The following is a 72,089-nucleotide window of genomic DNA, read 5'->3' on the forward strand; positions in this document are numbered from 1 at the left end:
TTGTTTATTTTGTATTTCATGTTGCAAACTTGCTGAAAACTGTCCACAGTGTTCCTATCATCTTGATTAAACAGCACTGAAAAACATTTCACTTACAGAGTGCATCAAACATGATTTAGAGCTTGTTTATGGAAAAGTGTTTATTTCTGTATTTCAACATGATTTAGAGCTTGTTTATGGAAAAGTGTTTATTTCTGTATTTCAACATGATTTAGAGCTTGTTTATGGAAAAGTGTTTATTTCTGTATATCAACATGATTTAGAGCTAGTTTTTGGAAAAGTGTTTATTTCAGTAATTCAATGTTGCAACTTGCTGAAAACTGTCCACAGTGTTGATATCATCGTGATTAAACAGCACTGAAAAACATGTCACTTAAAGAGTGCATCAAACATGATTTAGAGCTTGTTTATGGAAAAGTGTTTATTTCTGTATTTCAACATGATTTGGAGCTTGTTTTTGGAAAAGTGTTTATTTTTGTATTTCAATGTTGCAACTTGCTGAAAACTGTCCACAGTGTTCCTATCATCTTGATTAAACAGCACTGAAAACATTTCACTTACAGGGTGCATCAAACATGATTTAGAGCTTGTTTATGGAAAAGTGTTTATTTCTGTATTTCAACATGATTTAGAGCTTGTTTATGGAAAAGTGTTTATTTCTGTATTTCAACATGATTTAGAGCTTGTTTTTGGAAAAAGTGTTTATTTCTGTATTTCAATTTTGCAACTTGCTGAAAACTGTCCACAGTGTTCCTATCATCTTGATTAAACAGCACTGAAAAACATTTCACTTACAGAGTGCATCAAACATGATTTAGAGCTTGTTTATGGAAAAGTGTTTATTTCTGTATTTCAACATGATTTAGAGCTTGTTTATGGAAAAGTGTTTATTTCTGTATTTCAACATGATTTAGAGCTTGTTAATGGAAAAGTGTTTATTTCTGTATTTCAACATGATTTAGAGCTTGTTTTTGGAAAAAGTGTTTATTTCTGTATTTCAATTTTGCAACTTGCTGAAAACTGTCCACAGTGTTCCTATCATCTTGATTAAACAGTGCTGAAAAAAAATTCACTTACAGAGTGCATCAAACATGATTTAGAGCTTGTTTATGGAAAAGTGTTTATTTCTGTATTTCAACATGATTTGGAGCTTGTTTATGGAAAAGTGTTTATTTCTGTATTTCAACATGATTTAGAGCTTGTTTTTGGAAAAGTGTTTATTTCAGTAATTCAATGTTGCAACTTGCTGAAAACTGTCCACAGTGTTCCTATCATCTTGATTAAACAGCACTGAAAAACATTTCACTTACAGAGTGCATCAAACATGATTTAGAGCTTGTTTATGGAAAAGTGTTTATTTCTGTATTTCAACATGATTTAGAGCTTGTTTATGGAAAAGTGTTTATTTCTGTATTTCAACATGATTTAGAGCTTGTTTATGGAAAAGTGTTTATTTCTGTATATCAACATGATTTAGAGCTAGTTTTTGGAAAAGTGTTTATTTCAGTAATTCAATGTTGCAACTTGCTGAAAACTGTCCACAGTGTTGATATCATCGTGATTAAACAGCACTGAAAAACATGTCACTTAAAGAGTGCATCAAACATGATTTAGAGCTTGTTTATGGAAAAGTGTTTATTTCTGTATTTCAACATGATTTGGAGCTTGTTTTTGGAAAAGTGTTTATTTTTGTATTTCAATGTTGCAACTTGCTGAAAACTGTCCACAGTGTTCCTATCATCTTGATTAAACAGCACTGAAAAACATTTCACTTACAGAGTGCATCAAACATGATTTAGAGCTTGTTTATGGAAAAGTGTTTATTTCTGTATTTCAACATGATTTAGAGCTTGTTTATGGAAAAGTGTTTATTTCTGTATTTCAACATGATTTAGAGCTTGTTTTTGGAAAAAGTGTTTATTTCTGTATTTCAATTTTGCAACTTGCTGAAAACTGTCCACAGTGTTCCTATCATCTTGATTAAACAGTACTGAAAAAAAATTCACTTACAGAGTGCATCAAACATGATTTAGAGCTTGTTTATGGAAAAGTGTTTATTTCTGTATTTCAACATGATTTGGAGCTTGTTTTTGGAAAAGTGTTTATTTCTGTATTTCAACATGATTTGGAGCTTGTTTTTGGAAAAGTTTTTATTTTTGTATTTCAATGTTGCAACTTGCTGAAAACTGTCCACAGTGTTCTTATCATCTTGATTAAACAGCACTGAAAAACATTTCACTTACAGAGTGCATCAAACATGATTTAGAGCTTGTTTATGGAAAAGTGTTTATTTCTGTATTTCAACATGATTTAGAGCTTGTTTATGGAAAAGTGTTTATTTCTGTATTTCAACATGATTTGGAGCTTGTTTATGGAAAAGTGTTTATTTCTGTATTTCAATGTTGCAACTTGCTGAAAACTGTCCACAGTGTTGATATCATCGTGATTAAACAGCACTGAAAAACATGTCACTTACAGAGTGCATCAAACATGATTTAGAGCTTGTTTATGGAAATGTGTTTTTTCTGTATTTCAACATGATTTAGAGCTTGTTTATGGAAAAGTGTTTATTTCTGTATTTCAACATGATTTAGAGCTTGTTTATGGAAAAGTGTTTATTTCTGTATTTCAACATGATTTAGAGCTTGTTTATGGAAAAGTGTTTATTTCTGTATTTCAACATGATTTAGAGCTTGTTTATGGAAAAGTGTTTATTTCTGTATTTCAACATGATTTAGAGCTTGTTTTTGGAAAAGTGTTTATTTCAGTAATTCAATGTTGCAACTTGCTGAAAACTGTCCACAGTGTTGATATCATCGTGATTAAACAGCACTGAAAAACATGTCACTTAAAGAGTGCATCAAACATGATTTAGAGCTTGTTTATGGAAAAGTGTTTATTTCTGTATTTCAACATGATTTGGAGCTTGTTTTTGGAAAAGTGTTTATTTCTGTATTTCAATGTTGCAACTTGCTGAAAACTGTCCACAGTGTTCCTATCATCTTGATTAAACAGCACTGAAAAACATTTCACTTACAGAGTGCATCAAACATGATTTAGAGCTTGTTTATGGAAAAGTGTTTATTTCTGTATTTCAACATGATTTAGAGCTTGTTTATGGAAAAGTGTTTATTTCTGTATTTCAACATGATTTAGAGCTTGTTTATGGAAAAGTGTTTATTTCTGTATTTCAACATGATTTAGAGCTTGTTTTTGGAAAAAGTGTTTATTTCTGTATTTCAATTTTGCAACTTGCTGAAAACTGTCCACAGTGTTCCTATCATCTTGATTAAACAGTGCTGAAAAAAAATTCACTTACAGAGTGCATCAAACATGATTTAGAGCTTGTTTATGGAAAAGTGTTTATTTCTGTATTTCAACATGATTTGGAGCTTGTTTATGGAAAAGTGTTTATTTCTGTATTTCAACATGATTTAGAGCTTGTTTTTGGAAAACTGTTTATTTCAGTAATTCAATGTTGCAACTTGCTGAAAACTGTCCACAGTGTTCCTATCATCTTGATTAAACAGCACTGAAAAACATTTCACTTACAGAGTGCATCAAACATGATTTAGAGCTTGTTTATGGAAAAGTGTTTATTTCTGTATTTCAACATGATTTAGAGCTTGTTTATGGAAAAGTGTTTATTTCTGTATTTCAACATGATTTAGAGCTTGTTTATGGAAAAGTGTTTATTTCTGTATATCAACATGATTTAGAGCTAGTTTTTGGAAAAGTGTTTATTTCAGTAATTCAATGTTGCAACTTGCTGAAAACTGTCCACAGTGTTGATATCATCGTGATTAAACAGCACTGAAAAACATGTCACTTAAAGAGTGCATCAAACATGATTTAGAGCTTGTTTATGGAAAAGTGTTTATTTCTGTATTTCAACATGATTTGGAGCTTGTTTTTGGAAAAGTGTTTATTTTTGTATTTCAATGTTGCAACTTGCTGAAAACTGTCCACAGTGTTCCTATCATCTTGATTAAACAGCACTGAAAACATTTCACTTACAGGGTGCATCAAACATGATTTAGAGCTTGTTTATGGAAAAGTGTTTATTTCTGTATTTCAACATGATTTAGAGCTTGTTTATGGAAAAGTGTTTATTTCTGTATTTCAACATGATTTAGAGCTTGTTTTTGGAAAAAGTGTTTATTTCTGTATTTCAATTTTGCAACTTGCTGAAAACTATCCAGTGTTCCTATCATCTTGATTAAACAGTACTGAAAATAAATTCACTTACAGAGTGCATCAAAAATGATTTAGAGCTTGTTTATGGAAAAGTGTTTATTTCTGTATTTCAACATGATTTGGAGCTTGTTTTTGGAAAAGTGTTTATTTCTGCATTTCAACATGATTTAGAGCTTGTTTTTGGAAAAGTGTTTATTTCTGTATTTCAACATGATTTAGAGCTTGTTTATGGAAAAGTGTTTATTTCTGTATTTCAATGTTGCAACTTGCTGAAAACTGTCCACATTGGTCCTATGATCTTGATTTAACAGTGCTGAAAAAAAATCACTTACAGAGTGCATCAAACATGATTTAGAGCTTGTTTATGGAAAAGTGTTTATTTCTGTATTTCAACATGATTTAGAGCTTGTTTTTGGAAAAGTGTTTATTTCTGTATATCAACATGATTTAGAGCTAGTTTTTGGAAAAGTGTTTATTTCTGTATTTCAATGTTGCAACTTGCTGAAAACTGTCCACAGTGTTGATATCATCGTGATTAAACAGCACTGAAAAACATGTCACTTAAAGAGTGCATCAAACATGATTTAGAGCTTGTTTATGGAAAAGTGTTTATTTCTGCATTTCAACATGATTTGGAGCTTGTTTTTGGAAAAGTGTTTATTTCTGTATTTCAATGTTGCAACTTGCTGAAAACTGTCCACAGTGTTCCTATCATCTTGATTAAACAGCACTGAAAAACATTTCACTTACAGAGTGCATCAAACAAGATTTAGAGCTTGTTTATGGAAAAGTGTTTATTTCTGTATTTCAACATGATTTAGAGCTTGTTTATGGAAAAGTGTTTATTTCTGTATTTCAACATGATTTAGAGCTTGTTTATGGAAAAGTGTTTATTTCTGTATTTCAACATGATTTAGAGCTTGTTTTTGGAAAAAGTGTTTATTTCTGTATTTCAATTTTGCAACTTGCTGAAAACTGTGTTCCTATCATCTTGATTAAACAGTACTGAAAAAAAATTCACTTACAGAGTGCATCAAACATGATTTAGAGCTTGTTTATGGAAAAGTGTTTATTTCTGTATTTCAACATGATTTGGAGCTTGTTTTTGGAAAAGTGTTTATTTCTGTATTTCAACATGATTTGGAGCTTGTTTATGGAAAAGTGTTTATTTCTGTATTTCAACATGATTTAGAGCTTGTTTATGGAAAAGTGTTTATTTCTGTATATCAACATGATTTAGAGCTAGTTTTTGGAAAAGTGTTTATTTCTGTATTTCAATGTTGCAACTTGCTGAAAACTGTCCACAGTGTTGATATCATCGTGATTAAACAGCACTGAAAAACATGTCACTTACAGAGTGCATCAAACATGATTTAGATCTTGTTTATGGAAAAGTGTTTATTTCTGTATTTCAACATGATTTGGAGCTTGTTTTTGGAAAAGTGTTTATTTTTGTATTTCAATGTTGCAACTTGCTGAAAACTGTCCACAGTGTTCCTATCATCTTGATTAAACAGCACTGAAAAACATTTCACTTACAGAGTGCATCAAACATGATTTAGAGCTTGTTTATGGAAAAGTGTTTATTTCTGTATTTCAACATGATTTAGAGCTTGTTTATGGAAAAGTGTTTATTTCTGTATTTCAACATGATTTAGAGCTTGTTTATGGAAAAGTGTTTATTTCTGTATTTCAACATGATTTAGAGCTTGTTTTTGGAAAAAGTGTTTATTTCTGTATTTCAATTTTGCAACTTGCTGAAAACTATCCAGTGTTCCTATCATCTTGATTAAACAGTACTGAAAAAAAATTCACTTACAGAGTGCATCAAAAATGATTTAGAGCTTGTTTATGGAAAAGTGTTTATTTCTGTATTTCAACATGATTTGGAGCTTGTTTTTGGAAAAGTGTTTATTTCTGCATTTCAACATGATTTAGAGCTTGTTTTTGGAAAAGTGTTTATTTCTGTATTTCAACATGATTTAGAGCTTGTTTATGGAAAAGTGTTTATTTCTGTATTTCAATGTTGCAACTTGCTGAAAACTGTCCACAGTGGTCCTATGATCTTGATTTAACAGTGCTGAAAAACATGTCACTTACAGAGTGCATCAAACATGATTTAGATCTTGTTTATGGAAAAGTGTTTATTTCTGTATTTCAACATGATTTGGAGCTTGTTTTTGGAAAAGTGTTTATTTCTGTATTTCAACATGATTTAGAGCTTGTTTATGGAAAAGTGTTTATTTCTGTATTTCAATGTTGCAACTTGCTGATAACTGTCCACAGTGTTGATATCATCGTGATTAAACAGCACTGAAAAACATGTCACTTACAGAGTGCATCAAACATGATTTAGAGCTTGTTTATGGAAAAGTGTTTATTTCTGTATTTCAATGTTGCAACTTGCTGAAAACTGTCCACAGTGTTCCTATCATCTTGATTAAACAGCACTGAAAAACATTTCACTAAGAGTGCATCAAACATGAATTAGAGCTTGTTTATGGAAAAGTGTTTATTTCTGTATTTCAACATGATTTAGAGCTTGTTTTTGGAAAAGTGTTTATTTCTGTATTTCAATGTTGCAACTTGCTGAAAACTATCCACAGTGTTCCTATCATCTTGATTAAACAGTACTGAAAAAAAATTCACTTACAGAGTGCATCAAACATGATTTAGAGCTTGTTTATGGAAAAGTGTTTATTTCTGTATTTCAACATGATTTGGAGCTTGTTTATGGAAAAGTGTTTATTTCTGTATTTCAACATGATTTAGAGCTTGTTTTTGGAAAAAGTGTTTATTTCTGTATTTCAATGTTGCAACTTGCTGAAAACTGTCCACAGTGTTGATATCATCGTGATTAAACAGCACTGAAAAACATGTCACTTAAAGAGTGCATCAAACATGATTTAGAGCTTGTTTATGGAAAAGTGTTTATTTCTGTATTTCAACATGATTTGGAGCTTGTTTTTGGAAAAGTGTTTATTTCTGTATTTCAACATGATTTAGAGCTTGTTTATGGAAAAGTGTTTATTTCTGTATTTCAACATGATTTAGAGCTTGTTTTTGGAAAAAGTGTTTATTTCTGTATTTCAATTTTGCAACTTGCTGAAAACTATCCACAGTGTTCCTATCATCTTGATTAAACAGTACTGGAAAAAAAATTCACTTACAGAGTGCATCAAACATGATTTAGAGCTTGTTTATGGAAAAGTGTTTATTTCTGTATTTCAACATGATTTAGAGCTTGTTTTTGGAAAAGTGTTTATTTCTGTATTTCAACATGATTTAGAGCTTGTTTTTGGAAAAGTGTTTATTTCTGTATTTCAATGTTGCAACTTGCTGAAAACTGTCCACAGTGTTCCTGCTGGAGGTCATTTTTCAGGGCTCTGGCAGTGCTCCTCCTTGCACAAAGGCGGAGGTAGCGGTCCTGCTGCTGGGTTGTTGCCCTCCTACGGCCTCCTCCACGTCTCCTGATGTACTGGCCTGTCTCCTGGTAGCGCCTCCATGCTCTGGACACTACGCTGACAGACACAGCAAACCTTCTTGCCACAGCTCGCATTGATGTGCCATCCTGGATGAGCTTTACTACCTGAGCCACTTGTGTGGGTTGTAGACTCCGTCTCATGCTACCACTAGAGTGAGAGCACCGCCAGCATTCAAAAGTGACCAAAACATCAGCCAAGAAGCATAGGAACTGAGAAGTGGTCTGTGGTCACCACCTGCAGAATCACTCCTTTATTGGGGGTGTCTTGCCAATTGCCTATAATTTCCACCTTTTGTCTATTCCATTTGCACAACAGCATGTGAAATTTATTGTCAATCAGTGTTGCTTCCTAAGTGGACAGTTTGATTTCACAGAAGTGTGATTGACTTGGAGTTACATTGTGTTGTTTAAGTGTTCCCTTTATTTTTTTGAGCAGTGTATATATATACATATTTATTTATTTACACCTTTCTTTGCATATCTTTTAAATATTTTATTTTCCAAAAACTCAACTTCAAAACACTCTCCTGCAACCCGCCTCACCAATTTAAAAGAAAAATGTATTATTTACCTCAAATCTGAAATCCACAATAGAAGCTAGCCAGAAGCTAACCAGAAGCTAGCCAGAAGTTAACCAGAAGCTAGCCAGAAGCTAGCCAGTTTACTGGCTAACGTTAGTATTCAGCTAACCACGGTTTGTGGTCATCAGCTATTCCTTTAGCTCGAAAATCTATCGCCAGTTTTGTACAACGCGACTCAGACCAGAACATACCAGACCTATTTTTCTCTCCATATCCCCGGATTTCAACCGCAAGCTCTGGACATTTACACCTGTATTTCGCAGCTAGCTAGCTGCTATCCGTGTCACTACCTGTTTACGTCGATCCCGGAGCAAACATCAATTATTCCGGAGCTAGCCAGCTGAAGAGTTCCATCAGCCCCTCCTGGGCTACAATCACCTATCCGGACCCGTTTTACTGCCAATGCGGAGCCCCACCGGACCTTCACGACTGGACTACCGACGTTATCTGCCCGAGGGAGTTATCCAACTGGCCCCTCCGTCGCGACGTTCCCTGAACGCCCATCTGCGGCCCGCTAATCGTTAGCTGTCTTATCGGCTGCTATCTGAATAAGTCTATCGGACAATTTTTCTAGGGTCACTATAACTATATCTATTTTGCCAATTGGATTTGATCCCCTCTACCACACGGAACCCCACTAATCTACTGACGGAAACGCACAAGGTGGCTAAAAACAGACCTCCATCCTATGCTAGCTTGCTACCGATGGCCCGGCTAGCTGTCTGAATCGCCGTGACCCCAACCAACCTCTACTCACTGGACCCTTATGATCACTTGACTAAGCATGCCTCTCCTTAGTGTCAATATGCCTTGTCCATTGCTGTTCTGGTTAGTGTTTATTGGCTTATTTCAATGTAGAGCCTCTAGCCCTGCTCACTATACCTTATCCAACCTTTCAGTTCCACCACCCACACATGCGATGACATCACCTGGTTTCAATGATGTTTCTAGAGACAATATCTCTCTCATCATCACTCAATACCTAGGTTTACCTCCACTGTATTCACATCCTACCATACCTTTGTCTTTACATTATACCTTGAAGCTATTTTATCGCCCCCAGAAACCTCCTTTTACTCTCTGTTCCAGACGTTCTAGACGACCAATTCTCATAGCTTTTAGCCGTACCCTTATCCTACTCCTCCTCTGGTGATGTAGAGGTGAATCCAGAACCTGCAGTGCCTAGCTCCACTCCTATTCCCCAGGCGCTCTCTTTTGATGACTTCTGTAACCGTAATAGCCTTGGTTTCATGCATTTTAACATTAGAAGCCTCCTCCCTAAGTTTGTTTTATTCACTGCTTTAGCACACTCTGCCAACCTGGATGTTGTAGCCGTGTCTGAATTCTGGCTTGGGAAGACCACCAAAAATTCTGAAATTTTCATCCCTAACTACAACATTTTCAGACAAGATAGAACGGCCATAGGGGGCGGTGTTGCAATCTACTGCAAAGATAGCCTGCAGAGTTCTGTCCTACTATCCAGGTCTGTACCCAAACAATTTGAACTTCTACTTTTAAAAATCCACCTGTCTAAAAACAAGTCTCTCACCGTTGCCGCCTGCTATAGACCACCCTCTGCCCCCAGCTGTGCTCTGGACACCATATGTGAACTGATTGCCCCCCATCTATCTTCAGAGCTCGTGCTGCTAGGCGACCTAAACTGGAACATGCTTAACACCCCAGCCATCCTACAATCTAAGCTTGATGCCCTCAATCTCACACAAATTATCAGGGAACCTACCAGGTACCACCCCAAAGCCGTAAACACGGGCACCCTCATAGATATCATCCTAACCAACTTGCCCTCTAAATACACCTCGGCTGTTCTCAACCAAGATCTCAGCGATCACTGCCTCATTGCCTTCATCCGTAATGGGTCAGCGATCAAACGACCTCCACTCATCACTGTCAAACGCTCCCTGAAACACTTCAGAGAGCAGGCCTTTCTAATCGACCTGGCCGGGGTATCCTGGAAGGATATTGATCTCATCCCGTCAGTAGAGGATGCCTGTTTTTTTTTTTTAAATGCCTTCCTCACCATTTTAAATAAGCATGCCCCATTCAAGATATGTAGAACCAGGAACAGATATAGCCCTTGGTTCTCTCCAGACCTGACTGCTCTTAACCAACACAAAAACATCCTATGGCATTCTGCATTAGCATCGAACAGCCCCCGTGATATGCAACTTTTCAGGGAATCTAGAAACCAATATACACAGCTTTTTCAAGCAGAAATTTCCTTCCTGCAACACAAACTCAAAAAAGTTCTGGGACACTGTAAAGTCCATGGAGAATAAGAACACCTCCTCCCAGCTGCCCACTGCACTAAAGATAGGAAACACTGTCACCACCGATAAATCCACTATAATTGAGAATTTCAATAAGCATTTTTCTACAGCTGGCCATGCTTTCCACCTGGCTACTCCTACCCCGGTTAACAGCACTGCACCCCCCACAGCTACTCGCCCAAGCCTTCCCCATTTCCCTTCTCCCAAATCCAGTCAGCTGATGTTCTGAAAGAGCTGCAAGAGCCGGGCTAGATAATCTGGACCCTTTCTTTCTACATTTATCTGCCGAAATTCTTGCCACACCTATTACTAGCCTGTTCAACCCCTCTTTCGTGTCGTCTGAGATTCCCAAAGATTGGAAAGCAGCTGCGGTCATCCCACTCTTCAAAGGGGGGGACACTCTTGACCCAAACTGCTACAGACCTATATCTATCCTACCCTGCCTTTCTAAGGTCTTCGAAAGCCAAGTCAACAAACAGATTACCGACCATTTCGAATCCCACCATACCTTCTCCGCTATACAATCTGGTTTCAGAGCTGGTCATGGGTGCACCTCAGCCACGCTCAAGGTCCTAAACGATATCTTAACCGCCATCGATAAGAAACAATACTGTGCAGCCGTATTCATTGACCTGGCCAAGGCTTTAGACTCTGAGGATCTGGTGATTGACATCGGCAGACTCGACAGCCTTGGTTTCTCAAATGATTGCCTCGCCTGGTTCACCAACTACTTCTCTGATAGAGTTCAGTGTGTCAAATCGGAGGGTCTGTTATCCGGGCCTCTGGCAGTCTCTATGGGGGTGCCACAGGGTTCAATTCTTGGACCGACTCTCTTCTCTGTATACATCAATGATGTCGCTCTTGCTGCTGGTGAGTCTCTGATCCACCTCTACGCAGACGACACCATTCTGTATACTTCTGGCCCTTCTTTGGACACTGTGTTAACAACCCTCCAGGCGAGCTTCAATGCAATTCAACTCTCCTTCCGTGGCCTCCAATTGCTCTTAAATACAAGTAAAACTAAATGCATGCTCTTCAACCGATTGCTGCCTGCACCTGCCCGCCTGTCCAACATCACTACTCTAGACGGCTCTGACTTAGAATATGTGGACAACTACAAATACCTAGGTGTCTGGTTAGACTGTAAACTCTCCTTCCAGACTCACATCAAACATCTCCAATCAAAAGTTAAATCTAGAATTGGCTTCCTATTCCGCAACAAAGCATCCTTCACTCATGCTGCCAAACATACCCTTGTAAAACTGACCATCCTACCAATCCTCGACTTCGGCGATGTCATTTACAAAATAGCCTCCAATACCCTACTCAATAAATTGGATGCAGTCTATCACAGTGCCATCTGTTTTGTCACCAAAGCCCCATATACTACCCACCACTGCGACCTGTACGCTCTAGTTGGCTGGCCCTTGCTTCATACTCGTCGCAAAACCCACTGGCTCCAGGTCATCTACAAGACCCTGCTAGGTAAAGTCCCCCCTTATCTCAGCTCGCTGGTCACCATAGCAGCACCCACCTGTAGCACGCGCTCCAGCAGGTATATCTCTCTGGTCACCCCCAAAACCAATTCTTCCTTTGGCCTCCTCTTCTTACAGTTCTCTGCTGCCAATGACTGGAACGAACTACAAAAATCTCTGAAACACTTATCTCCCTCACTAGCTTTAAGCACCAGCTGTCAGAGCAGCTCACAGATTACTGCACCTGTACATAGCCCATCTATAATTTAGCCCAAACAACTACCTCTTTCCCTACTGTATTTATTTATTTATTTATTTTGCACCCCATTATTTCTATCTCTACTTTGCATATTCTTCCACTGCAAATCTACCATTCCAGTGTTTTACTTGCTATATTGTATTTACTTCGCTACCATGGCCTTTTTTTGCCTTCACCTCCCTTAGCTCACCTCACTTGCTCACATTGTATAAAGACTTATTTTTCTACTGTATTATTGACTATGTTTGTTTTACTCCATGTGTAACTCTGTGTTTTTGTATGTGTCGAACTGCTTTGCTTTATCTTGGCCAGGTCGCAATTGTAAATGAGAACTTGTTCTCAACTTGCCTACCTGGTTAAATAAAGGTGAAATAAAAAAATAAAAAAAGAATTCCAAGGAGGTCTCTCATCCAAATACTAAGGAGATGCAAGCCTGCTTAGCTTCCGAGATCAGACGATTGGTAGTTACAGTCTTGTCACATCGCTGCAACTCCCGATCGTTAAATGCTGGGTCAATTGTGCACCACCTCATGGGTCTCCCGGTCGCCTCACAGCACTGGTTATTCCCAGTCGGTCTCTCATCCAAGTACTACCAATACGCAAGCCTGCTCAGCTTCCGAGATCAGACTACATCAGGCGGATTCAGGCTGGTATGGCCGTAAGCTATAGAACGAGATTTGGATAGACTATTTAGAGTTAATGTACACCGAAATAGTCGAGAGACTAGAATAACCATTCCATTTTAAAATGGCCTCTATATTATTACTGTTATAAATAAAAGCGCATTCACAACAGTACTGGGCAAGAAGCTTACAGCAACTGGTGTTCCCAGGTGGTCTCCAATCCAAGAACTAACCAGGCCCGAGCCTGCTTAGCTTCGAGTTCAGACAAAATCTGGTGTATTCAGGCTGGTGTGGCCCTAAACCATATAATAAATGTTGGATAGACTATTTAAAGTTAATATACACCGAAATAGTTGAAAGATTAGAATAGCCATTCCACTGTAAAATGTACTTTATATTATTACTGTTATAAATAAAATCATGCTTACAACAGTACACAAAGGTTTTCCCAGGCTATCTCCCATCCAAGTACTAACCAGGCTCAAGCCTGTTTAGCTTCAGAGATCAGACGATATCAGGCATATTCAGGCTGGTATGGGTTGTGAATTCTAACCAGAGATGAAGAGAGAGTGTAGAATCTTCAAACAACAAGCATTTATTATAAGAATTGCAATTCTGGAGAGGTTAATAAATCACTCAAAAGGTGCAGAGTTAAGAGCCCAGGGAAACGGGTGGCTGAAATGACAGAACTCATTCGTGCTGTGTCGCTACAGGCGGCACGAAACACACACCCTGGTCCCAGGGTCTGCTGGGGTTGTGGCCAGCCAGGCAATCTGCGCCGAGATTGCCCCATGTCCCCCAGAGCTCAGGGAAACGGATCGGGGTCCGCATAGACCGGGTAGTGTCTTTCTATCCCAACCACCATCTTCTGCAGGAGGAGCCCACCGGCACAGACGGGGAAGCAAGGCTCCACTTCCCCCAGAAGCAGACGAGGGCAAGCGGATGGAGCCTGTTGTTGTGGTGGGCCGGACCTGTGTTGGGGACATTTGTCATGTCCCTGTCACTGTGGAGGTGGTGCCCTGCTCTGCCCTGGTGGACACTGGGTCCACAGTAACCCTGGTGAGGCCAGAAATTGTGCCAGGTTGGATTCAGTGTGAGCCCACAACTGTGCAGCTCCACACAGTCACAGGTGAGCTGGCACCCATGAAAGGGAAGGGAATAATGACTCTGACAGTAGGGGGCAGGTCTGTGCGTCATCCTGTGTGGGTGGCGGCTGTGCAGGACCCTTGTATACTGGCGTTGGACTTTCTTAGGAGCACAGGCTGCCAGTTAGACCTAAATGGGGGCACACTGAGCTTCCAGGGAGGGCCAGCAGTCACCATGGCCCCCCCCTAATGTCACATTCACTCAACCCAACAAACCCTTTACTCCAACAGTTAAAGCAGCAGAGACTCATGGCTGCCCCCCTTCCTCACATCTGTGTGTCACTTTTCCCCAGCCCCCCTGTCACCTACGGCTGTGTGTTACATTCCCCCAGCTACCTCCACGACACAGCCCTCTGTGAGCCCGGGCCGCACCACCCCAGCCCAGCTACCCAAGATGGGAGAGGAAAGGACACTGTCTGCAGTGAGGGAGATATGGGGGAGGAACTGTGTTGGTCTTGACCCCGAGCAGCAGGAACGGTTGTGGCAGTTGCTGTTTGAATTCAGAGACAGCTTTGCGCTAAGTGAGGAAGAGGTAGGTCAGACTCATCTGGTGCAGCATGAGATCGACACAGGTGATGCTCGACCCATCAAGATGCGTCCCCGCCGTATCCCGCTGGCACGCCAGGAGGCGGCAGACGAGGCTGTGTTGGAGATGCAGCGGGCAGACTTTATCGAGCCCTCAGACAGCCCCTGGGCAGCGCCAGTCGTCATGGTTCCGAAGAAGGGGGGCAAGCTGAGGTTCTGTGCGGACTACAGGCGGCTGAATGAGGTAACCAGGAAGGACTCATATCAATACGCAGTATGGGGTGAGTCACTGGACCTGGTTAGGGGGTCCTGGTTCTCCTCACTAGACCTCCGCAGTGGGTACTGGCAGATGCCCCTCTCCCCAGAGGCCAGAGCCAAAACTGCGTTCTCCACTAACAGAGGACACTGGCAGTTCAAGGTTCTGTGCTTCGGCCTGTGCAATGCTCCAGCTACTTTTGAGCGTTTGATGGACAGGGTGCTGGATGGCATCCCCCGACAGCAGTGTCTGGTATACCTCGATGACATCCTGGCCCATGGCAGCTCCTTCCAGTCTGCCCTGGTGGCGCTACGGCGTGTGCTGGAGCGGGTGACTGCCGCAGGTCTGAAGCTCCACCCCAAGAAGTGCCACTTCATGAGGAGAGAGGTGTCCTTCTTGGGCCACCGAGTGGGGAAGGAGGGGGATCAGCACCATGGAGGACAAGGTGGGGGCTGTCCGAGACTGGCCCACCCCCAACGACCAGCGTCAGCTGAAGAGCTTCCTGGGCCTGGCCTCGTACTACAGGAGGTTTGTACGGGGCTTCTCAAGCGTCACTGCTCCCCTGAACCGCCTGCTGCCGAAGGACAAGGCTTTCACTTGGACAGTGGCGTGTGAGGAGGCCTTCAACAGCCTCAAACGTGCACTGATCGAGGCCCCCGTGCTCGCCCCCCCCTGACCTCACCTTGCCCTTTATCCTGGACACAGACGTGAGCAATGTGGGCATGGGTGGGGCGCTGGCCCAGGTGGGGCCAGAGGGGGAGAGAGTGGTGGCGTTCTTCAGCAAAACATTTGACAAACATGAGCGCCGCTACTGTGTCACCCGGCGGGAGCTCTTGGCTGTTGTGGCTTCCGTCAAACACTTCAAGTACTACCTGGTTGGCCTGCCCTTTACTGTAAGGACTGACCACTCTGCTCTCCAGTGGCTCATGTCTTTCAGAGAGCCAGGGGGGCAGGTGGCACGCTGGTTGGAGGAGCTTCAGCCATATGACATCACAGTGGTGCACAGGGCAAGGCAAGCACAGGGCAGCCACTCCAACACTGATGCCATGTCCCGTCGGCCCTGTACTGCTGACGGCTGCCACCACTGTTGTGAGCGGAGAGAGGGACGGGAGAGAGAGCTGTGTGCAGAGGAGGGGGTCTGTGCCACAGTGTGTCTTGTGTCGGGCGAGCGGGCCTGTCTGCTCTGAGCTGCAGACTGTCGGCGTGGCTGAATGGGGGCAGCAGCAGGGACGGGACACAGACCTACAGCCAGTGCTACAGTGGGTAGAGGCGCAGGTGAGGCTCCCATGGGAAGAGGTGACAGCGCTCTCACTCGCGACCAAAGGGATGTGGTTAAAGTTTGAGCGACTGCGGCTGGCTGATGGCGTGCTACAGCGGGCATGGAAGGAGTCAGCTACGGGAGAGGTGGCAGGTGGTGGTCCCAAAAGCATTGCGGGAGGCTGTGCTCCAGAGTATTCATGGGGGGGGCGGGTTACTGGACACTTTGGGGTCACAAAAACACTGCGCCGCCTCCGTCAGGGCTTTTACTGGGGGCAGCACAAGAGGGATGTGGAAGACTTTTGCCGCCGCTGTGACAACTGCACAGCGAGAAAGGGCCCCCCAGGCCGCTCTCATGCTCAGCTCCAACAGATCCCAGTGGGGGCTCCCATGGAGAGGGTGGGAGTGGATGTAGTTGGGCCGTTCCCCAGCACAGACAGTGGAAACCGCTGAGTGCTCACGGCCATGGACTATTTCACAAAATGGCCCGAGGCCTATGATCTGCCTGACCAGGAGTCAGAGACCATCGTCGACGCCCTGACAGCGGGGATGTTCAGCAGGTTTGGAGCTGCGGAGTCCATCCACAGCGACCAAGGCATAAACTTTGAGTCCCGTGTGTTCGCCACCATGTGTGAGAGGCTAGGTATGCACAAGACCCGCACTACTCCTCTCCATCCTCAAAGTGATGGCCTTGTGGAGCGCTTCAACAAAACGCTTGGACAGCAGCTGGCCATCGTCTCTGCCAAACACCAGCGTGACTGGGACAAGCACCTGCCTATGGTCCTCATGGCATGCCGCTCCGCCGTCCAAGACTCCACCTCCTGCACGCCTGCCCTCCTCATGCTGGGGAGAGAGGTCCGCACCCCTGCGGAGATGGCGTTTGGTCGGACCCCGGTTAGCCCTCATGTTCCCCCGGGGCCGGAGTATGCCCGGAGACTCCAGGACCGCCTGGAGACAGCCCACACCTTCGCCAGAGAGCAGCTGGTGAATGCAGGTGTGAGGCAGAAAAGGAACTATGACGTGCACACCCGGGGAAGGCACTTTGTGGCTGGGGAGCTGGTCTGGGTCTACAGCCCCCTAAGGAAAAAAGGCAGATGCCCCAAGTTGGACAGTCACTGGGTGGGACCCTGCAGCGTCCTGGAGAGGGTAGGGGAGGTTGTTTACCGGGTGTAGCTTCCTCCCAGGGGGAGAAAGGTGGCACTGCAACGGGACAGGTTAGCCCCATACAGAGGGGCCTCTGCTCCCCAAATCCCAGGGACCCCCACAATTCCCTTCTCTGGCAATGACATTCTCCAGGCACCCACCCCCAGGTGCCGCAGACAAGGCTCCAGACAGCCCACTCCCCCTGTCTTCCTCCCTGTGTCACTGCATGGTTCCCCGGAGCCACGGACTGTATTCCCTGTTCCCGCTTCCTTGTCCCCCATATCCCTTCCTTTATCCCCTGGGTCCCAGAGAGGCAGCCCCCTGCCACAGATGGAGCCCCCTGTTTCACATCTGGACACTCCGCGACCATCACGGCCACGCAGGCAAAGGAGACCTCCGGGTCGCTTCAGAGACTTTGTTTGTTCCCTCAGGGACGAGGGACTTTGTGGTGGGGGGGGCTGTGTAGCGACCCGCACAGACAGCGGTGTGTTATGTGGTAGGCTATTAGTGGGTTGTGTTGTACTTACCAGTGTTCGCGGGGTCCGACATGCCAATCAACCTGCTATCTGCCAATCACGGGGATGCCTGGAATGTTCTGATGCCGGGCATCATGGTGTTTGGCGGAGTGGCGTGGAGGGGGGTTGGGCAGGGGGATGGAGCATTGGAAGTTAAGACCAGGTTTAGCCATTGTTCTCTCTCTTATGTCTGGGCTTCACAAGAGAAGGTCACAGTTGGCTTGTGGTGTATCTTTTGTTTATTTGGCGTGGGCTACGGCCAAACAGTAGCCTGTGTAAAGTTGGGTTAATAAACCGTCAATTCGTAAACTCAACCCTCTGTCTGGACAATTGTTCCTTTATGATCTTGTCAGGTCATTACATTGGTGTCAGAAGTGGGATCGGACCTTGCATCCACGACAGTGCGTGTGCTTGGCCCGTGAGCGTGTTCCTGTAAGACGTAGAGTCGCAAGCTAGCGCGAGGACGCGCTCTTTGAAAGGAGGGAGTAGTGTAATGACCCTGGGTTTATAAGCACGGAAATCGACTCTGCCGCACGAGCATGCTTTTGCGGCACAGTCGATAGCGCGCCGGACCTCGGGCTAGAAGGTCGATAGCGCAAGAGCGGTTACAACAGTAACTACTGGGCAAAAAAGTTTACAGCACCTGGTATTCCCAGGTGGCCTCCCATCAAAGTACTAACCAGGCCCGATCCCGGCAAATATGGGTCGGTATGGCCAAAACCTATTGACAGACTATTTAAAGTTTATGTATGTAACTCAAAAACGTAAATGGACTAGAGTTGCTATTACATTTAAAATGCCCATTGAAACAGACTACAAACTACCATGTATTCCTTAATCTTTTGGATATTGCCTGAAGATTATTTCCCTGGAATACTGAGAACTTTACATAAAGATTCCAGCTCTAAAAAATTTGAAGGAAAATTAATCTGACCAACACATTTATCAGCATCACCTTTACGGACAGCGAACAAATTGACCATAAACGCTCCATTTATTAAAACCATATTCTCACCGTTCTAAATAATAGAAGGTTTACAACAGTACACTCTACTGGGCACAAAGTTTACAGCAGCTGGTACTCCCAGGAGTCTCCCATCCAATTGCTAAGCAGGCCTGACACTGCTTAACTTCCAAGATCAGACGAGATCCAGCATATTCAGGCTGTTATGACCATAAGATACAGAATAATAGTTTGATAGACTATTTAAAGTTAATCTAACTCAAAAAAGTAGAAGGACTAGAATAGCCATTCAATTCATTTTAAAATGGCCACTGACAGACTACAAACCACCATGTATTCCAAACCCATTTCCATATAGCGCCCCACATTGGAGGTGTCATAATACCCATAGCATCAAAGTAGACATTATGCAAAACTACAAATCCTTGCGAGCTCCTGCACGTCCTTTGCTAACAGGTATTGTGTCAATTTAAAACTTGCACTAGTGTACATAATTGTCAATTTAAAAACATTTAAACTACATTTAGCAAACATTAGATAATATATCCAGAGATTCTTACTTTTGCCTCGGTTCGGCAGTCTCGTCCAGATCATAGCATTTGTAACTCTTTATGATAGCCACATTAGCAGCTAACTAGTGTGTCATTTTTCGGGAGTAAATACAGGCGAATATGTTGATAAAAGTCACCTTGTCCTACCTAGAGAGATTTACACGGTTATCAAAACGTCCCGCCAGGTAAACCTACGTGAATCACAGCTTGTATATGGCCTATTGTTCACACACGTATCTGCCCTCTCATTGGCTAGAATGGTCCCACCTGACCTCGCCTCCTCCCGCCTGCCTTCCATCTTTGAGGACATGCATTTCCATTGCTAAAGTGGTCACTCGAATATCTTTTCATTAGAATAGACAATCTTTGAATATAGTCAGCCTGGAACGCGACCACGGATTCTTTACAGCATGCGCCATTAGATGAGCGCGGGGAACAAGACGCAGCAACAGTATTTTCGAACTCGCATACATTTTTCTCAGCACATCAAGGTTATTTAAATTGTTGTCTGTTTACACAGTTTCTACTGCTTTGGGGTATCAAAACCCACATTTGAAGTTACATGTAGCTATTGTTTGTTTGCTATTAGCAACGCGGAAGGAAAACAACTAGAGGCCTACTAGCTCCTGTTAGTTAGTTTGTGGCAACAAGAAAACGCCACAAGAAACCCCAGGAGAAGAAACAACATATTTTTCAGGTACATTAATACCTGAACATTGTCTTTCTTAATACGTTGTATAGTAATTGCTAGCCAGCTAGTTTTCTTACATAACATTATAGTTGCCTAGCTAGCTTGCTACTGCGTGTGTGGTCATAGCTAGCTAGGTAACGTTAGATGGTTAACTTAGCTAGCGTTAGTTAGCTCGCCACCTCCCGTGTTCATCTATGTGCTATCTAACGCTAGGTAGTTAGCTAACGTGGGCAAGTGAACATGTTACCTAACCAATCATCTCATATGGACAAGCCGGTATGGTAGACACACAGACCGCTCATATTTAGCGGAGTGAACTGAAGCGTACACGTTAACTAGCTAACAAGCATGTGTTGGCTAGCTAGCAGGTTGTGGTACAATGAATGCAAAAAAACTTGCATCAACGGGGTGGAAATACACGGTTCTCGTATGACGTGTTGTAGCTAACGTTAATGATGTGTTCAAATTATGTTTATTTTCCTCTTTATAGTGCTCCATCATCATGGCTGATGACTTTGATATAGAAGCAATGCTTGAGGCTCCGTATAGAAAGGTGGGTTTTGGCCTAAGGTATTGTTTGTGATTTGTAATACACTGTATTGTAAATACTGTGTCCATATCGCAACAAAACCATTCCTTTTAACTCCAGGGGCGTTTTCCAAATGACCCCACGATGAACGCTGGAATAAAATATTTTAGTATTTTGCTGTTTCAAACAATATTTTTGTCAGTGTCAAATGTCAGACAGGCCCAGGCAATACGTTTGTGATTTTAAGGCACCTTATTGTAAATACTGTGGTGGCCTATGTCACCACTGCCCCAGACCCTATATTTCTAGTAGCTTATTCTATGTGTTTCTGATGTGATGCTGCAGTTCCTTTTGAGACTATGAATAAACGACCATCTATCTCTTTTTGTAGACTTGCCTAACGATATCTCACCTCTACTTCCATGAATTCCAGTGTGATCTGTCAAAAAATGAAGGTAGTAATTGCCCAATGTATTGCTGTACTCTCGTCCCCTTGGTAACATAATTGTGGTCATCGAATGGCCAGTCTACAAGGCGAATGCAGTGGATGCAAAATAACATTTAATTTAGGAACTGGGTTCTTGATCAGGCCCAATTGGCATTCTCCTATATTTTATCAACTGGGCTAACATTTTGTGCATGGGCTATGCGAAACCCATTGCCAATGTGCGGTACCTTTCATTTGGGTGAATCTTATGCTCATGTGGGTGGTAACCAAGAATTTGACAGCTGTCAAACAATTCTTGTCACATGTCTGAGGAGTTTGTCACAAATTAGAATCCAGGGCTGTATGTGTGGTGTTCAGAATAGATTCCCTATTTTAGCCTAAATTACAGACAATTGTCATGTTAGTTCAAGTCTTCTGACAGTTTCACCTCACATATAGCCATTACGCTGCTTTGTGACAGATTGTAGAATGTTAGCCCGGTCGATGAGGAAAAACACAAAAGCTGACCGGGTCTGGTTGAGAAGACAGTTCCTTTAATTTAAAAGACATACCATGGAGACGGTATTCAATTATTTGTATGCATGTTGTGGTTGTTCCACATGGTTGACTTTGTCTGCCTCTGTAATGATAAAGGTTTGGTAAGCTGACACATTATTGAAATACATGATTGTATGTCCTTTACCTTCAGTAAATGAGGTGTGTGGTTATGTAGAGGAAGCAGGTCTGTTCACAATGTTCACTCTTATTTTTCATTCTAGTGAGAGAGAATGTATGGATTTTGTCATTATGCTGCTTTCACCAAGTTATTTTACATAACGCTATTTTGTGTTAAACAGGTTTTCTCCATGGTTGACCACAATGTAATTATTTTTGCATGCTCATTCACAAATGTTTATTTCCCCATAAGTCCATTATATTTGCCACTGTTTTATGTAAAGGCTAAATTTGATAGAACTAAGTACAAACTGTAGGAAACATGGAACTCTTCTATGCTGCTGGCTACAGCACCAACTAAGAAATTTCGTATATCTCATCTTATATTTAATCATGACTTTCCTTGTTAGTCAATATTGCTAAGCTGTGTGAATCCCTGTTTGCTTCAGGGCGAGCTCTTACAGTCCACGAAATGAAACTGGGTGGAGATCACTAGAATGGCACCCCCCCCCCCCCCCCCCCCCCCCCACTGGAAATCGATCTGTCTCGCTGCTAGCATGGGCACATTGATCTTACATGCTGACCAAACCGGACACATGCATGTTGATTTTGTACCTCCACACCAGACACGATCAGGACACGCAGGTTGAAATATCAAAACAAACTGAACCAATTATATTAATTTTGGGACAGGTCGAAAGCATTTAACATCTATGGCAATTTAGCTAGCTTGCTGATGCTAGCTAATTTGTCCTGGGATATAAACATTGGGTTGTTTTACCTGAAATGCACAAGGTCCTCTACTCAGACATTTAATCCACAGATAAAATGGTAAACCAAATTCCTTTCTCGTAATCTCTCCTCCTTCTTCAGGCTTCTTTTTTTACTTCTTTCGGCTTAATATGGCGTTTGCAACCAACTTTACGGTGCATTATTACAACCGACTGGAGTGTGGACGTTAGTTCATCTTTCAATCACCCATGTGGGTATATGCTCCTAAACACCAATGGGGAGCTGGGACGTGGGTATATGCTTTTAAAAACCAATGAGATGGCAGAGGCTGGACTTGCAGCGCGTTGAGCATCACAAATAGAACCTGTTTCTATTTTAGCGCCTGGCCACAATGATTGAATAACATGTATGTGTACATTTATTTTGCAACGCTCGTGTACGCGACCTGAGCGGTGTGGTCAGCATGTTAGGCAAAGAATAGCTTTGGTGATGATCCTGATGGGGCTGCTGAAGACAAATGCACCTGAGATTTAGGTTATGTATTAGTACTCATATTACTCATTGATTTTATGCAAAATGAGTAATCGACATTTATGATGGGGGTAGACACTCATTAAAATAACCTACCTGTAGATCTGTCCCTATGTTAACTTTTGTATGAATACTTTTTTTAACCTATATTTTCTCTTGTTCCCACACACCTTGATCCTGACAACTTGAAATGTTGCCTCTTCGTCCTTATGCTGTTCTATTGGCCCTGCTTAGGATGAGATCAAGCCCAGTAGTCCCAATGGCCATGAGGAACGCAGCAAGAAGTAAGTGAAACAGACATGCTTTGGTAACAATCAACACTCACCCAAATGTATTTATTTGATGTATTTATTCTTGTTTATTGATTTTTCCTTAACTGCCTTACATTGAGTAATTATCTTTCCGCAGGAAAAAGAAGAGCAGGAGCCGAAGCAAAGACCGGAAGAGAAGCAAGAGCCGTGATCGCAAGAAGAGCCATGACCACAAGAGGAGCCGCAGCCGCGAGCGAAAGCGGAGCCGCAGCAAGGAGAGGCGCCGGAGCCGCACTCGGAGCAGGGAGCGCAGCGGCCGCTACAGGGACCACAAGACTACCTTGTATGTATGCCTCATCTGGTGTCAGCATCTCCCTTGAGTCTGCATCACTCCAGTCTGTATAGGAAAATGTGAGCGTCTCGCATTCGGCTCCAGTTGAAATGGACAATTAAGGCATTGCTTTTTATCAGTATTTGAGACAAGATGGGGAACGTTTAGGCTTGCAGGTTAAAGGGTTTTGTTCAAGTGAAGAGATTGATTAGGCTAAGTGTTTAGAAAGGCAAGTGCCATCACATGGACCCCAAAACCACTGTTTATTTTTGACCCCGGGAAGAGTAGTTTCCGCGAAAGCTAATGAGAATCCAAATAAACAAATAACAACCCTCCCACTCCTGCCTGCACTGTCTTGACTGGCACAATTTAATTCCTGGAGTGCCTTATCCCCATTATGAGATCAGTAGTAGTGGCCTTAGGTACTGAGATAAACCTTGTTTTCAATCGCAGCTCTGGGCCGAAATTTAACGGTGGTTCCAGAGGGAAGATTGGCCCTCCACCTGTCATCAAGCTAAGGTTTCTATTACACAATTTTCTGCCGTTTGTGTGGGTAGTTTTGTGCTGTGACGCTGCAATGAATCAACTCATATAGATTCTAATGGAGCCCTTTCTTTCAGCCGAAGGCGTTCCAGAAGCCGAAGCCCTTTCAAGAAAGAGAAGAGTCCTGTGAGGTAAGTGTTTAAACAACCTTACTGTTGCACTATACTCGCTTTGTCTAGGGGGCTTAGGCTTGCCTATTTCCTCTGTAACCTGACAGTGTGCATTAACATGAAAGTATGATTGTGTGGACAGTGTTGGGGGTGTGTGCCTGGGGACAGCGGGTTTGCATACCAGGGATCCAGGGGGACAGCTCTGATGTGACTCCGTGGTCAGCCAGCCCAAGCGTGTCATTTATGTTCAGTTGGTGACAAAAATAACAATCAAACTCCAAAAGGGTGTCAAACAAAAGACACAAAATCAAAAGCCCCGCGGGTCGGGAGATTACTTGTTCAGCTGATTAGCTTGTTAATCTCCCTTGCCTGTGGATCCCACAGCTTCTTTTCCTGTCCTCAGCAGCCATTTCCCTCTAGGTGTAGGATGTGTATCATGGTAGTGTGCGATCTGTGGCCCTACCACTCTTACCTACCAACTTTAGAGAAGACGCATCATGGCTCAATCAGGTTGACATTCCACTTTTAAAGCTTGTTTACCCTTGCTCGACAAAGTCTGCTTACCATTTTGATAATACTTTGCCTAAAGAGTTATGTAACATATGGTATCTTAACTTCTTATGGCTGCATCCTGCTACCGGGATCGATATGACAACAGCCAGTGAAAGTGCAGGGCGCCAAATTCAAACAGAAATCTCATAATTAAAATTCCTCAAACATACATGTGTTTTATATAATTTTAAAGGTAATCTTGTTGTTAATCCCACCAAAGTATCCGATTTCAAATATGCTTTTCAGCGAAAGCACTACAAACGATTATGTTAGGTCACCACCAAACCACAATAAGCACAGCCATTTTTCCAGCGAAAGATAGCAGTCAGAAAAAGCAGAAATAGAGATAAAATTAATCACTAACCTTTGATTATCTTCATCAGATGACACTCATAGGACTTCATGTTACACAATACATGCATGTTTTGTTTAATAAAGTTCATATTTATAACAAAAAATCTGAGTTTACATTGGCGCGTTACATTCACTAGTTCCAAAAACATCAAGTGATTTTGCATAGCCACATCGTTTCAACAGAAATACTCATCATACATGTAGATGGTGTTACAAGTTATACACATGGAATTATAGATATACCTCTCCTTAATGCAACCGCTGTGTCAGATTTAAAAAAAACTTTGCGGAAAAAGCGAACCATGCAATAATCTGAGACGGTGCTCAGAACAATAGCCAAATTAGCCGCCATGTTGGGGTCAACAGAAACCAGAAAATACATGATAATTGTTTCCTTACCTTTGATGAACTTCATCAGAATGCAGTCCTAGGAATCCCAGGTCCACAATAAATGCTTGATTTGTTCGATAATGTCCGTTATCTATGTCCAATTAGCTACTTTGGTTAGCGCCTTTGGTAAACAATTCCAAAGTCACAAAGCGCCTCCACTATAACGTGACAAAATGTCCAAAAGTTCCATAAATCAGTAGAAACATGTCGAACGATGTACTGAATCAATCTTTAGAATGTTGTTAACATACATCTTGAATAAAGTTCCAACCCGAGAATTAGATTGACTTGAAAGCACGGACGTCATACTCATGTGAAGGCGCATGGTGAATGTGTGATCAGCTCGTGGAAGTGATTACTCATTCCTGTCTCCTTCGCCCCCCCTTCACATTAGAGTCATCAGACAAAGTTCTATTGACTGTTGACATCTAGTGGAAGCCGTAGGAAGTGAAAATTCATCTATATCTCGCTGTAATTTCAATTGAGAGCTTGGTTGAAAATCTGACACCTCAGAAACAATTCAAACAGGAAGTGGAACTTCTCAGGTTTTTGCCAGCCATATGAGTTCTGTTATACTCACAGACATAATTCAAACAGTCTTAGAAACTTCAGAGTTTTCTATCCAATATGAATAATAATATGCATATATTAGCAACTGGGACTAAGGAGCAGGCTGTTTTAATATGGGCACCTTTCATCCAAGCTACTCAATACTGCCCCTGCAGCCATAAGAAGTTAATACCTGTCACCAGACTGCGATTCAAAAGGGGAGGGGACATTTGGCCCATAGTAGACTTGCCCAAAACTTGCAGAGTAGCTGGCACATGATTTTTGTTCTGGATTGCCGAGATTACCATTTTGATGGCAAAATATAGTAAAATTCAAGTGCTTTTCTCAAAGATTGAGGCCACTGTGAAAGACAAAAAATAGGTTTACCTCAGAGTAATTCAATGCTTTGTTTCTACAGGCAGCCAATTGACAACCTGACTCCAGAGGAAAGGGATGCTCGCACTGTGTTTTGCATGCAGCTGGCAGCCAGAATCCGTCCACGAGACCTGGAAGAGTTTTTCTCTGCAGTGGGAAAAGTGAGTATCTCTGCTTGTGATGTCATTGTCATTCCTGCGGAATTTTTTTTGGTGTTTGCGCCAGGTGTGACGTGTGCAATATTTCATTTTATTTTGAGAAGGGTGCAAATTCTTATTTTTGACTTATCACCGCCACCAATACCAATGGATTTAGCAATGTCTTTTCCTCTTATGCCTAAACCATCCATTCGAAAACAGATTATTTTTTTTCATTTTCAAGGTGAGAGATGTGCGCATGATCTCTGACAGAAATTCGAGGAGGTCGAAGGGGATAGCTTACATTGAGTTTGTGGAGGCCAACTCTGTGCCGCTGGCTATAGGATTGTCTGGTCAGCGACTTCTGGGGGTGCCAATCATTGTTCAGGCCTCGCAGGTAATGGTCAGTAATCATCTCACATGGATTTTACATTTTCTATTTATTTTAACTAGAGCTGTCAAAGTGAATTCATGAAATGTAGTTAACTTTTGAAATGTTCATGCTTTAAAATGTTTATTTAATCGCGCCAATTTTTTCCCCAAATGTCTTTTTTTCCCCGAACGCCCCCTTTTGAGCGCAACATGCTCTCGGCAGCTGCAGTAGAGCTGTCAGTCTTTCTTGTGGTAGGGTGTCCATTCAAAAACGCATCTTTTGACCAATGGGTAAAATAATGTTAATTGTGTAGATACTCCTTTATGAAAACCAATGGTCAAAACAGCATGTCTCTATCATAATCTGTTCAGAAGTTATTGGAGTTCTTATCCTTGTAGGATGGTCAGAATTAGGGTGATCAATGGAGGCCAGAGACAAAATGTGGTGAAAAAATTCTCTACAAGGCTGGATTCTGTGCAAGAATTAAGTTCGCAGTGTTTTCCAGAAGCACGTGGAGTAGCCAGCCAGCGTCCTCTGGGTCGGCTAAGATTTTTTTGCCAAAAGCTCTATTTTGTACTCTGGTACATTCTAATGCATCGATTCCATCCGAAATACACCGTGAAATTGAATACTTTGAATTTACCTTCCAGATTGAAAAAAATTGTTGCGCTATTGTTTACAATTTAAATGATAAAATTTATGAATTCAGTGTGTTCTATTTTGGGTGGATATCGCCTATATGATCAGGACAATTTAAGTAAGAACATTACCTTTTTTTAAACATTAAACTTGTCTCTTAAAGCATTTTACTGCAAGATATGAATTGTCACAGTTGTTTGTTCTTCAAATGATGTATTTTATTAAAACAGAAATTAGGTAAAAAAGCCCAAATATCTCAAAATAAATTAATGGTTAAATATAAAATCAAACACATTTTGTGATACATGTTAAGAGAAGAAATGGAACAACATCAGGTACATTTGTGAAAGAATTAAGTGTTTGCAACTATGTGAATTGCAGTATGTCATTTATAAAAAATGAGGAAAAATTGTTTTTTTACCCCCTTTTCTCCCCACTTTTGTGGTATCCAATTGGTAGTTAGTCTTGTCCCATCGCTGCAACTCCCGTACTGACTCGGGAGAGGCGAAGGTCGAGAGCTGTGCGTCATCCGAGAAACAACCCAGCCAAGCCTGATTTTTGACACAATGCCCGCTTAACCCGGAAGCCAGCCGCACCAATGTGTCGGAGGAAACACTACATCTGGCGACTGTGTCAGCGTGCATTGCGCCCGGCCCAGGAGTCGCTAGAGCATCTCTAGTGGTATCGCTAGCTCAGCAAAGCAGTCTCTTAGACCACTGCGCCACTGGGGAGGCCCTAGATTTCTTCTTGTAATCTTGTAAGAGTCTGCTGATTTCCACAGGCACATATGCCGCTGGGTGAGAGAAATTGTCATTCTTTTGGGGGAGAAGTTAGGTTTTATGTGGTGTTGGTCAGTCATTTTAGCTAAAAATGCCACCCCTGCCTAATTTGCGGGCTCGCCCTGAATCGACTCGTAAGATTCAGTATTTTTGGAACGAAGGAGAATGATTTAGTTGCCATACTTGCGAGAACACAAACACTTGCATCTTTCATAGCGAGGGACGGAGAGAGAGGGGCACAGTATAGGCAGGTCGGCCACCAGACTGCCGGAGTCAGAACAGTTCACTCATCCTATTGGAAATCAAAGCTCTATCTTGCAATGGAATACTGTATTTAGCAATTTCTTGTCTTGCAACTTCAGCAAAGCAGGGCCTATCGTTAATGAATAGGCTAGGATATTCTACACGCAACCGACTGAACACACACATGTATCATTAGCGATGAGAAAGAGCAGGCAAGCCAGCTGCACTGATTTTAATTTTATGGGGGAAAACCCACCCCCCAAAAAATTTCCGTTTGCGATTTCTCTTATCGTCAGGATCACAATTTCGTTTAAGTGCTCACATCCCTAATATAGAGGTAATATCAATTTTGAGACATGATGTAATGTTTATATATTTTAGTATACACTTTAGATATTAATTAGAAATGCTGGTTATTCCTCGAAGATTTCTCACAATAACAAGCGTACCTCTGTGAAATGTCAATGGACACAAGCCTTTTATTTTCACCGCCTTTTACATATAATTATTTTGCTAAATATGACTTTTTGGATATAATGTTAATATGTTTGAGAAAGGCCCCTCGGAACGTTTCAGAACATGAATAATCATATTTGTCTCTAAAATGTATTTTCTAACATAAGTGAAATTTCATCACTAAAGTGAGTTTTCACCAACTCTGGGCAGAGTGGGTGGACACCCTACTTGTGGTGCTGAAACCATCCACTATGCATGCACCTCAGCCACAAATTTGAAGGAAAACGTACAGAAAGTTCAACCATTAACACTTTCCCTGGCATTTCTTTAGATAACAGCAAAAACTTGAATTGCACAGAAGTAGCTAGTCAGTTATGCTAACATTAGCTAGCGATCCGAATGTTTAGAATGCCTTGGCTGAATGCCTCTAGATTCAACACTAATTTCCAACAATGATTTTAATCAAAACAGAACTTCTATTCCATTTAGTTAGTTTTTTGTTGTAGTTCTCAGGTCAAAATATTTTAATGATCCAAATTCTAATACATTAGCATCTTGTGGTTAATGTATATTGAACATGGATACGAAGTAGCCTAGGCTAGATCTAACTATGATATTTTACATTAACTTTTATATCAGACCTGGCTTAGATGTCTTAGAATAGGTTATACAACCCAATGGAATGTTTTAAATTAACCTTTTTGATTAGGGTCAAATTGGAAAAATGTAAATTATTCAAAGTTAACTACAGAAAACCATGTGCTTGACTTAATTATTTAAATTATTCGACAGCCTTTATTTTAACAGCGTGAGGCGTTTTGCACCATTTCCCTACGGTCACTTTGTGTGTGTTCTTTCTAGGCTGAAAAAAACAGGGCTGCTGCCATGGCCAACAACCTGCAGAAGGGCAACGCTGGCCCGATGAGGCTCTACGTCGGATCCTTACACTTTAACATCACAGAGGAGATGCTGAGAGGAATTTTTGAGCCTTTTGGACGGGTGAGAGCTGTTGTACAATGTACCCATAGGTGGCACATTTCTTTCAAGTTTGGGGAAGCTGTTTCTCCACACACAAATAAATCACCTTTTATAATAAAGCATTCCATGCGTCTATCACATTTGCAGAATAACATAAGGTAAAAATCATAGTGTGATGAGTAGATTCAGACATGCCAACCTGCATGCATTTTGCGTACCATGCATGCAATTTCAGGTCAAAGCACGCTGATATGAAAAACGACCCTAAAATAAGCAAAAATAGGCTTTGTTGGCACATTGTGGTTTTTGACTCAACCGTCTGAAGATGGCGCTGAGCCAATCAGAGGACTTGGATGCGTAGAAAAAAATCTGTAGCTCTCTGCTCCTGACCGTAGTCATAGTATTATTGTCCCCCCTCAAGCTGGATGGCAGCTCTCCACTTTGTCCATTGATACCACAGTGAGGAAAAATGTAGAACAAACTGTTTAACCTCTCTGGGGCAGGTGGGATGCAATCGTCCCACCGGCCAATAGCCAGGGAAAATACAGCGCGCCATATTCAAATAACATGATATAAAAATCGAACTTTCATTAAATCACACGTGTAAGATACCAAATTAAAGCTACACTCGTTGTGAATCCAGCCAACATGTCAGATTTCAAAGGCTTTTCGGCGAAAGCATAAGATGCTATTATCTGATGATAGCACAACAGTAAACAGAGTAGCATATTTCAACACTGCAAGCACGACACAAAACGCAGAAATAAAATATGAATCATCCCTTACCTTCGACGAAATTCTTTTGTTGACACTCCAATATGTCCCATAAACATCACAAATGGTCCTTTCGTTCGATTAATTCCGTCGATATATATCCAAAATGTAAATTTATTTGGACCGTTTCATCCAGAAAAACACAGCTTCCAACTTTCGCCACTTCACTACAAAATATATCAAAAGTTACACGTAAACTTTACCAAAACATTTCAAACTACTTTTGTAATACAACGTTAGGTATTTTTAAACGTTAATAATCGATCAATTTGAAGACGGGATGATCTGTGTTCAATACAAAAAGAAAACAAACTGACGCAACTTTTTTCGTAACGTGCCTCTCTCAAAAAATGTACTTCATGTGACCCTCATTTACGATAGCCCTACTTCTTCATTACACAAAGGAATAACCTCAACCGATTTCCAAGGACTTGTGACATCCAGTGGAAGCGGTAGGAACTGCAAGCAAGTCCATTAGAAATCTGGTGTCTCTAAGAAAAATCATTGAAAAGACAGTGACATCAAAAAAAAAAAAAATCTGAATGGTTTGTCCTCCGAGTTTTGCCTGCTACATAAGTTCTGTTATTCTCACAGGCATAATTCAAACAGTTTTAGAAACTTCAGAGTGTTTTCTATCCAAATCTACTAATAATATGCATATCTTATATTCTGGGGATGAGTAGCAGGCAGTTGAATTTTGGCATGCTATTTATCCGAAAGTGAAAATGCTGCCCCCTGTCCACAAGAAGTTAAGTGTTGGTCAAGCACACGACCACTTTTGTAGTTAGCTCCTTAGCTAAGGCGTCGTTACGGACAAGGTAGTTAGCGACAGCGTTTAGTCAACTAAGCGAGAACACTTTCTTGCCCGCACATGCTTTGATTGCCAACGGTAGTGGGTGCAAGCGCATTGACGAGCAAGGAAATGTGCTGTATTGAGGTTGTTCAGAGTGTGGATGGAAACAGATGTGGCCGCGGGAGCTGTTCCGCTAATAGCGTCCTTCACAGAAAGTTATTTTAGGCCTACTAATCTTTAAGTCTGTTAATGAATCAGTTCTTGATCTCTCCTCTTGGTATAGCTGTATGTCAACAGTAGGCTTCAAATTATATGATAATAGTCAGATCACCAATGACAACAAAACATGTTGAATGAATGGTAGCCTAGTAATCAGACCCAACTTGGATTAGGTCAGGGGTGGCTCTCTGAAACAAGCTCATATAGGCCTAGTTCAGTTTCATATTCCAAATAGCCTACAGTAAGTTAAAACCTCTTAAGGATCGGACCCTTTCAAAAACAAATATCCTAAAATAACACCCAAATCTAACTGCCTGTAGCTCAGGACCTGAAGCAAGAATATGCATATTCTTGATACCATTTGAAAGGAAACACTTTAAAGTTTGTGGAAATGTGAAATTAATGTAGGAGTATATAACACGTTAGATCTAGTAAAAGATAATACAAAGAAAAAAACATGCGTAATTTATTTTCTTTAATCTTTGAAATGCAAGACAAAGATCGCAATGTGTTCCAGTTTAAGCGCGATTTAGATTTTGCCAGTAGATGGCAGCAGTGTATGTGCAAATTCTTAGACTGATCCAATGAATCATTGTGTTCTGTTCAAACTGTTGTATCAAGTCTGCCCAAATGTGCCTAATTGGTTTAATAATACATCTTCAAGTTCATAACTGTGCACTCTCCTCAAACAATAGCATGGTATTTTTTCACTGTAATAACAAGAATTTTAAGCTTTCTGCTGAAATCAGATATGTCTATGTCCTGGCAAATGTTCTTGTTACTTACAACCTCATGCTAATCACATTAGTGCACGTTAGCTCAACTGTCCCGCGGGGGGGGGGGGGGGTCACCAATCCTGTAGAGGCTGGACTACTACATTGTATCTGGTAATTGAATTATTCAGTTAAGAAGCCAGTGTACAATTTTGCTAGACTATCTACATAACACCTGTTAAGTGGGATGATTAACCTTAAATGTAACCTATAAAGTGGAAATGGCAGTTACAGGTTGTTGTTTTTTTAAGTTAAATGCACCAACCTCCTGAGGGGAAAGTTGATGGACCCCTTCCTGACCTCCCCTCTAACCCAACCTTAGGCCTACATCAGCACCACCTTGTCAGAAAATCCTATGGAGAGCCCTGATTTGTACATTTATACATATTTCTAGTTAGCTACTGAAGAGCAGCCAATTACCAAGGACCCATAAGTCGAGAGCCTACCATTCCTACTGGCCAACATGACATTAATAGGCAAAAAAAAAAAGCATTTGCCTATGATTTGAGCCGTGTGGGCTGTCGCGCGTGGTCCAGTGCCGGGGCTAAAGTGGTACTGATAAAATTACTTCAAGGTTGGCCGGTGTGTAGATTTGTTAACAGTAGGCCAAGTCATTGTTGTAAGTTAATACACTGCTCAAAAAAATAAAGGGAACACTTAAACAACACAATGTAACTCCAAGTCAATCACACTTCTGTGAAATCAAACTGTCCCCTTAGGAAGCAACACTGATTGACAATACATTTCACATGCTGTTGTGCAAATGGAATAGACAAAAGGTGGAAATTATAGGCAATTAGCAAGACACCGCCAATAAAGGAATGGTTCTGCAGGTGGTGACCACAGACCACTTCTCAGTTCCTAAGCTTCCTGGCTGATGTTTTGGTCACTTTTGAATGCTGGCGGTGCTTTCACTCTAGTGGTAGCATGAGACGGAGTCTACAACTCACACAAGTGGCTCAGGTAGTGCAGTTCATCCAGGATGGCACATCAATGCGAGCTGTGGAAAAAATGTTTGCTGTGTCTGTCAGCGTAGTGTCCAGAGCATGGAGGCGCTACCAGGAGACAGGCCAGTACATCAGGAGACGTGGAGGAGGCCGTAGGAGGGCAACAACCCAGCAGCAGGACCGCTACCTCCGCCTTTGTGCAAGGAGGTGCACTGCCAGAGCCCTGCAAAATGACCTCCAGCAGGCCACAAATGTGCATGTGTCAGCATATGGTCTCACAAGGGGTCTGAGGATCTCATCTCGGTACCTAATGGCAGTCAGGCTACCTCTGGCGAGCACATGGAGGGCTGTGCGGCCCCACAAAGAAATGCCACCCCACACCATGACTGACCCACCGCCAAACCGGTCATCCTGGAGGATGTTGCAGGCAGCAGAACGTTCTCCACGGCGTCTCCAGACTCTGTCACGTCTGTCACATGTGCTCAGTGTGAACCTGCTTTCATCTGTGAAGAGCACAGGGCGCCAGTGGCGAATTTGCCAATCTTGGTGTTCTCTGGCAAATGCCAAACGTCCTGCACGGTGTTGGGCTGTAAGCACAACCCCCACCTGTGGACGTCGGGCCCTCATACCACCCTCATGGAGTCTGTTTCTGACCGTTTGAGCAGACACATGCACATTTGTGGCCTGCTGGAGATCATTTTGCAGGGCTCTGGCAGTGCACCTCCTTGCCCTCCTACGGCCTCCTCCACATCTCCTGATGTACTGGCCTGTCTCCTGGTAGCGCCTCCATGCTCTGGACACTACGCTGACAGACACAGCAAACATTTTTTCCACAGCTCGCATTGATGTGCCATCCTGGATGAACTGCACTACCTGAGCCACTTGTGTGAGTTGTAGACTCCGTCTCATGCTACCACTAGAGTGAAAGCACCGCCAGCATTCAAAAGTGACCAAAACATCAGCCAGGAAGCTTAGGAACTGAGAAGTGGTCTGTGGTCACCACCTGCAGAACCATTCCTTTATTGGGGGTGTCTTGCTAATTGCCTATAATTTCCACCTTTTGTCTATTCCATTTGCACAACAGCATGTGAAATGTATTGTCAATCAGTGTTGCTTCCTAAGTGGACAGTTTGATTTCACAGAAGTGTGATTGACTTGGAGTTACATTGTGTTGTTTAAGTGTTCCCTTTATTTTTTGGAGCAGTGTACTCACTGTTTGCAAAAATACCCGTTCTGAGCAGGCCTAGAGCTGAGCATAAGTGTTTATTAGGCTATGCATATTATTTATTTTTTAATCTTTATTTAACTAGGTGTAAAAAAATATGGCCTTTTATAAAACCATTTAATGTCATTATGTAGACATTAGCAGCATATTTTTAATATCAAAATGACAGTCCACTCATACACCAAAAAACTGAGATCAATAAAAACAACCTTGTCTTGAATGCAACCAAAAGCCTAAGCCTATGAAAAGAGGGTGGGACACAGATTGTAGGGCTACAGTATATCAGTGCTGTGCAGATTTTAATCTGTTATCCATTTCTTTCCACCAGATTGAGAGTATTCAGCTCATGATGGACAGTGAGACTGGAAGATCTAAAGGATATGGCTTCATCACTGTAAGTATCACACTAAATCCAGTCAATCTTTTCCTCTATAAACTTAAATCCCCTCGTTTACATGCACACCAGGGTTTCCGTTAGTCGGTAATATCCGACTTTTGGACGATAAAATATAATATGTAAAGCAGATTAATCAAGTTTCCTTTTGTCCCCAAAAAATAAAAATCCCGTTGCGAAGCAATGTATTTTTGCATATTCATTGATATGAAATACCAGTCATGTAGCGTGAGAGCTGCTGATAGAGCTCAAACTGCTGTTTGTTGCTGGTGGAGTGAAACGTGCTTTAATAAGCCCAAACATTGGGCAACGATTCTGAAGGCAATTGAGTGTAAAATATAAAATTGAGGGGGGGGGGAATATTTAACCAATTTTAGAATAATCTAACACAATGTGGAAAAACTCAAGGCGTCTGAATACTTTCCGAATTCACTGTATACCTAAAAGCCGGCAGATGGTATAGTTAAAACCCTAAAGTTTTACACACAATAACCTTGGGGTGCCTCAAAAATAATATAAAAAACGTTGTCCTTGGACACGGAGGGGTTAAACACTAACGTTACGTCCATCCAGTGAAGAGAGAAGAACCGGACAGAGAGAGCGTATGTTCCCAGCATCCGTCAACGAGGGGGCCAACTTCAATCTGTTTTACCAAATTTCTACCAGGATGTTAAATGTGCAACCAGAGGGGGGGGGAAAGAAGCTCTAGACCACCTTTACTCCACACACAGAGACGCGTACAAATCTCTCCATTGCCCTCCATTTGGCAAATCTGACCTTAATTAAATCCTCCTGATTTGTGCTTACAAGCAAAAACTAAAGCAGGAAGAACCAGTGACTGAGTCAATAAAAAAACGTGGTCAGATGTAGCAGATGCTAAGCTACATCAGTCACTGGCTTCATCAATAAGTGCATCGATGACGTCGTCCTCACAGTGCCTGTACGTACAGACCCAAACCAGAAGCCATGGATTACAGGCAACATCTGGCTATCCAGACTACTTGCATTTCACTGAAATGCAAATTTCACATTTTATTATTTCACCTTTATTTAACCAGGTAGGCCAGTTGAGAACAAGTTCTCATTTACAACTGCGACCTGGCCAAGATAAAGCAAAGCAGTGTGACAAAAACAACACAGTTGCACTTAAACAGTCAATAACAAAATAGTAAAATCTGTGTACAGTGTGTGCAAAAGTAAAAGAGTAAGGCAATAAATAGGCCATGGAGGTGAAATAATTAGAATTTAGCATTAACACTGGAGTGATCGATTTGCAGTTGTGCAAGTAGAAATACTGGGGTGAAAGAGAGTAAGTAACAATATGGGGATGAGGTAGTTGGGTGTGCTATTTACAGATTGGCTGTGTACAGGTACAGTGATCTGTAAGCTGCTCTGACAGCTGATGCTTAAAGTTAGAGGGAGATTTAATAAGTCTCCATTTTCAGTGATTTTTTGCAATTCGTTCCAGTCATTGGCAGCAGAGAACTGGAAGGAAAGGCGGCCAAAGGAAGCGTTGGCTTTGGGGGTGACCAGTGAGATATATACCTGCTGGAGCGCGTGCTACCGGTGGGTGTTGCTTGTTAACTCGAAATGACACAACGACAAGGTTCCAGTTTAACAAAGTTTACTATACTATATGAACACACTACAAGTAGCCATTCCACTCAAGGCCAGGTCCATCAACGACAAGACTTCATGCGCAGTCGCACTCTTGACTCAGTGATAGCCCCGTAATAACAGAAGTATAGGGATACTTAAAACATGAACTTAACAATCTCTCCCTTTTCTTTAAAGACAAATAAAACATCAAAAACATAATTAAAGGTCCAAGTATTATTCAAGATCCCCATTACAAATGGGTTGTGTGACAGTTTTTTTATTTGTATTACTCAAGCTGCCACTTTCCATTACTGAGAGCCTGTAGGAGCACAAGACTGGATGCTCCTTTTTTAGTCAGACAGTCAGCAAGCTGTTCCTTTGTGTTCGACCACAGAATCCGCTGGATTTTCTGTGCTTGAATAAGTTCCTTGATGCTGCTAATCTCAAGACGAAGTCTTTTCTCTGTGACAGACTTGGTTGACTTCACAGCATCAACTAATGAGTAGTTGTCAGTGACACAAACTACAGGTAGAATGTGCCGTTTTGTCTCACCAGTGGTAAGCTCTGAGAACAGAGTTGCAAGAAAGATCGCATTGTCAATTCCAGTGTTTCTCCAGCAAGTGTGCTTCGGACAACCCTTCTGATCCTTTTTGACTGCCAACAGATAGGTGAGAATCTTCCTCCTTCACCCATTAACACGATTAGATGTCCACCTTGTGTGCCTCCATCTGTAAGGTTCCCTAGCAAAGCATCACTGAAGACAACTAGTTTCAAAGAGTCATCTTTTCCAACATGCTGAAACTTTAAAGTCACTTGTTGTGATTTCAGTTTACGAACAACTTTGTTTGCCTCATGAATGGTTTGTACAGTGGCGTGTTTTGTGTTAGATGCCAAGTTGCAAACATCAAACATTACATCAGGTCTACTCTGTCTAGCAACCCATAGAATTTGACCTATCTTCGACCTCAATTGATCAGCTTCAATTCCACATAGAGGGGAATTCCTTTGTACGGGTCTTGAAGAATCCATGTGGATGGGTTGAAGATCCTTGATATAGCTCTCCCGTTGCATCAGTATTGTTCCATCAACTGTAATAAACTCTATGCCAACATAACAAAAATTATCATGCTCTTCACGGCCAACCTAGAAAACAGCTTTGAGGTGTGGAATCACAGTTGAAGCAAAGGTCTGTGAGCCACCCCAGATAAATTCATCAACATGACAGGCAAGTACTCCAGTCACATTGCAGTCTTGATCAAGCCAATAGAAGACTGCAGGATCCACTTGTGACATTTTTCCACCTGTATTCAGCATTGTTGCCTTGACTTTGTTGTACCAGTAGAGTGATCCATCTGCCAGTCCATACACACACTTTTTTAGTTTCCACAGTGTTCCTTCGCTTTTAGCTTCGGGCAGAGGTCGAATGTGAATGTCCCTTGACAGCTCTGTTCCCTGCAAAAATCTAGATTTGATGTCTATGGAATTAAGTTTCCATTTTTTCTGGCAGATCACTGACATCAGCAATCTGAGTGACTCTGAGGCACATGTCGGTGAGTCTTTTGGGAGTTCTTTAGCAGCCAGCTCCTCAACCTCTAGCCACTAGACGTGCTTTGGGCACTATTCCAGTTAAGGATTCTTTAAGGGTACACACCCACCTTGTTGAGACGCACTTGACTTCCTCAAACACTCCATTTTTCCTCCAATTACTGAGCTCATCTAGCTTAGCTGAGTCAAATGACACGTCCTTTGTTTCAAGTACATCATCATTTTGAATGTCATTCTGTTTTTCTCGATTTTCCATTGGTTCAATTCTGATATTATCTACAAGTGACAGGTCAGCTGACCCTGTTGTACCAGAAAGTGTAGCTGGTTCAGAGTACTGCAAGTTGTACCAGTTCTTGTGTTTTGCTTTTCCTGCTCGTCCAATGACGGTTGCTGTATGTGGAATACCACTTTCTCTGTCCATGTATTTAACAGTTTGTCCAGTTTTCAGATTGGAACAACCATGTTCTCTTAACACATGTGGCTGTTGTTGAATGTTTTCCTCATTTGAACGCTCAACAGTATTACCTGTGGCATGGTTGAAGGTCTCTGCTCCATTTCCTGTGTCAGTTTCGGTGTCCATATCATTGGATGCGACATCTGGTAGGTTTGTGTCTGTTACTGTGTCCTTTTTGTCATTTTCATTAGGAGACTGATTCTCAGCAACAGCCCCTCTATCTTGTTGATCATTTACTTTCTGCAATCTTGAGTGATGCACCCTGACAATCATGCCTCCGTGCCTCACAAATATCACCACACCATCTTGACCAATGACTACTCCCGGTCCTTTCCACTCTTGACAGTCAACTCGTTTGTAGTACACTTTGTTTCCAGTTTCGTACTTATCATCATTATTCCCTGAACTGCTGAGTAACCTCTGAAGTCTGTCAACTGTATCATGTCCAAACTGTTTGTAAAGCTTTAACAATACTTTGTGTTTTTCTTTAGTGCTCATGTTCTCTGTGTCAGTCAGAATCAAATTTTTGCATGGACTCTGTGATGTCTTTGTCTAAAATGTTTACACAATAGTGGCCTGAGGTAGTAAGTTCAAGAGTCACTGGTTGTTTAAAGATCACTGCCTTGTCATTTTTTATGTCTAGTACAGCCCCTGCCTTCTTGAGGGAAGCTTTGCTTAATAGTAAGGGGATATCTGTAGGGACCACCTCTGTTTCAATGTGACACTTAGTCTGACCAATTTTTGCTGGTATCTTAACTCTCTTGGTAGAATGGACAATTCTCCCATCTCAAAGTGAAAGCTCTGTTGCTTGGTGTGTCAATCATATTTAGTTCACTGACATAGCTATCAAGCCATTTTGCACCACACACTGTCCGTGTACATGCAGTATCAATCACAGCAGATCCTAAGGATTCAACTATAAAAATCTCAGTATCAGAAGCAGATTCATTTGAAAACAGTGTAATGTTACACTGCTCTATCTCTGTGTTTACATTTTCCTCTGTTAGTTTAACTTGTTCATTTTTATGAGGACATTCTTTAACCCAATGGTAAGTGCTTTGACAAATTGCACATTTCGATCTCCTTCCATATTTGTCCAGTGGATTTGTGCCGGGAAATGGCGCCCTCTTCTGGTTGTCTTGAGAACGTGACTTGTTGGCGCCTTTTCTGTGCTGCTCAGTGTAATATGCTGCGTCACTCACTTGCATTCCATCTGTTATTGGCGCGACAGACGTCTTATCACCAAATATTCTTTTTAGTGCCGACTTCATAGATGCAAAAGTCAGCACAGTACAAGCAGTCAAAGCCAACTGTTTCTCCCTACCATCTAGACAGGCAGTATCTTGTAACTTGAACGCTAACACTGCATCTGGGAGAACCATGTCGTACTTGCGCATCCTATTGTGCCTCTGTTCGAAATCAATGATGTAGTCCGTCATTGCAACCGAAATATCTCTCCTAACACTGTCAAAGTTTGAATATGCCTCGTAGGCACGGTCTTTCTCTTTAAGAAATACAGAATCCAGTGCTGTGATCAAAGTTCCCATACCGTCATCCTTGTTCAAATCCTCAACGGATATTTCCAGTGCTGTATCTCTCGCTCTTCCCTCGAGCGATAATACCACCGCAAGTGCTTGCTTTTTCGCATCCAGATTAGTAACGCGTGTCCAGATTCCCAGTTCATTTTTCCAACTTTCGTACGACCTCTTCTCGTCGAAGCGAGGTGGCACATTGTAGTTAGAAACCATCCTCTGCTACCAATGTTAACTCGAAATGACACAACGACAAGGTTCCAGTTTAACAAAGTTTACTATACTATATGAACACACTGCAAGTAGCCATTACACTCAAGGCCAGGTCCATCAACGACAAGACTTCAGGCGCACTCTTGACTCAGTGATAGCCCCGTAATAACAGAAGTATAGGGATACTTAAAACATGAACTTAACATTGCTATGGTGACCAGTGAGCTGAGATAAGGTGGGGCTTTACCTAGCATAGACTTATAGATGACCTGGAGCCAGTGGGTTTGGCGACAAATATGTAGTGAGGGCCTCGCCAACGAGAGCATACAGGTCGCAGTGGTGGGTAGTATATGGGGCTTTGGTGACCAAATGAATGGCACTGTGATAGTCTACATGCAATTTGCTGAGTAGAGTGTTGGAGGCTATTTTGTAAATGACATTGCCGAAGTCAAGGATCGGTAGGATAGTCAGTTTTACGAGGGTGTGTTTGGCAGCATGAGTGAAGGATGCTTTGATGTGAAATAGGAAGCCGATTCTAGATTTAATTTTGGATTGGAGAGGCTAAATGTGAGTCTGGATGGAGAGTTTACAGTCTAACCAGACACCTAGGTATTTGTAGTTGTCCACATATTCTAAGTCAGAGCCGTCTAGAGTAGTGATGCTAGTTGGGCGGGAGGGTGCGGGCAGCAATTGGTTGAAGAGCATGCACCTTTTTTTTTCTTGCATTTAAAAGCAGTTGGAGGCTTTGGAAGGAGTGCCGTATGGCATTGGAGCTCGTTTGGAGGTTTGTTAGCACAGTGTCCAAAGAAGGGCCAGAAGTATACAGAATGGTGTCGTCTGCATAGAGAAGAATCAGAGGATCACCCGCAGCAAGAGCGACATAATTGATGTATGAACTGAACTCTGTCTCAGAAGTAGTTGATGAACCAGGCGAGGCAGTCATTTGAGAAACCAAGGCTGTAGAGTCTGCCAATAAGAATGCTATGATTGACAGAGTCGAAAGCCTTGGCCAGGTCGATGAATACAGCTGCACAGTATTGTCTCTTATCGATGGCGGATATGATATCGTTTAGGACCTTGAGCGTGGCTGAGGTGCACCCATGACCAGCTCAGAAACCAGATTGCATAGTGGAGAAGGTACGGTAAGATTCGAAATGGTCGGTGATCTGGTAACCTGTCGCGGAACCCCTCGCCAACAGCCAATGAAATTGCAGGGTGCCAAATTCAATCAACAGAAATCTCATCATTCAAATTTCTCAAACATACAAGTATTAGACACCATTTTAAAAATAAAATTCTCGTTAATCCAACCACAGTGTCCGATTTCAAAAAGGCTTTTCGGTGAAAGCAGAACATATCATTATGTTAGGTCAGCAACTAGTCACAGAAAGCATACAGCGATTTTCCAACCAAAGAGGAGGAGTCACAAAAAGCAGAAATAGAGATAAAATGAATCACTAACCTTTGATATTCCTCATCAGATGACACTCCCGGGACAACATGTTACACAATACATGCATGTTTTGTTCGATCAAGTTCATATTTATATCCAAAAACCTCAGTTTACATTTGGCTTTGCCTCCAAAACATCCCGTGAATTTGCACAGATCCACATCACATACAGAAATACTCATAATAAACATTTATAAAAGATACAAGTGTTATTCACAGAATTAAAGATATACTTCTCCTTAATGCAACCGCTGTGTCAGATTTAAAAAAAACTTTACGGAAAAAGCAAACCATGCAATAATCTGAGTACGGCGCTCAGAGACCAATACAACCCAAACAGATATCCGCCATGTTGGTGTCAACAGAAGTCAGAAATAGCATTATAAATATTCACTTACCTTTGATGATCTTCATCAGAATGCACTCCCAGGAATCCCAGTTCCACAATAAATGTTTGATTTGTTCGATAAAGTTCATCCTTTTTGTTAGCGCGTTTAGCCCAGTATTCCAAATTCATGACGCGCGATCACTAGGAGCAGACAAAGTCAAAAGGTTCCGTTACAGTCCGTAGAAACATGTCAAACGAAGTATAGAATCAATCTTTAGGATGTTTTTAACATAAATCTTCAATAATGTTCCAACAGGAGAATTCCTTTGTCTTCAGAAATGCAATGGAACTCAAGCTAACTCTCACGTGAACGCGCATGGTCAGCTCGTGGTTTTCTAGGAGAGACCTTACTCAATCCCCTCTCATTCGCCCCCACTTCACAGTAGAAGCATCAAACAAGGTTCTAAAGACTGTTGACATCTAGTGTAAGCCTTAACAAGTGCAATATGACCCCATACACACTGTGTATTCGATAGGCCAAGAGTTGAAAAACTACAAACCTCAGATTTCCCACTTCCTGGTTGGATTTGAGTTCTGATGGAACAGATTTGAGTTCTGTTATACTCACAGACATCATTCAAACAGTTTTAGAAACTTCAGAGTGTTTTCTATCCAAATCTACTAATAATATGCATATATTAGCAACTGGAACTGAGTAGCAGGCAGTTTACTATGGGTACGCTTTTCATCCAAACGTGAAAATGCGGCCCCCTAGCCCAAACAGGTTAACTAATTTACTACTCCATCCCACCAAAACAGGCTACAATTTCAGGCACTATTTTCTAACAGCTATTACACTAAAAGGGCATTATTATAATTTTTTATAGTATTATTCCAACCTCACTGTGGAAATATAAAACAAAGGAAATTAACTTTATGGACTGCACTGGGCATTTAACCTTATTGACAGGGTGTCTTTTTTACAAATGAGGCCTGTATACACATCAATACACATCGGCCACACGTTTCTCTTGCTCTGTTTGACTGATAAAGTATGGTTGTTTGGCTGCATGGGGGTGCTGTTAGACATAACCGTTCATGCAAGCTCATTGGCTTATTGCAGCCATATAGTTGTGGAAAATATTGCGTTTGAAGATTTGCATCCATACAAGCTATATTCCAAATTTGGTGCCTAGCAGTTGTGGTTGAAGACGTTTAAAGTAGTCAGCATAAAATAGTCCAAAATAGGAATATTGCATGATGTGTTTTAGTTGTGATATTTGGCAAGTGTTATAAGAAGTACAGAAGTAGCGTGATGTGTCAAATTTGTCCTGATGGTGGCACTGTGGGCCCACATCCTGAACCCTGGCATTGCTACTTGCAGCTATTATTATTATTTATTTCATTATTTTTCTTCTGGCAATTTGGTGAAAAAATTATAATTCCCGTGTCATGAGGCCTAGGATGGTCAAACCTGGCATGATGGTGGGCCAAGGTCCACACCGTCTTGTGCCATGCCATTAGGCCACATGATGGCGTTATAACAATCTATTTCACATGCAAACTTTGAAAGGTCACGCCCCTCAACCCATTTGACCTAATCATGAAATTCGATATATGTGTCCTTCAAAATAAACATTTGCCTCTGACCCATAAGGTCCTCCATAATGGATTTCCCGCCATCTTGTTTTTTGTTAAAAACACAACGCTACTCCTCTGGTACCGAATGACCGATCTGTACAAAGCATAATGTGGCATCTATGAACCAAAGTTCTACCAACGCAATATTTTTACAACTAGTACCTAAAATATGGCCGCAATTGACCAATAAATTAAGCTAACGTATGGAGTTTTAACATGGTCATACCATGGATCATTTAGCTGTTTGATTTTGGATTTTAGGACCCCCTTAGGTATATTAAAATTATAATTTGGCCTTTACTACTGTATAGCCCATAGAAATGCATTGAATGACATTCATACATTCACAAGCCACCGGGGTTTGACAATCTGGATGGAAAATTACTGAGGATAACAGCAGACGATATTGCAACTCCTATTTGCCACATCTTCAATCTAAGCCTACTAGAGAACGTGTGCTCTCAGGCCTAGAGGGAAGCTAAAGTCATTCCTCTACCCAAGAATAGTAAAGCCCCCTTTACTGGCTCAAATAGCCGACCAATCAGCCTGTTACCAACCCTTAGTAAACTTCTGGAAAAATTGGTGTTTGACCAGATACAATGCTATTTTACAGTAAACAAATTGACAACAGAATTTCAGCATGCTTATAGGGAAGGACACTCAACAAGCACAGCACTTACACAAATGACTTGATTGGCTGAGAGAAATTTATGATAAAATGATTGTGGGAGCTGTTTTGTTATACTTCAGTGCAGCTTTTGACATTATTGATCATAGTCTGCTGCTTGAAAAACGTATGTTATGGCTTTACACCCCCTGCTATAATGTGGATAAAGAGGTACTTGTCTAGCAGAACACAAAGGGTGTTCTTTAATGGAAGCCTCTCAAATATAATCCAATTAGAATCAGGAATTCCCCAGGGTAGCTGTTTAGGCCCCTTTAAAAAAAAAAATACTAACGACATGCCACTGACTTTGAGTAAAGCCAGAGTGTCTATGTATACGGATGACAACGCTATACACGTCAGCTACTATACTGACTGAAATGAGTGCAACACTCAACAAAGAGCTGCAGTTAGTTTCAGAGTGGGTGGCAAGGAATAAGTTAGCCCTAAATATTTCAAACTAAAAGCTTTGTATTTGGAACAAAACACTCACTAAAACCTAAACCTTAACTAAGTCTCTTAATAAATAATGTGGAAATTGAGCAAGTTGCGATGACTAAACTGCTTGGCGTAACACTAGATTGTAAACTGTCATGGTCGAAACATATTGATGCAGTAGTAGCTAAGATGGGGAGAAGTCTATCTAATAAAGCGATGCCCTGCCTTAACACTATCAACAAGGCAGGTCCTACAGGCCCTAGTTTTGTTGCACCTTGACTGCTGTTCAGTCTTGTGGTCTGGTGCCACAAAAAAAGGACTTAGGAAAATTGCAATTGGCTCAGAACAGGGCAGCACGGACACCCATGCGTACCCCACAAGACATGCTTCAGTCTCCAAGTCCAGAACAGGCTATGGGAGGCACACAGTACTACATAGAGCCATGACTACATGGAACTCTATTCCACATCAAGTAACTGACGCAAGCAGTACAATTCGATAAAAAAAAAAAAAACCTTATGGACCAGTGGGGACTGTGAAGCAACACAAACATTGGCACACACACACACACACAAGTGGACTTAGTACTGTAGATATGTGGTAGTGGTTGAATAGGGTCCTGAGGACACACTGTGTGCTGTGTAATCTGTGAATGTAATGTTTTAAAAATTGTATAAACTGCCTTAATTTTGCTGGACCCCAGGAAGAGTAGCTGCTGCTTTGGCAGCAGCTAACTAGGATCCATGATAAATGCAATACTTGGCAAAAAAGACAGTAAAAATATAAATCAAAGGAATCAGGTTTTGAAGTGTCTGTCCTTTTTTTAGGATATATAAGAATGCTCACTTTAAAAAAACAAAAAACAAGTTGTCATAAACTACCTCCCATACTTCCATTTGTTTGAATGGGTTACCTTCAGACAAATCAGAAGCAAAATGGAGAATGCCATCGTGTTAATGTGTTTTCCATAGTGGGGTCATCGTGTTCAAACGCTTTCCATAGTGGGGTCATATTGTACTGAACAAAAATGTAAATGCAAGATTTTCAAAGATTTTACTGAGTTACAGTTTATATAAGGAATTCATAATGAATTTATTTCAATTGATTACAGAAGTATCTTATCTTAGGGCAATGTGTCCAATTTGTCCTGATGGTGGCACAGTGAACCCATAGCATCTACCCCAGCATTGCTGCTTGCAGCTTTAATTATGGTTTCTGTTCAGTGGCAACTTTATTTGGACTTATTTTATAATGTGAATGTCAACGCATAATGCTTTATTCTTAGCAGTTTTGTTGGACTTTTCTCTTACAAATTTTCAAGGACCTCGATTTTATAATTAAGTGCCTGAGAAAGTCCTTCAATTTGTCTATTTGTGGAAAAATCACCCTGATTAACTTATACTTCATCACAATCCCGGATCCGGGAGCACCCCCATCAGTAAAAAAGCTGACTAGCATAGCCTAGCATAGCGTCACAAGTAAATACTAGCATCTAAATATCATTCAATCACAAGTCCAAGACACCAGATGAAAGATACACATCTTGTGAATCCAGCCATCATTTCTGATTTTTAAAATGTTTTACAGGGAAGACACTATGTATTTCTATTAGCTAACCACGATAGCAAAAGACACAACTTTTTTTTCTCCACCATTTTTTTCCTGCATAGGTAGCTATCACAATTTCGACCAAATAAAGATATAAATAGTCACTAACCAAGAAACAATTTCATCAGATGACAGTCTGATAACATATTTATTGTATAGCATATGTTTTGTTTGAAATATTTGCATATTTCAGGTATAAATCATAGTTTTACATTGCAGCCACCATCACAACTCTCACCAAAGCAACTAGAATAACTACAGAGACCAACGTGAATTACCTAAATACTCATCATAAAACATTTATGAAAAATACACAGCGTACAGCAAATGAAAGACAAAGATCTTGTGAATCCAGCCAATATTTCAGATTTTTTAAGTTTTACAGCGAAAACACAATATAGCATTATATTAGCTCACTACAATAGCCAACCACACAACAGCATTGATTCAAGCCAACAATGGCGATAACGAATAAACCAGCAAAATACACTGCTCAAAAAAATAAAGGGAACACTTAAACAACACAATGTAACTCCAAGTCAATCACACTTCTGTGAAATCAAACTGTCCACTTAGGAAGCAACACTGATTGACAATAAATTTCACATGCTGTTGTGCAAATGGAATAGACAAAAGGTGGAAATTATAGGCAATTAGCAAGACACCCCCAAAAAAGGAGTGATTCTGCAGGTGGTGACCACAGACCACTTCTCAGTTCCTATGCTTCCTGGCTGATGTTTTGGTCACTTTTGAATGCTGGCGGTGCTCTCACTCTAGTGGTAGCATGAGACGGAGTCTACAACCCACACAAGTGGCTCAGGTAGTGCAGTTCATCCAGGATGGCACATCAATGCGAGCTGTGGCAAAAAGGTTTGCTGTGTCTGTCAGCGTAGTGTCCAGAGCATGGAGGCGCTACCAGGAGACAGGCCAGTACATCAGGAGACGTGGAGGAGGCCGTAGGAGGGCAACAACCCAGCAGCAGGACCGCTACCTCCGCCTTTGTGCAAGGAGGTGCACTGCCAGAGCCCTGCAAAATGACCTCCAGCAGGCCACAAATGTGCATGTGTCAGCATATGGTCTCACAAGGGGTCTGAGGATCTCATCTCGGTACCTAATGGCAGTCAGGCTACCTCTGGCGAGCACATGGAGGGCTGTGCGGCCCCACAAAGAAATGCCACCCCACACCATGACTGACCCATCACCAAACCGGTCATGCTGGAGGATGTTGCAGGCAGCAGAACGTTCTCCACGGCGTCTCCAGACTCTGTCACGTCTGTCACATGTGCTCATGTGCTCAGTGTGAACCTGCTTTCATCTGTGAAGAGCACAGGGCGCCAGTGGCGAATTTGCCAATCTTGGTGTTCTCTGGCAAATGCCAAACGTCCTGCACGGTGTTGGGCTGTAAGCACAAGCCCCACCTGTGGACGTCGGGCCCTCATACCACCCTCATGGAGTCTGTTTATGACCGTTTGAGCAGACACATGCACATTTGTGGCCTGCTGGAGGTCATTTTGCAGGGCGCTGGCAGTGCTCCTCCTTGCACAAAGGCGGAGGTAGCGGTCCTGCTGCTGGGTTGTTGCCCTCCTACGGCCTCCTCCACGTCTCCTGATGTACTGGCCTGTCTCCTGGTAGCGCCTCCATGCTCTGGACACTACGCTGACAGACACAGCAAACCTTTTTGCCACAGCTCGCATTGATGTGCCATCCTGGATGAACTGCACTACCTGAGCCACTTGTGTGGGTTGTAGACTCCGTCTCATGCTACCACTAGAGTGAGAGCACCGCCAGCATTCAAAAGTGACCAAAACATCAGCCAAGAAGCATAGGAACTGAGAAGTGGTCTGTGGTCACCACCTGCAGAATCACTCCTTTTTTGGGGGTGTCTTGCTAATTGCCTATAATTTACACCTTTTGTCTATTCCATTTGCACAACAGCATGTGAAATTTATTGTCAATCAGTGTTGCTTCCTAAGTGGACAGTTTGATTTCACAGAAGTGTGATTGACTTGGAGTTACATTGTGTTGTTTAAGTGTTCCCTTTATTTTTTTGAGCAGTGTATATTAATTTTTTCACTAACCTTCTCAAACTTCTTCAGATGACAGTCCTATAACATCATATTACACAATACATATAGAGTTTGTTCGAAAATGTGCATATTTAGCGGCACAAATCGTGGTTATACAATGAGAATGGTAGCCAAGCTGCCAACACAATTTCGGGAGAAATCTTGGGAGAGGCACCTAATCTAATCAATAACTAATCATAAACTTGACTAAAAAATACAGGTTGGACAGCAAATGAAAGATACATTAGTTCTTAATGCAACCGCTGTGTTCGATTTTTTTAAATTAACGTTACTACGACATACAGCGTGCGTTAAAGAGAGACCGCACCGAAATTAATGGCGGAATAGGAGTTTTACATTTTTCAACAGAACAACGAATTAACATCATAAATAGTTCTTACTTTTTGATGAGCTCCCATCAGAATCTTGGGCAAGTTGTCCTTTGTCCAAAAGAATCGTTGCTCGGTTGTAGATTGTCGCCTTCAACTTTGGAATTAGCAGTAAACATTAGCCATGTGGCCCAGACGTGCCCAACTCACTATAACGCAGCACAAAGAAATATCCGAAAATCGCAATATACTGATATAAACTGATATAACTCGGTTTAAAATAACAACATTATGATGTCTTTAACACCTATATCGAATAAAATCAGAGCCGGATATATCTAAGGCCTATAACGGGAGCTTTCCAGAACGCCATCCTGAGGTCTGTCTTGCGTCATGGCGAAACGTTCCAAGACCCTTTATATGGCCTCAGATTTGCCTAGCAACTCCATTTCAATTCTCACTATTTGCTGACATCTAGGGGAAGGCGTATGCAGTGCATCTCGACCAATAGAAGACATGCAAATTAATAAACTGACCCCAGAACAGCCTGCCTGATTTCAGATTTCTCACTTCCTCACAGGAAGTTTGCTCCAACTTGAGTTCTGTTTTACTCACAGATATAATTCAAACGGTTTTAGAAACTAGAGAGTGTTTTCTATCCAATAGTAATAATAATATGCATATTGTACGAGCAAGAATTGAGTACGAGGCAGTTTAATTTGGGAACGAAATTATTACAAAGTGCAAACAGCACCCCCTATTGAGAAAAGGCAAACCTTTTCTCAATAGGGGGTGCTGTTTTCACTTTGTTAAAATTTTGTTCCCAAATTAAACTGCCTCGTACTCAATTCTTGCTCGTACAATATGCATATTATTATTACTATTGGATAGAAAATACTCTAGTTTCTAAAACCGTTTGAATTATATCTGTGAGTAAAGCAGAACTGGAGTTGGAGCAATTTTCCTATGAGGATGTGAGAATGCTGAAATCTGCAGGCTGTTCTGAGGTCCGTTTATTAATTTGCCTGTCTTCTATTGGTTGAGATGCACTGCATACGCCTTCCCCTGGATGTCAGCGAATGGTGAGAATTGAAATGGTGTTGCTAGGCAGATCTGAGAGCTTATAAATGGGCTGGCAACGTGGGGTCCTTCCTTTCTTCTCTTCACCATGACGCAAAAAGGACCTCAGGATGTCGTTCTAGAAAGCTCCCGTTATAGCCCTTAGATATATCCGGCTCTGTTTGTATTCGATATAGGTGTTAAAGACATCATAATGTTGTTCTTTTAAACCGAGTTATATCAGTTTATATCAGTATATTGCGATTTTCGGATATTTCTTAGTGCTGCGTTATAGTGAGTTGGACACGTCTTCGCCACATGACTAATGTTTACTGCTAATTCCAACGTTGAAGGCGACAATCTACAACCGAGCAACGATTCTTTTGGAAAAAGGACAACTTGCCCAAGATTCTGATGGGAGCTCATCAAAAAGTAAGAACTATTCATGATGTTAATTCGTTCTGCTGAAAAATGTTAAACTCATATTCCACCATTAATTTTGTTGCGGTCTCTCTTTAACGCACGCTGTATGTCGTAACGTTAATTTTAAAAATCTAACACAGCGATTGCATTAAGAACTAATGTATCTTTCATTTGCTGTCCAACCTGTATTTTTTAGTCAAGTTTAGGATTAGTTACTGATTAGATTAGGTGCCTCTCCCAAGATTTCTCCCGACATATTGTTGGCAGCTTGGCTACTTTTCTCATTGTATAACCACGATTTGTGCCGCTAAATATGCACATTTTCGAACAAACTCTATATGTATTGTGTAATATGATATTATAGGACTGTCATCTGAAGAAGTTTGAGAAGGTTAGTGAAAAAATTAATATCTTTTGCTGGTTTATTCGTTATCGCTATTGTTGGCCTGAATCAATGCTGTTGTGTGGTTGGCTATTGTAGTAAGCTAATATAATGCTATATTGTGTTTTCGCTGTAAAACACTTAAAAAATCTGAAATATTGGCTGGATTCACAAGATCTTTGTCTTTCATTTGCTGTACGCTGTGTATTTTTCATAAATGTTTTATGATGAGTGTTTAGGTAATACACGATGGTCTCTGTAGTTATTCTAGTTGCTTTGGTGAGAGTTGTGATGGTGGCTGCAATGTAAAACTATGATTTATACCTGAAATATGCACATTTTTCTAACAAAACATATGCTATACAATAAATATGTTATCAGACTGTCATCTGATGAATTTGTTTCTTGGTTAGTGGCTATTTATATCTTTATTTGGTCGAAATTGTGATAGCTACCTATGCAGGAAAAAAATGGTGGGAAAAAAAGTTGTCTTTTGCTATCGTGGTTAGCTAATAGATTTACATATTGTGTCTTCCCTGTAAAACATTTTAAAAAATCAGAAATTATGGCTGGATTCACAAGATGTGTATCTTTCATCTGGTGTCTTGGACTTGTGATTTAATGATATTTAGATGCTAGTATTTACTTGTGACGATAGGCTATGCTAGTCAGCTTTTTTACTGATGGGGGTGCTCCCGGATCCGGGATTGTGATGAAGTAGAAGTTAAGCTGATCCACCCCTAAAAAAAAATGTGTCTGTATAAACCCTGATTAGTGTGCATGTAAAGTCATTTAAATGGCATTTGTGTCCTCTAGTTCTCGGACGCAGAGTGTGCCAAGAAGGCCCTGGAGCAGTTGAACGGGTTTGAGCTGGCCGGCCGGCCCATGAAGGTGGGCCATGTCACGGAGCGCACAGATGCCTCCACCGCCAGTTCATTCCTGGACAGCGACGAGCTGGAGAGGACAGGCATTGACCTAGGCACCACCGGGCGCCTGCAGCTCATGGCCAGACTGGCTGAAGGTAAAGCCTGAGAGCCCAGGGCCTGTATTCACAAAAAATCTTGAAATAATGTCTATACTGTTTCACTTCAGAACCGATTTATAAAGTGTGAACAAGTACGAATGTCGAGCCCAATATCTTTCAGGCACGGGACTGCAAATTCCTCCAGCCGCACAGCAAGCCCTACAGATGAGTGGGGCCATTGCTATTGGTGCCATGGCTGCTGTATCAGGTAATAAAAGGATGATCAATTGGACAAACCCATCTGACTGCCATGGCTAGTTTTCTCTGAGCTATTTGGAAAAGGCAGGTTTTATCCGGCATTGATCGAATCTGTTGATTTTGCCAGTGAGACACTATGATTGGTTGATATGATGCGAGGAGCTGGTCTGTGAGAATCACTTCAGAACTGGGCTGGTTTGACACGCACATTAAACATAAATAAAGTTCAGTTTAGTGTGATATGATGTATTTTGACTTCTTTTTTTTTAGCTGCCATGAATCCTGCTATGAACATGAACATGAATATGAACATGAATACAGCTATGAACTTGCCATCCCAGCCACTAGCTACACACTGTTTCCAGCTGTCTAACATGTTCAACCCTCAGTCGTAAGTATTGAACTATTAATCTAGTTGTTCAATGCAGCATCTTTGTATCCCAAGGGGTGCCAGCTGATGAAAGTACACAAACTATAGACTTCTTTGACCTTAAAATGATATTTGTTCCCAAATACTGGTCCCAATCACTAGTCCCTTGTGGGTGATGATTTCCTATCTGGTTTTACAGTGAAGATGACCCAGGCTGGGATGTTGACATTCAGCATGATGTCATTGAGGAATGCAACAAACATGGAGGAGTTGTGCACATATACGTCGATAAGAATTCCACTGAAGTGAGACTTAAGTGTAGTTGAATGGTTTTGAAACGGTTGCAGTCTTAAATAGAAATTAAAGTTATTGTTTTTATTTTTAGGGCAACGTGTATGTGAAATGTCCAACCATTCCTGCTGCCATGGCTGCAGTAAACGCATTACATGGTCGATATTTTGCAGGTAAGAGAACTGACTGACTGCTACTCAATTATACACTCACCGGACAGTTTTTTAGGTACACCCATCTAGTATTGTGTCGCACCCCCCTTTGTCTCCAGAACAGCCAGGATTTTCGGGGGGCATTGTACAAGGTGTCGGAAACCTTCCACAGGGATGTTTTGTCTGCTGATGCGATGGCATCAGTTTCTGCAGATTGTATGGTGGTACATTCATGCTGCAAACAGCCTGTTCTATCTCATTCCAAAGAGGCTCTATTGGGTTGAGGTCTAGGGTCTGTGCAGGCCACTCAAGTAAACTGAACTCGCTGTCATATTCCAGGCAATGTTTTCCTGCTCAATTGTCCAGTTTTGGTGAACATGTGCGTTTTAGCTGACAGGAGGGGAACCCGGTGTGGTCTTCTGCTGCAATAGCCCAAGGATCGACGAGTTGTGTGTATCGAGATGCCATTCTGCACACCACTGTTGTACTGCGCTGTTATTTGTCCAATTGTGGCCCGCCTGTTAGCTCTCACGGTTCTTGCCATTCTCCTTCGTCCTCTCATCGAGCTGTTTTCACCCACAGGACTGCCGCCGACTGTCTTTTGTCGTGTGTGAAAATCCCAGGAGGCTGGCCGTTTCTGAGATACTGGATCCGGTACGCCTGGCACCGACGATCATACAACGCCCAGTCTCTTAGGCCCTCGTTTTGCCCATTATAACGTTCAATCAAAAGTAACTGGATGCCTGTCTGATTGCTTTATATAGCAAGCCACGGCAATGTGACTCACTGTATGTAGGATCGATCAGTTTTCGGGACCGACGTGGTGTACTTAATGAACTGGCTGGTGACTGTAAATTGTCAGTGATGGAGTCATTGTTTATGAAGATGATTTGTCTTAACTGTAATTTTCTTCACAGGTAAAATGATCACAGCGGCATACGTCCCTCTCCCGACATATCACAACCTTTTTCCTGATTCTGTGACGGCTACCCAGCTCCTGATCCCTCCTGCTCGCCGATGATCTCACAGCGAGACACAAACTGATTTGTTGGACACTGTATAATTGATTATTTTCTCTTTTTAAAAGTTTGACATTTTATTGTCTTTGGTCTGTTTTTCATTCCTGCAAGTTATGGCAGTATGTTTTTCTTTTGTTAGTAGGTGAAGTAAGATTTTTATTTTTTTTTCCGGTACATTTATTTTTTGTTGAGACTTTACTTACGTTGGTGGCAAAAAGAATCAAAAGCTTTATTTGCGTAGCCACATCCAAAAGTGTTGGACAGTGTTGGAGTTTCAGCCAGTCTAATAAAGGGATTATAGTCCCTGAAGAGTTTATTGGTGGATCTGGACAATTTACCATTTTATCTTTTGTAAAATGTATTCTTGTTCATACATTGTCTTGTGCTTGATCGCTTTGATTGGCATGTTTTCCCTGAAGTGTACAACTTAGACACCCAGACACAAGAAAAGAGGATATTGATTATTTTTGGAGAAAAAATACAATTCGAACATTGCAGTTTCAATTATACATCAGAATATTATTCAATGTTTTAAGCTCCATGAGCTCTGAAAACGTAATGACTGATTTCAGTTGTGCTCATTTAGAGACATTTGGTTTTTCAGTATCTGTTTTCTAATCAAGATTTGATTTTGTAAAGACCTTGATTAAAATGTATTTTAAAGTCATCTAGTTTATTTTCTTGCTCAATACTGTCTGAAGCATACTTCTATTCTCTTCCCATTTGGTATATACACACAAATATTTAAGAATATTAAACCGAGTAATATTTGTTCTTGCTGGAACATCCACTTGCCTCCTGGCAGAGGCAACTAGGTTTTGGGCAAAAATTTCCTGGTGCCTCATTTATAACCATTCCATTTCTAAATTTCTGCTTGTTCCATTTCTGAAGTCTACGCATGTACAAAATTATTGAGATTTATTTACTTGGCGCGTTTCCTGTTATCAGACCTGTCATAAAACTGCACGGGTGTGAAAGTCTTCCTGGAATACGCCCTCCATTCACCTTTTTATAGTGCCAATAACCCCCTTTATTTGCTGTATAATTTGGAACTATTGGCATTACTATTGGCATTAAAAGGGCCTACCCAAGTTGTTGCCACAAAGTTGGAAGCACAGAATCGTCTAGAATGTCATTACCGTTAAGATTTCCCTTAACTGGAACTAAGGGGCCTAGCCCGAAACATGAAAAGCAGCCCTAGACCATTATTTATCTTCCACCAAACCCTACAGTTGGCACTATGCATTCGGGCAGGTAGAGTTCTGGCATCCGCCAAACCCAGATTCGTCCGTTGGACTGCCAGATGGTGAAGTGTGATTCATCACTCCAGAGAACACATTTCCACTGCTCCAATGGCGGCGAGCTTTACACCATGATGCTTGGTATTGCGCATGGTGATCTTAAGCTTGTGTGTGGCTGCTCGGCCATGGAAACCCATTTCATCAACCTCCCGACGAACAGTTCTTCTGCTGACTTTGCTTCCAGAAGCAGTTTGGAACTCAGTAGTGGGTGTTGCAACTGAGATGTTTCCACTTCACAATAACACACAGTTGACCGGAACAGCTCTAGCAAGGCAGAAATTAGACGAACTGACTTGTTGGAAAGGTGGCATCCTATGACAGTGCCATGTTAAAAGTCACAGCTCTTCAGTAAGGCTATTCTACTGCTGATGTTTGTCTTTGGAGATTGCATGACTGTGCTCGATTTTTATACACCTGTCAGCAACGGGTGTGGTTGAAATAGCCGAATCCACTCATTTGAAAGGGGTGTTCACATACAGTTGAAGTCAGAAGTTTGAAAAAACTCTTAGGTTGGAGTCATTAAAATTTGTTTTTCAACCACTCCATACATTTATTTTTAACAAACTATAGTTTTGGCAAGTCGGTTAGGAGATCTACTTTGTGCATGAGACGTAATTTTTCCAACAATTGTTTACAGACAGATTATTTCACCTATAATTCACTGTATCACAATTCCAGTGGGTCAGAAGTTTACATACACTAAGTTGACTGTGCCTTTAAACAGCTTGGAAAATTCCAGAAAATTATGTCATGGTTTTAGAAGCTTCTGATAGGCTAATTGACATAATTTGAGTCAATTGGAGCTGAACCTGTGGATGTAGTTCAAGGCCTACCTTCAAACTCAGTGCCTCTTTGCTTGACATGGGAAAATCAAAAGAAGTAAGCCAAGACCCCAGAAAAATAATTGTAGACCTCCACAAGTCTGGTTCATCCTTGGGAGCAATTTCCAAACGCCTGAAGGTACCACGTTCATCTGTACAAACAGTACATAAGTATAAACAGCATGGAACCACGCAGCCGTCATACCGCTCAGGAAGGAGACGAGTTTGTGTGTGTACATCCACAAAAAGGCCGTACTTTTTGGAGAAATGTCCTCTGGTCTGATGAAACAAAAATAGAACTGTTTGGCCATAATGACCATCGTTATGTTTGGAGGCAAAAGGGGGAGGCTTGCAAGCCGAAGAACACCATCCCAACCGTGAAGCACGGGGGTGGCAGCATCATGTTGTGGGGGTGTTTTGCTGCAGGAGTGACTGGTGCACTTCACAAAATAGATGGCATCATGAGGATGGAAAATTATGTGGATATATTGACGCAACATCTCAAGACATCAGTCTTGAAGTTAAAGCTTGGTCGCAAATGTGTCTTCCAAATGGACAATGACCCCAAGCATACTTCCAAAGTTGTGGCAAAATGGCTTAAGGACAACAAAGTCAAGGTGTTGGAGTGGCCATCACAAAGCCCTGACCTTAATCCCATAGAAAATTTGTGGGCAGAACTGAAAAAGCGTGTGCGAGCAAGGAGACCTACAAACCTGACTCAGTTACACCAGCTCTGTCAGGAGGAATGGGCCAAAATTCACCCAACTTATTGTGGGAAGTTTGTGGAAGGCTACCCGAAACGTTTGACAATTTAAAGGCAATGCTACCAAATACTAATTGAGTGTATGTAAACTTCTGACCCACTGGGAATGTGATGAAAGAAATAAAAGATTAAATAAATCATTCTCTCTACTATTGTTCTGACATTTCACATTCTTAAAATAAAGTGGTGATCCTAACTGACCTCCCTGGGTCAGGGAATTTTTACTAGGATTAAATGTCAGGAATTGTGAAAAACTGAGTTGAAATGTATTTGGCTAAGGTGTATGTAAACTTCTGACTTCAACTGTACTTTTGGCCATGTAGTTGTCGTGTCTTTACTATCATTAAATTGAAGATTTAGTTTTTATCAAAGATTCCTGTAATTAGTCTTACGCGATTAAAATTAATAATCATGTAACTGTAATTAACTAGGAAGTCGGGGCACCAAGGAAAGTATTCAGATTACAAAATTATAATTTCCCAATATAACCTTTCAGATATTTTCATATCTGATCAATAGTCTTCTGATTAATGATTTATTTATTTTACCTCACGTTAGTCTCATTCCAAACGTCGTAAATTGTTGGTTATCTGCACGAACCCAGTCTTCACTATGAGTCATCCATACATCAATTGTCTTAAATCATTTATTTATTACTAACTAAGTAATTCACAGAAATAAACAAACAAACAAATTAAATGTGGTTACAAGAAATGATAGGAGAATCGGCCCTAGTGGGCTAAACCGGCATGGCGGCTTGTTAGACCAAAGGGAAGTGGGGGTCAACTGAGATGAGACACTACAAAATGCATAATTATAACAATTGAAATGCTAATCCTTTGCACATGAAGGCTCACTCATTCGGGAACAATTGCAATCAATATATATATTTACGCTCAGTGTGTCGTCTTGATCGCTGGTGAAAAGTTTGTTTCTGTTGGAGAGTTTTGTCCGTCTCTCTCTCTCTGTCTTGGTTAGAGGATATAGTTCAGAGTGACATTCATTCGTTTCGTTATAGAGTGGATGTTTCGGGGGTTGTCGTTCTTCGCGTTCAATGATACCGAATTCCTAGCTGCAGACTAGTAATTAATGTCAAAGACTTGTTGTTATTCTGTCGGTATCGATAGTCTAAGAGTTTAACCACGTGGTATGGTTAAAAGATTCAGCAATGGTCTGCAACCTTCAGCCATCTCGTAATTGAGGTAAGCTCGGTCTGCTGATAATTTCTCAAAGTTGGGTTTTATTCGGAATGGCAGAAAAGGGGCTGTCCCAGGATGTCTGACCCTAACTGGGCTCAGGTGCAGTCCTCTGATTTAGTTCAAATCAAAAGGGAATTGTATTTTTCTTCATTAAACAGTCCAAAATCATATTACACAATTATACAAACAGTATCATACTCACTCATTCATCTTATACAACAATTAGATGTAAACCTAATATCTGAGGCTATTATATAAACAGCGGTACGGTAATGTGGCCACACCGTCTCCCATGAGCTTCCCAAGTTGTGACAAACGGACCAGATCCTAGCTGGATTCTTCACCGATCTTTTATACTTTTTCCGGAACATGAAATTTGTTCGTACCTCAAGTTCTGTGAGGTGGAAGAAATTCCTTTGTTCTCTATGAATGTGTATCCTCTGCTATACTGCGTGGCCATGTGGCAGGGTTTCTACTCAGGAATTTACGACCTCCCTCTGACCACAGCAGCGTAGTTGTAGGGGGCAGGGAGAGGCGGATGGGGCTTGCTGTACCCAAATAGACCAACGTCATGACATAGTGGATGTAGCCGATCTGTGTATGGACCCTAAAACGTTTGGTATAAATATTAGTTCAGAACCTAGCTATGAACCTCAGCTATCGTAGTCGGTAGTATCAACTTCAAAACAGTCTGAATGGCACCAATGAAGTCTATGGATTTAGTAGAATATTATATAACTTTATTATGCCAAGGATGCAAGTCGTATGCATGTAGTTATTACCAAGCATGAGATCCCCACAGTGTAGCCTGTACATTGAATATATTCACTGATCATGTACTCTGCCTTGGCAAATAAAGGTGCGTTTCAGATATGCACTGATCTGAGGACACATCACGAGAGACTTAATTTCAACCAGTAGAGAATGTGAAAAGCTTTTTTGAAAGTTCATTATCCAAGTGTAAGAAATACAAAATACGTGCCTTATAAATTGTATAATTGTAATATTAAAAACAGATAAAACAACTTATGGAACAGCGGGGACTGTGAAGCAACACAAACGTTGACACAGACATGCATACACACACACACACATTCGATAACATATGCACTATACATACACATGGATTTAGTACTGTAGATATGTGGTAGTGGTGGAGTAGGGGCCTGAGGGCACAAAGTGTGTTGTGAAATCTGTGAATGTATTGTAATGTTTTAAAAGTGTATGAGCTGCCTTAATTTTGCTGGACCCCAGGAAGAGTAGCTGCTGCTTTGGTAGCAGCTAATGGGGATCCATAATAAATGCAAAAATAGAAAAACTGGTAAGTCCGAACCACACATGAACAAGGGAATCTAGATTTGGACAGCCTGTTTCTATCCTGCTCTTGACTTTGGTGCAGAGCATGTGATGTCCATAGCCTCTTCGTCGCAAAACTCCCTGATCTTCTCAAAAAGATAAGTTTGTCTAGCTGTGTCCAGTCCAGCTGGTGCTTGTACAAGCAGACCATCTATGGGAGGTAGGATGTCAGCGTTGCGCAGTAGCTGAAACCTGGTCCCGAAAGTCTGAACGCTCCTTGGTGACAACAACACCAGGCTCCAGAGCATCGAAGCTGTAAAACAAGGAATAACAACAACAAAAATCAGAAGACATTACAACCCTGAACAACATCAACTCACCTCCCAAGTTTAGATAAGAAGAATAACCTCATGCAATGCAATGAAAAGGATTTTCACCTAAAGTGCTTGAACTGCTTGATCTGTGGCAGCACCGTACCATCCTCCAGTCCAACCAGCTGTGGGATGTTGACCCCTGTCACAGTGCTGTCCTTCACAACACCAGCAATCTCAGACAAAGTGTTCACTCTGGTCTTTCTGAAGCGCTGCTTGATGAGGCTGAAGCACCAGTCGGGGGCAAACTTGGTATTGCATGTGATCCTGAAGTGAAGGTCCAGACTGTGGTGGAGCTTGTGCATGGTCCCCCAGGCAAATACCAGAGCACAAACTTGTTCTGGCCACTGTAGTTATCACAATTCAGGTCCACACGTGTTTCCCCAATTCCGTAGTTGGTGAAGAAATGGTGCATGTAGTTGATGACTGCGCTGCTGGCTTTGCTTCCTTGGGCCAGCTCTCTTTTTGATAGGAGGCATTAGACCATTCTCCTTGTATGACTGGTTCAGGAGAGTCAGGCGTGTTCTACTGATGCTGAAAGACAAATTCCAGATACAAATATTTTAGCATTATTATACAATAGATGCGAAATGGCATTCTGACATAACATCACTACACACACTTCATACATGTAATGTTAGCTAGCTAGCCAGCCATCTAACGTCAGCTGGGTAGCTAACAGCAAGCTTTAAATAGCAATACAAACCGATTGTCATACTTACCTAAAGTTAACCAAATAGGTTTAACCTCTTAGTGAATAAGGGGCGCTGTTTTCACTTTGGGAAAAAATTGTGCCCAAATTAAACGGCCTCGTACTCTGTTCTAGATCATACGATATGCATATTATTATTACTATTGGATAGAAAACACTCTGAAGTTTCTAAAACTGTTAATTTGGCTATTGTTCTGAGCTCCGTCTCAGATTATTGCATGATTAGCTTTTTCTGTAAAGTTTTTTTGAAATCTGACACAGCGGTTGCATTAAGGAGAGGTATATCTATAATTCAATGTGTATAACTTGTATTATCATCTACATTTATGATGAGTATTTCTGTTGAAACGATGTGGCTATGCAAAATCACTTAATGTTTTTGGAACTGGTGAATGTAACGCGCCAATGTAAACTCAGATTTTTTGTTATAAATATGAACTTTATCAAACAAAACATGCATGTATTGTGTAACATGAAGTCCTATGAGTGTCATCTGATGAAGATAATCAAAGGTTAGTGATTAATTTGATCTCTATTTCTGCTTTTTCTGACTCCTGTCTTTGGCTGGAAAATTGCTGTGTTTTTCTGTGATTTTGCGGTGACCTAACATAATCGTTTGTAGTGCTTTCGCTGAAAAGCATATTTGAAATCGGATACTTTGGTGGGATTAACAACAAGATTACCTTTAAAATGGTATAAGATACATGTATGTTTGAGGAATTTTAATTATGAGATTTCTGTTGTTTGAATTTGGCGCCCTGCACTTTCACTGGCTGTTGTCATATCGATCCCGGTAGCGGGATGCAGCCATAAGAAGTTAATTTGGCGCTCTGCATTTTCTCAGGCTTTTTGCCAAGTGATACAGTAGCGTCTTGCCTAAACTCAGATTTTTGGATATAAATATGAACTTTATCGAACAAAAAATACATGTATTGTGTAACATGAAGTCCTATGAGTGTCATCTGATGAAGATTATCAAAGGTTAGTGATTCATTTTATCTCTATTTCTGCTTTTTGTTACTGCTCTCTTTAGCTGGAAAAATGGCTGTCTTTTTCCGTGACTTGGCTCATACCTAACATAATCGTTTGTGGTGCTTTCGTCGTAAAAACTTTTTGAAATCGGACACTTTGGCTGGATTTACAACAAGTGTAGCTTTAAAATGGTGTAAAATACTTGTATGCTTGAGGAATTTAAATTATGGGATTTCTATTGTTTTGAATTTGGCGCACTGCAGTTTCACTGGCTGTTGAGGAGGTGGGACGCTACCGTCCCACGTACCCTAGAGAGGTTAATGCAACCGCTGTGTCAGATTTCAAAAAAACTTTACGGAAAAAGCAAACCATGCAATAATCTGAGACGGCGCTCAGAACTAGTCAAATTAGCCGCCATGTTGGAGTCAACAGAAACCAGAAATTACATGGTAAATATTTCCTTACCTTTGATGATCTTCATCAGAATGCACTCCCAGGAATCCCAGGTCCACAATAAATGCTTGATTTGTTCAATTATGTCCGTTATTTATGTCCAATTAGCTACTTTGGTTAGCGCGTTTGGTAAACAATTCCAAAGTCACAAAGCGCGTTCACTAAAAAACAGATTTAAAAAAACTTATGGAACAGCGGGGAATGTGAAGCAACACAAACATTGGCACAGACACATGCATACACACACACATACGATAACATACGCACTATACATACACATGGATTTAGTACTGTATATATGTGGTAGTGGTGGAGTAGGGGCCTGAGGGCACACAGTGTGTTGTGAAATCTGTGAATGTATTGTAATGTTTTAAAATTGTATAAACTGCCTTAATTTTGCTGGACCCCAGGAAGAGTAGTTGCTGCTTCGGCAGCAGCTAATGGGGATCCATAATAAATAGGAATACAAATTCGAAAATACTCAACTAGTCTAAAGAAGGCCAGTTTTATTGCTTCTTTAATCAGGACAACAGTTTTCAGCTGTGCTAACATAATTGCAAAAGGGTTTTCTAATGATCAATTAGCCTTTTAAAATTATAAACTTGGATTAGCTAAGTTTCATTGGAACACAGGAGTGATGGTTGCTGATAATGGGCCTTTGTACGCCTATGTAGATATTCCATATAAAATCAGCCTTTTTTAGCTACAGTAGTCATTTACAACATTAACAATGTCTACACTGTATTTCTGATCTATTTTATGTTATTTTACTAGACAAAAAATTAGCTTTTCTTTCAAAACAAGGACATTTCTAAGTGACCCCAAACTTTTGAATTTGTAATGTATATGTACGTATTAATTTTTTTCAGAACATTAACCTGTGTGTTCTCTTGTTTTGTATTGTTCTGTAGTTTCGACCCAATGGTTCGTCTGACAAACAAAGAACTTGTGTCCTGCAGGCCCAGGCATGGATCAAAGCTGGTTAGACATTCAATGACGCCATCTTCACAGACGAATCAACCGTGGCCCCTGAGCAATTTGCTCAAAATTGATACAGAAAAAAAGAAGAATATCAAGCAAGCAGAGTCCCAAGCATCCCCTCAAACTCTATGTGTGGGGGGCAATTTCTCGCCAGGAACCAGGCCCATATTTGATTTTCGATGGTAAGTTTAGCTATTTACAAAGCAAAAGGTACATAAGATATTGTAGCCTACACCTCACGGACTGCTTTGTGTTCCACAATAATTCACTGTTGCCTCCTTTTTCAGGTATCATGGCTCGAGATTTCTTTGAGGAAGAAATCATTAAGTATTGTCACGCCCTGATCTGTTTCACCTGTCCTTGTGCTTGTCTCCACCCCCCTCCAGGTGTCGCCCATCTTCCCCATTTATCCCCTGGGTATTTATACCTGTGTTTTCTGTCTGTGCCAGTTCGTCTTGTTTGTTCAAACCTATCAATGTTTTGTGTCTCAGCTCCTGCTTTTTCCAGTCTCTCTCTTACTACCAACCTCTGACTGACCTGACCCAGGGCCTGCCTGCCGTCCTGTACCTTTGCCCTGCTACTCTGGATTATCGACCCCTGCCTACCTTGACCTGTTGTTTGCCTGCCCCTGTTGTTACAATAAACATGGTTACTTCTACACAGTATGCACTTGGGTCTTACCTGAAACCTGATAGCATGAACTGGCAATGACTGACCCAGCAGACTTGGACCAGCTCCGCAACGCCATCTCCTCCCAAGGAGCCATCATTAGTAGACACGAGGAGTTGCTTTGCAGTTTGATGGAAGAGTTCCAGGACTTGGCCGAACGTCATGACCTAGCATTGGCCGCATTGCGGGAGAAATTCTGTGGGTTGCCTACCAGGCAGCCTACCACAACGGTAACCTCCCAGCCCCTCAGTAACCCGGCTGGTAGCAGCACCGTCACCCCGGTTTCCCGGGAACCCCGTTTACCTCCCCGGAGTGCTACAATGGAGATTCCAGAACCTGCCGGGCCTTTCTCTCCCAGTGCTCCCTCATTTTCGAGTTGCAGCCTTCTTCGTTCTCCTCGGACCTCTCAAAGATTACGTACATTATTACGCTGATGTCTGGGAGGGCACTCGCCTGGGCCACAGCGGTGTGGGAGCAACAATTCGCCATCTGCCTCAGTCTGGAGGGATTCGTGGTGGAGGTGGGAAAAGTTTGAGGCTCTGGTGTCCGGGAGAGAGGCTGCCCAGAAGTTACACCAGCTTCGGCAGGACACCCTCAGTGTGACAGAGTATGCGGTGGAGTTCCGCACGCTAGCAGCGGAGGGTACCAGGAACCCGGAAGCACTGTTCGACACGTTCCTGCACGGATTATTGGAGGAGGCAAAGGATGAGATGGCAGTCTGAGAACTTCCGACGGATCTCGACTCACTCATCGCTTTAACCATTCGGATCAATGGTCGGCTACGGGAACGTAGGAGGGAGAAGAGGTCCGATTGCGGTTCCAACGCTCACTCAGGGATCCCACCTTGCATCTGATGAACTCTGGAAGTCCCCGGCGTCTACGTCCCCGAGAGGATCCAAGCTTACCCGAGTCCCTCCAAGAACCTCCGGAGACTGCCAATTCACCTCTTCCCGAGCCAATGCAGCTCGGCAGGGCTAGGCTGTCTCCAGCCGAATGCGTACCCAGACTTGAGACCCAGAGTTGTCTGTATTGCGGTACTGCTGATCATTATGTGTCTACCTGTCCCTTCAAGAAACCTTGCTCATTCATTGCAGTGAGTACTCTGGTGGGCCTTAAACATAATTTTTTGTCTCCCCTTGCTCACCACCCTCTCCGTGCCATCCTGCGGCGACCAGGCCAAGTCTCTCCAGGTACTTATCAACTCGGGGGCCGAAGTAAGTCTCATGGACGTTACCCTGGCGTCCGAGCTGGGCATCCCCACTCAACCCCTCTCCATTACCATGGGTGTTAGAGTGCTGGACGGGCGCTCTATAGGCCGGGTCACCCACCAGAACACCCCCGTCAACCGACGAGTGTTGGGGAACCACAGCGAGACGATCCAATTCCTGCTGGTTGAGTCTCCGCAAGTTCCCGTGGTATTGGGATTCTCTTGGCTCCAGCAACACAATCCCTCCATTGACTGGGCTACTGGTGCCATCATGGGCTGGAGCCCATCCTGCCACACTCATTGCCTGAAGTCAGTTCTGCCTGCCCCGGGACGCCTTCCTGGGGGCTTGGAAATTGCCCCGGACCTCCCCGCCAGCTCTGCAGAGTACCAGGACCTCCGGGAGCGGTTCGGTATTGCCCAGGCCACTTCATTTCCGCAACACCGATCGGTATCCAAGAAGGTCAAGGTCACGCTGCTACTACCCTGGAAGCCAAGACTTTTTTTCCTGCTCCAAGATCATTAGCCCCTCTGCTGTTCGTCCTCTGTTGCCCTGTACCCGCCGTATTTTCCCCACCTTTTCTGTGTCTAGAGTTAAAACCATGTCTGACTGTCCCTTGTCTCCTGTTTCCAGGCCCACCCTTCTCCCCCGTCTCATCGATGGCCGACCGGCGTACATGGTGAGACGCCTCCTGAAGGTTCGACCTTGGGGCAGGGGATTCCAGTACCTGGTTGACTGGGAGGGTTATGGCCCGGAAAAGAGGTGCAGGGTCTCCACTAGGGACATCCTGGACGCAGGCCTAATCTCTGAATTCCAGCGCCGGCACCCCGCTCAACCAGGTGTGCGCCCAGGCAGGACGCCAGGTGGCGTCCCTAGAGGGGGGGTACTGTCACGACCTGAACTGTTTCACCCATCCTTGTGATTGTCTCCACCCCCCTCCAGGTGTCACTCATCTTCCCCACTTATCCCCTGTGTATTTATATCTGTGTTCTCTGTTTCTCCGTTGCCAGTTCATCTTGTTTGTCAAGTCAACCAGCGTTTTTGTTATCAGCTCCTGCTTTTCCCAGTCTCTCTTTTTCTCGCCCTCCAGGGACTGTAGTGACACCTCTTGCACTGAGATGCAGTGCCTTAGACCACTGGCCACTCAGGAGCCATGACCGATATGACCAATATATATTGTCCTGCTAATAGCCCATCCTAGAAATGTTGTTTGCAGAATAATTCACAGCCTGTATGCTTGTGATAAACAGGGTTAATAATAATACTTTCCCCATTCCATATGTTAAAGGTTCTAATTGATAACGTTTTTTTTTATATCAATTAGTATATTTTAGTTTAAATCTTCTTGTCAATAGGGGGGCGCTATTTTCACTTTGGAAAACATCGTGCCCAAATTAAACTGCCTCATACTCTATTCTAGATCATACAATATGCATATTATTATTACTATTGGATAGAAAACACTCTCAAGTTTCTAAAAGTGTTAGAATTATATCTGTGAGTAAAACAGAACTCATTTTGCAGCAAACTTCCATACAGGAAGTGAAAAATCTGAAAACGACTCTGTTCCAGGGCCTGCCTATTCAACTGACTTATATTTATCGATATGCATGCACTTCATACGCCTTCCACTAGATGTCAACAGGCAGTGGAAGGTGGAATGGGGTGTCTAGCTTGATCTGAGGTCGAACAAGAGCTTTGGGAGTGGCAGGTCAGGAATTTCCTTTCTCTACCTAGGCGCGCGAAGCACCTCCATATTGTCTTCTGATAAGCGTTCGGTATACACGGCTAATATCTCTGGCTCTGATTTTATTTGATACATGTGATAATAACATCGTAAAGTATGTTTTTTCAACTGAGTTTTATCAGATTATTCAACGTTTATTGGGACTTTTGGAGTTTTCCGTTCTTTGCGTCGAGAGAAACTGGGAACGTCATCAACATTGGCTAGCATTGTGGCGCGAATTCGACAGGAGAAAAGGACATTCTAAAACCAAACAACGATTTATTCTGGACCAAGGACTCCTTGTACAAGATTCTGATGGAAGCTCAGCAAAAGTAAGAACAATTTATGATGTTATTTCGTATTTCTGTAGAAAATGTTATTTCTATTCTCCGCCGTTTTGGCGGGCACTGTCTCGCAATAACGCAAGCTGTTTGTTATGGTAAAGTTATTTAAAGAAATATAACACGGCGGTTGCATTAAGAACCAGTGTATCTTTCATTTGCTGTACAACATGTATTTTTTAGTAAAGTTTATGATGAGTTCTTTGGTCAGATTAGGTGAGTGTCCAAAATAGCTCCTGACATTCTGGGGAAATGTTGCTACATTTTCACACTGTATAACCACGGTTTGCAGCTCTAAATATGCACATTTTCGAACAAAACATAAGTGTATTGTATAACCTGATGTTTTAAGACTGTCATCTGATGAAGTTGTTCAAGGTTAGTGATTAATTTTATATCTTTTGCTGGTTTTTGCGAATGCTATCTATGCGGTGAATAAATGTGTTTGTGTGTTTGGCTATTGTGGTAAGCTAATATAATGCTATATTGTGTTTTCGCTGTAAAACACTTAAAAGATCTGAAATATTGGCTGGATTCACAAGATGTTTATCTTTCATTTGCTGTACACCATGTATTTTTCATAAATGTTTTATGATGAGTATTTAGGTATTTCACGTTGCTCTCTGTAATTATTCTGGCTGCTTTGGTGATATTTTTGATGGTAGCTGCAATGTAAAACTATGATTTATACCTCAAATATGCACATTTTCGAACAAAACATAGATTTATTGTATAACATGTTATAAGACTGTCATCTGATGAAGTTGTTTCTTGGTTAGTGACTAATTATATCTCTTTGGTCGGTTTTGTGATAGCTACCTATGCGGTAGAAACATGGTGAAAATATGCGGTTGAGTCTTTGGCTATTGTGGTTAGCTAATAGAAATACATATTGTGTTTTCGCTGTAAAACATTTTAAAAATCGGAAATGATGGCTGGATTCACAAGATGTTTATCTTTCATTCGCTGTATTGGACTTGTGATTTCATGAAAATTATATTATATGATATCCCTGTCCCGTTAGGCTAGGCTATGCTAGTCAGCTTTTTTGATGAGGAGGATCCCGGATCCGGGATGGGTATTAAGTAAAGGTTTTAACCACAATATTTGTTGTATTATTTGTTCTGTCTTTTCTGGTGGATTAAACTTAAATTGCAACCAACTTTCTATGGCTTGAATAAAAAATAACAATATTTTGGAGATAATTTCATTTTCAAATGACCTAAAGTGGGTGAGAAAAAGGACATTCACCCCATGAACATGTGGTGAGACATTATTGCTAATTTGTAAATATAGCCAGTTTGTTATTTAGAATGACTTATTTCTGTTTTCAGAGCGAGAGAACCATCACCTCTTGGTGAAGGCCATCACGAATATTGAACCAGCGTCTGTAGCAACGCAGTTTGCACTGTGATGCAGTGTCTTAGACCGCTGTGCTACTCGGGTGCTGTACAACAAGACAGGTTGGGAGTAGGCTACAAAATAATCCTAAAATTTCCACACCCTAATTGTAGTCTAAGTTTTTCTTAGAATAAAAACCTTAGTGTAACAAAAGTTTTAGTAAGTAATACTGATGAGTAGTAACAAAAAAACAAGTGTATTTTCCCGGATGTGTCCGTGCAGGACAGAGGAATAGCAATTTTTACACTATTGTTCTAAATTCAAACACCTTCTTCATCCTCATCATTCAGTTAATTGAAATTCAATTTTGAAGTTGTGCAAAATGATCAGTTTATTTTTGGTTTGTGTTGCCCATTCATTGTCAGTTAGAAACACAGTAACGTCCTGTTGAGCGTTGCAGTCATTTCAGTCACTGTAGTAGCTGACGTGTATAGTGTTGAGTCATCCACATACATAGAAACTCTGGCTTTACTCAAAGTCAGTGGTATGTTGTTAGTAAAAATGTAAAAAAGCAAGGGGCCTAAACAGCTACCCTGGGGAATTCCTGATTCTAACTGGATTATATTTCAGAGGCTTAAATTAAAGAACACCCTCTGTGTTATGTTAAACAAGTAACTCTTTATCCACATTAGAGCAGGGGGTGTAAATCCATAACATATACGTTTTTCCAGCAGCAGACTATGATCAATAATGTCAAAAGCTGCACTGATGTCTAACAAGACATCCTCCACAATCATTTTATCATCAATTTCTCTCAGCCAGTCATTTGTGTAAGTGTAAGTGCTGTGCTGGTGAGTGTTCTTCCCTATAAGCATGCTGAAATTTTGTTGTTAATTTGTTTACTGTAAAATAGCATTGTATCTGGTCAAACACAATTTTTTTCCAGAAGTTTACTAATGGTTGGTAAACAGGCTATTTGAGCCAGTAAATGGGGCTTTACTATTCTTGGGTAGCGGAATGACTGTAGCTTCCCTCCAGGCCTGAGGGCACACACTCTCTAGTAGGCTTAATTTGAAGATGTGGCAAACAGGAGTGGGAATATCGTCTGCTATTATCCTCAGTAATTTTCCGTCTAGATTGTCAGACCCTGCTGGCTTGTCATTGTTGATAGACAACAATAAGGTTTACACCTCTTCCACACTGACTTTATGGAATTCAAAAGTACAATTCTTGTCTTTCATAATTTGGTCTGATATACTTGGATGGGTAGTGTCAGCGTTTGTTGCTGGCATATCATCCCTAGGTTTGCTTATCTTGCCAATGAAAAAGTAATTCAAGTAGTGTGCAATATCAGTGGGCTTTGTGATGAATGAGCCATCTGATTCAATAAATGAAGGAGCCGAGTTGGCTTTTTTCCCACATTTAATTTAAGGTGCCCCAAAGCTTTTTACTATCATTCTTTATATAATTTATCTTTCTTTCATAGTGTAGTATATTTTTTATTTTTATTTAGTTTAGTCACACTATTTCTTAGTTTGCAGTATATTTGCCAATCAGTTGGGCTGCCTAACTTAACTGCCATACCTTTTGCCTCATCCCTCTCAACCATACAATTTTTAAATTCCTCATCAATCCAAGGAGATTTAACAGTTTTTACAGTCATTTTCTTAATGGGTGCGTGTTTTTTAGTTACTGGAATAAGTAGTTTCATAAATGCGTCAAGTGCAGCGTCTGGTTGCTCCTCATTACACACCACAGACCAGCAAATATTCTTCACATCATCAACATATGAATCACTACAAAACTTCTTGTATGACCTCTTATACAGTATATTAGGCCCAACCTTAGGAACTTTGGTTTTCCTAGATATGATTATTATATTGTGATCACTACATCCTATGGATTTGGATACTCCTTTAAAGCAAATATCTGCAGAGTTAGTAAAAATGTGATCAACACATGTTGATGAATAATTTCTGTGCTGTTTGTAATTACCCTGGTAGGTTGACTGACAACCTGATCCAGATTGCAGGCACTGGTTACAGTTTAAAAAAAATATTGAGTGGGCAGCTTGATGATAGCCATTCAATATTTAAATCACCCAGAAAATATACTTCTCTGTTGATATCACATACATTATCAAGCATTTCACACATATTATCCAGATATGGACTGTAAGAACTTGGTGGGCTATAGCTGCTTCCCACAAGAATGGGCTTTAGGTGAGGCAGATGAACCTGTAGCCATATTACTTCAACAGTATTTAACATTAGATCATCTCTAAGCTTTACAGGAACGTGGTTCTGAATATAGACCGCAACACTGCCTCTGTTGGCATTTCTGTCTTTTCGGTAGATGTTATAACCATGTATTGCTACCAATGTATCATCAAAGGTATTATCTAAGTGAGTTTCAGAGATAGTCAGAATATGAATGTCATCTGTTACAAGTAAGTTATTGACTTCATGGACCTTGTTTCTTAGGCTACATATGTTAATATGGGCTATTTTTAGCACTTCTCTGGGTTGCTGATAGTTTTTAATGCTTTACTGGGAAGCTTGTCAGAGGTAGACTTACTCATGTTATTTACATTGGAGCTGATAGTGCAGGGTGAGCTGCATAAAGTGGTCTTCCTACTATTGCACACCGCCTCAGTGCTAACAGTGTAACTCTGGTTTATAGGCTCATGATTACTGCTTACAATAGCTGGAGGATAAGCAGATGTATTCGGTGCAATTAGGGGTACATAAATTAAATTACTAACATTGTGTTTGCCAATGCCCCTAAGATCATGTACATTTGATGCAGCATTATGATGACTCATTGTCACAATGAGCTGGTCTTTGATTTGGATGGACTCCGTCATTCCTGTAAAAAAGGGTCGGATCCTTAAGAGGTTTTTAAGTGATAATGCCAGAGAAGCCGGTGTTTGGAGGATATATGAAGAAACACAGTGCATTCGGAAAGTATTCAGACCCCTTCACTTTTTCCACATTTTGTTACGTTACAGCCTCATTCTAAAATGTATTAAAAAAATGTTTTCCTCATCAATTCAAATCAAATTGTATTGGTCACATACACATGGTTAGCAGATGTTATTACGAGTGTAGCGAAATGCTTATGCTTCTAGATCTGACAGTGCAGCAGTATTTAACAGGTAATATTTAACAATTCCACACAATTTACACACAATACCCGATAATGACAAGCCCAAAAAAATGGTTTTAATTGTTGCAAATTTGTTAAGAATATAAAACAGAAATACCTTATTTACATAAGTATTCAGACCCTTTGCTATGAGACTCGAAATTGAGCTCAGGTGCATCCTGTTTTCATTGATCATCCTTGAGATGTTTCTGCAACTTGATTGGAGTCCATCTGTGGTAAATTTAATTTATTGGACATGATTTGGAAAGGCATACACCGGTCTATATAAGGTCCCACAGTTTATGGTGCATGTCAGATTAAAAACCAAGCCAAAAAAGGAATTGGCCGTAGAGCTCCGAGACAGGATTGTGATGAGGCACAGATCTGGGGAAGGGTACGAAAAAATGTCTGCAGCAAGGTCCCCAAGAACACAGTGGTCTCCATCCTTCTTAAATGGAAGAAGTTTGGAACCACCAAGACTCTTCTTAGAGCTGGCCGCCCAGCCAAACTGAGCAATCGGGTGAGAAGGGCCTTGGTCAGGGAGGTGACCAAGAACCCGATGGTCACTCTGACAGAGCTCCAGAGTTCCTCTGTAGAGATGAGAGAACCTTCCAGAAGGACAACCATCTCTGCAGCACTCCACCAATCAGGCCTTTATGGTAGAGTGGCCAGACAAAAGCCACTCCTCCGTGACTAGCACATGACAGCCCGCTTGGAGTTTGCCAAAATACACCTAAAGGACTCTCAGACCATGAGAAACAAGATTCTCTGATGAAACCAAGATTGAACTCTCTGGCCTGAATGCCAAGAGTCACGTCTGGAGGAAACCTGGCACCATCCCTATGGTGAAGCATGGTGGAGGCAGCATCATGCTGTGGGGATGTTTTTCAGCGGCAGGGACTAGGAGACCAGTCAGGATCAAGGCAAAGAAGAACGGAGCAATATACAGAAAGATGCTTGATGAAAACCTG

At 41.6% G+C, this 72,089-nt stretch overlaps 1 protein-coding gene and 1 pseudogene across 9 annotated transcripts; one reads left to right on the forward strand and one right to left on the reverse strand.

Moving 5' to 3' along the window:
- Positions 1 to 13,091: 13,091 nt before the first annotated feature.
- Positions 13,092 to 13,209, reverse strand: LOC120042523 (annotated as a pseudogene).
- Positions 13,210 to 19,637: 6,428 nt separating this feature from the next.
- On the forward strand, positions 19,638 to 54,487 carry LOC120042522 (RNA-binding protein 39-like). 9 transcript variants are annotated; one of them, XM_038987359.1, is made up of 17 exons: positions 19,638 to 19,754; positions 19,853 to 19,960; positions 20,445 to 20,507; positions 23,083 to 23,132; positions 23,257 to 23,442; positions 23,884 to 23,949; positions 24,051 to 24,104; positions 26,347 to 26,464; positions 26,685 to 26,843; positions 29,792 to 29,929; positions 34,968 to 35,033; positions 51,583 to 51,787; positions 51,912 to 51,998; positions 52,259 to 52,379; positions 52,558 to 52,663; positions 52,744 to 52,822; positions 53,719 to 54,487. In XM_038987359.1, the coding sequence occupies exons 3-17, from the start codon at positions 20,457 to 20,459 to the stop codon at positions 53,820 to 53,822; spliced, it is 1,590 nt and encodes a 529-aa protein (XP_038843287.1). In that variant the 5' UTR covers positions 19,638 to 19,754; positions 19,853 to 19,960; positions 20,445 to 20,456; the 3' UTR covers positions 53,823 to 54,487. The 9 variants fall into 9 exon arrangements, 7 of the variants coding, with proteins under 7 accessions (XP_038843287.1, XP_038843291.1, XP_038843286.1 ...); XM_038987363.1 differs by adding an exon at positions 53,384 to 53,455 and having other exon boundaries at positions 19,639 to 19,960; positions 53,719 to 53,835; XM_038987361.1 differs by adding an exon at positions 20,875 to 20,938 and having other exon boundaries at positions 19,641 to 19,960.
- Positions 54,488 to 72,089: the final 17,602 nt, after the last annotated feature.

The sequence above is a fragment of the Salvelinus namaycush genome, unplaced genomic scaffold, assembly GCF_016432855.1.
Source record: "Salvelinus namaycush isolate Seneca unplaced genomic scaffold, SaNama_1.0 Scaffold703, whole genome shotgun sequence".
Taxonomy (NCBI): domain Eukaryota; kingdom Metazoa; phylum Chordata; class Actinopteri; order Salmoniformes; family Salmonidae; genus Salvelinus; species Salvelinus namaycush.

Coding starts and splice junctions, on each gene's coding strand:
- LOC120042522 (XM_038987359.1), top strand. CDS start 20,457: ATGGCTGATGACTTTGATATAGAAGCAATGCTTGAGGCTCCGTATAGA. Junction 29,930..34,967: donor TTTTTGAGCCTTTTGGACGG/GTGAGAGCTGTT, acceptor TCTTTCCACCAG/ATTGAGAGTATTCAGCTCAT. Junction 51,788..51,911: donor CATGGCCAGACTGGCTGAAG/GTAAAGCCTGAG, acceptor AATATCTTTCAG/GCACGGGACTGCAAATTCCT.